The 72,089-nt window shown below is 44.2% G+C and overlaps 1 protein-coding gene across 1 annotated transcript; it reads right to left on the reverse strand.

Moving 5' to 3' along the window:
- Positions 1-3,583: 3,583 nt before the first annotated feature.
- Positions 3,584-56,140, reverse strand: LOC144751956 (uncharacterized). The gene is made up of 10 exons (XM_078639919.1): positions 54,581-56,140; positions 52,568-52,651; positions 51,349-51,459; positions 48,609-48,787; positions 39,745-39,830; positions 34,422-34,589; positions 33,035-33,181; positions 22,016-22,518; positions 14,853-14,901; positions 3,584-4,622 (listed from the first exon to the last, which is right to left on the reverse strand). Exons 1-10 carry the CDS (start codon positions 56,138-56,140, stop codon positions 4,318-4,320), a joined length of 3,192 nt encoding a protein of 1,063 aa, XP_078496045.1. The 3' UTR covers positions 3,584-4,317.
- Between the last annotated feature and the right edge of the window lie 15,949 nt (positions 56,141-72,089).

Raw genomic sequence — 72,089 nt, forward strand, 5'->3', positions numbered from 1 at the left:
GTATTAATGCTCAATGTTCTCTGACACGATACAAGACTGAACGTTTTCAAGAGTGTTGGAAAAACACAAGGTAACCCAATATGCAGTTGGTCAGGGACCTTGGGTACGTACTATTTCTAAACACAGTGGTCCCTAGACGATTGGTTTAGTGTAAATCAATATAGACTCGATCAGTGCTATATTCTCCGTCCTGCCGGCCAGGTTTTTTAATATGCAATAGATGAATAACATAAAGTAAGGAAAAATTCAAGTGGGACACAACCTGCATCCTACTGACACAGACAAATAAAATAACATTGAGGAAAGGGTACAGGCAAGGGGGACGTGTCTGTATACAAGTTCAAGAATAGACCAGACATAATCATGTGGGAAACCATTACATATTAAACATCACAGTATAATATATGCATATGGTGTACTTATTGTCGACGGCGTTTCGATCCCTTAAGAAATTAACGGGATCATCATCAGGACATTAAGGATAGCATGCCCGTATACATATAACAATGATTGCCGATTTGGCCAGTGGTAACAAGGCTCCATTTCAACTGATCCTTTCTCAAAGTTTCGATCATTCACAGATCCACCAACTGATCACTAACGTATTTGTATTGTATTCATTGTTGCTCTACTGATGCCCCTGTTTTGTTTGTGCTGTTTTCATTATTTACATCTGCGAGTGAAAGTCCACAGTGCTGTTGGGACTGAAACGTGTCAACACACACATAAGTGCGCATCCTACTTCTTACATGACAGAGTCAGAATTCTTATTTGTAAAACCAAATATATTGATCAGAAATCAATTGTTAATATAATTTTAACCAACCCACCTTACAGTCCTCTAGGTTCACCTCACACTGTACCACAAAACTCTTCCCACCTCAGTGTATATGTCTGTGATACCACTCAAGTATACATATACCTGGAGTAAAGTATTTGCTCTTAGTTCCACCCCTTGAAATTATAAATATTGTATAAGCTTTTCAACAGTAGCGTCCCGTGCAAGTAAGCGCAGTGGGGCAGGGAGTGGGTTCAGGGGGTTAAAAGGGACAAATGACGGGATTGGGAATGTAAAATAAATAAAAATAAAACATACACTTACCTTGTACTTGACGCACCACATATTCGGTGATGTGGCGAGCACAAGATAAGTGGTTTTATTTATTTTACATTCCCTATCCTGTCCTTTGTCAGTTTAACACATCCCCACCCCCACCCCACCACGCTTACCTGCACCGGTTGCCACTGCATTTAAATAGTACTTCATCTCAATAAAATTCTGTCAATATAAAAGTATTTCCTTGGAAGTGTAGCTACAATTTGAATTCTACTATGAAACAGTGGTTCTTATGGCATGGTAATTCCACATAGATTATAACATAAAAGCTACTATGAAATACACAAAGTCAGTAATGCAATAAATGTAATTATACATTCTAATACTAGCTACAACATTTTTACAGTGGTCCAAATGTCACAGAATGAAGGGCAAAAGGTGACAATCAGATTGGTGCTGAAGGGTGCGTCTCAAAGAGTAGTAATCGATCAATAAAAATTGTAAAAGACATATTCCCAAATATATATTTTGTAATGTTCGAAAGAGGCGCGATTATTTGAAACCTCGAAGGACTTGGGTGGAAGAGAAGAGACAGGGCAGCGAATGCTGGTACTTTCTGACATCAAGGGAGGGTTGTGGAGGGCTGGGGCACTTACCGCGAAGGAGGTCCCAGATCCTACGACATGGGATAGGAAGCCAGGTAATGAAGAAACTAATGAGTAGGAATCCCACGAGTGAGGGGTGCCACACATGTGCAATGGTACTCACCTCTGACTGGCAGTGCGAGATTGAGCCCACGCTGTGCACACAAAATTTGATTTCGGTCAGAGGCATATTCGGAAGGTCCTCCCAAACATGTACAAAATTTTGCAAAGTCGGCTTTTGGGATCATAAGATTACAGCCAAAAGCATACAAACTAGACGAGGGTGATTAAGTTGGATCATTTGTCAAGCGACGGCTAGAAATGAGCCAGGTTGCTCGCATTTAAGCTTCTTGGTCCTGATGAGAACTCCCCACCTGATAGGGGTTCAAAAAGCGTAGACCAGTATATTGTAGAGCCATAAGAACTTTGAATTTAAGATATTTGAAAGCTCCAATTTGAATGAAATAAGAAAAAAATATTTTTGCTATGGCTATTGTATAAAAATGCTATGTTGATTCAAATGTATATTTTAGTGTATGGGTGCCTGTGGATGACAAATGGTTGAATGTTTGAATGATTGGGATTAATGAATTTTTGTGAATATGTACAAAATTAAGATGTATTTTAATGTTAAATGTTTTGTATTGTAGATGTTGATTATGTAAATTTGGTGAACTTTAACCAACAATTGTTAAGAAAAGAGAAAAATAAAGTAAATGATTAATTCAGAGTGAAGCACATATCTCACATTCACATTCAGTTTCAATCAAATGTGTATTGAAAAAGGAACAAGTTAGGTGAACAGTATTGGCAATTGTTTAGTTTTTGAGCAAGCCCACTAGCAGCATTTGATTTACAGGCCCTGGACACACATAGTGCACTGTACTAGGGTCTTAGTAGTAAATCAAATAAGCCAATTATGGAACCACTAATCCATGACAACAATTTACAGGGAGTGCATATGCACTTTAGCATTAATAAGCAGTGGTAAAGTGCTCAGAGTCATAAAACCAACACAAACTGGGTCATAACCAGGAGGCCAAGAAGCAAAAAGTCTGGGGATAAACCTGCTGAAAAAGCCCCGTCTAACAGGGACATTACATATAGGGTGGGGGAGGAGAGTTGAATTGTGCATGTGTTTGATAAAATATTAGTCATGATTTCCCACCAGAAAACAATGTGAGTGAGGAGGTGGCAGAGCGGGTTTCTCCGTCTGTCAGGAAGGAAGTGTAGAGACAAAGGAGCATCTAATTAGGTGACCCCTCCTAAACGCAATGCAATGTTCATAGTTAATATACTTTTTAATGACATTTCACAGTGGGAGTTCACCGATACACTCAATATGCAAGTGTCTTCAAAGTGGTGGAGTCTCCTCCGAGTTTTTATTCTTTTTTACATGAATGATCTCTCTCTCCTTTCCCCATCCACCAAAAACCTTATGAACTCTTGTGTGTGTTGGAGTTTCATAGGCTTGGTAAATATGGGTGGGTGGTGACTGGTATCAGAACCATGACTGGCTTCCAAGACCCACTTACACTTTGCAGTCCACTTTTTTACATGACTGCATTTTCCCATAACCCCACGTTAACAACTGTTTTTTAACAGTGGGTGCCACATACCCCTTGCTGCACTGTGTTTGTGTTATTTTATTTTCAAGTTGGAGGAAGCGGTGTAAACCCATCCCGTGGTTTACACACAGCATTGTGCTTTTGACTTTATAACCACAAATACTTTGACACCTAAGAACAATTACGTCACCTCATACAGCAAAAGCTGACACTCAGTGTGGTGTTATTGGCAAGAGTGGGGCACAATTCCCCAGGCAACCTTCAAACAAATTTTAAGATGGTCTGAAACAAAATAACAACTTCAAAAGCGCTCATTTTAGCAAATAGAAGTTTATTGTAAATTAAAAAATGGCATGTTCACAACACTAGAGGACAAGGAGAGCTAGAAAATAGTGCGGCTCAAGCCCACTTGCCTCTGTGGCAGCAAAGACAAATTAATCATTCCACCAACAAAATTAATACACAATGACAACAATAAGTTCAACAAAAATATCTCAACAGGAACAGGATTTCGAAACAATACTTTACATCTTTGGATAAGCCATAGAAATACTTTTACAACGAATGCCCTTCCCAGGAGGTAAGGCTCAGACCTGCTCAGCCAGAAGGAAAACCACAGATTTGCAACTCACTACTTAGAAATGTTTTGTGGCCACTGGGCCTCCCAGGCCTAGGGTATTCACACTTCCAACACTATACTCATATTCCTACACATGCTATGTCCCTGAATAGCCAGATGTAGAAAAGGCAACCATTTCTAGACATCACACTGTCTCACTTCCTTATCCGGTTCTTCGTCCTGTGCTCTAGAATGCTCTACCATGGTTCATCTTGTCCACAGATTAACCTCTCTGAATTTCTTCAATATTAAATATTTGTTGAAAGTTCCCTCATTATTATTCCCCAATACCTGCCTTACTAGCAGTAAGAAGTGCATGGCTCTTGACCATCTCATCAGCTTCAATTAACAAGACCTACTGTCCAGAGGATTCTCACATCTTATCAATGTTCTTCTCTTTTGTAGCCTACATGCGTCGTTTTTTCCTCACTAATGAGGTTGCACGCTCGGGTCTTCCTGGTCTTGATTGGGCGCAAAGTGTTCACAGAGAACAGAAAGCGCATCGAAGCGCTGCAGCCTATGGAGGGCCTGCATCAGCCCAGGTAGAGTGCACAGGCTGCTGGAGGAGAGGTAGGCATGGAGGTGCCCGTACCCCGACATCTGGCTCATGAGGTCACCCGCAACGCCCAGCTCCGCCCCCACGTCCATGTAGTTCTTCACTCCGGGCAAATGTGGGTCCAGTCTGAGGCTCAGCAGAAGCACCACCGCCTGTGGCAGCTTCCCAAGGCGAAGACCTAAAAAGCAAGAATAGAGTCCATTAATGGCAAAACTTCATTAAAGTCTATTGAACATGAAACACAACCTGGGGAAGGAACACATTCTGGTGCATCTACTGTCCATTGAGAGGCTTCACATGCAGCTGATGTCAAATTTATAGAATATGGCGTACTTGCTTTGAAAGAACAAAAACATAGGTTACGTTTCTATTGCTGTTTAAGTCTACATTCAGTAGAAACAAAAACTGGGGGGCATATTATCAAGAAACAGCGTTAAAATTATCGCCGTTTAAGCGGCAGAAAACTACCAGAACATGGGCTTCTATTGGAATTCCCAAGGGCATAATATCAAGCCCATTATCGCCGAGGCAGTTACTCTCAAATGCGAACTTATCTTTTACTCTAACACCAGGTAACCAACCATAACATATTTACATTAACTGTGCAAAGCAGTCCACATTTTGCATGCCATGTTATAATAATTACAACTTATTTAACATGAGACATGCAACAGTGTAATTCTGCATACAGAGAATGTTTCACATTTCTAAATTAAATTACAACTTTATTAATGTACACATTTTTGTCAGAATCATCAAAATGTCTCTCGATTGTAAATTAATTGCAATGGACATCAAGCTGCAAAAACATTGCCATAGGTTTGCAAAGTGGTTTTTTTCAGCATGAGTCTGATATTTGGCCCAATTTAAATCTTGGAGGGGAGCCTGTCCCTCAAAGTAAATGAATCTGTCCCCTTGACGGACGTGCCACCTGCCAGATTTAGAAATGCTAGCCCACAGCCATTCTTGCCAATGTTTTCTACGTTTGACAGACAAAGGGCCATATTATCAAGAAAGGGCGATACATTATCACAGAATTTATCGGCAGGAAACTGCCGCTAAAATGGCGATAATGGCCTTGATAATATGGCCTTGTGAATTCCTATAGAAGCCCAGGTTCTGGTGTTAACCTGGGCTTCTATGGGAATTCACAGAGGGCATATCATCAAGCCAATTATCGCCGCTTTAGCAACAGTTTCCTGCCGATAAATGCGGCAATAATGTATCGCCCTTTCTTGATAATATGGCCCAAGGTTTGCAATATCCTGGCGGTTAAAATTCTGGTGAACAGAATTATCAGCAGACAAACATAGGGTAAATATACTGGAGAAGTTGCATGATAATTAATTGCTGATTGGAAGATCATTACCATACCAAACGAATGCATAATAGCATAAGAGGATCCTCAATAACTGACTATAGAAATTCCTTATGCAAAACCTCTAATCTCATAATGGCTGCACATGCACAGTAAAGGGTGCTCTACAGATGATTTTCTCAGTAGGAGTAAATAGTTCCTCTGCAGTAGATTATAAATGTGGTTTTCTTCACTTTTTTGGGTCAAGGTGAGTTGTACATGGACCAAAGGACGCCTATCTTCTAGAATAGCTACCTTTCCCTGAAGGGGTTTTCTTTTTATCGATTTACCTTTTGATTATCTAAATATATTTAGCTGTCAATGGGGCAAATCCACATTGCAACCCTGTATGTAAGATGCTGAATCCGACGCAATAAGCGTGGCAGCTGATAGGTCAGCCTTCTGAAGAGCGGGTAACAGGGCATTTATTTCTGCCATCTGTGCAGTGAAATCACCTAAAACCTTAATGTGTGCGCGTGGGATCCTGAAATCTTCAAAAACTCCCTGCACTGCAGCACAAGCCATGGAGTACACTGTTTAGTGGCAATCACAGGCTGTGCACAGTTGTCCATGTAGAACAAGCTATTTTACTCATGTAAGGGTAAAATGTTTGTAGTTTGTGAAATGTTCAGTGTGCACTGCAGAAATGTGTAAGTCCGAAGTGTCAGATCATATTCAAGATTTACATCAGTTGCATTTAAAGATGTGGCCCACTGCACCAAATAAGGTGTAGAGCATGCACCCTGGAATACTAGCTTCAGTTGATGCTTCTAGTGTGGGTATAGGTGAAACTATATTTATTTGTTTTCCCTGAGCAAGAAGGATCTCCTTCACTATGGCTGTCGGTACTGCTGTGATGATTTTCTCAGTAGGAGTAAATTGTTCCTCTGCAGTGGATTATAAATGTGATGTATTTGCTCTAGAGGAGGTCTGTCCCTCATTATAAACTACATATGTGTACCCTCAAGTGCTAGAAACAACCCTAATGATTAGGTTTGTCTGGTTGACCTGCATGTGTATGTACTTAAATTTTAAACTTATCTGCTTGCAGCCCATGGAAGATAAATGTGTGCGTTACGCCATCATATTGCAGTTACTCAATCAATCAATTAGAAGTTCTCGTAGAGTGCGGCTTATCACCCCTGGAGTCTCCAGGCACTGGGTAGAAGTGTGAGCCTCGTTCGGAGAGGTGGTGGTCGAAGAGCTGTTTCCTGAAGTCTTTCAGGGATGGGACAGTGAAAAGGCAGATGGGGAAGTCATTCAAGGATTCGGTGGCAAGGTAGGAAAAGGATCGACCTCCGCAGAGTCTGGGACGGATGCGGGGATGTGGCCAGGTCGAGAGTGGAGGAGCGCAGCTCTCTGGTCGGTTGGTGCAAAGTCAGATGGCTGTTGATGTAGATGGGACCGGTTCTGTGGAGTGCTTTGTAGGCGTGCGTGAGGAACTTGAAGAGACATATCTTCTGAACTGGGAACCAGTGGTGGGCTCTGAGGTGTGGAGTGATGCTGGATCTTCTGGTGAGATCGAGGATTAATCTGGCTGCAGAGTTCTCGAAGGTTTGGAGGAGGTTAAGAAGCTGTTTGATGATTCGGGTGTAGAGTGTGTTGCAATAGACGAGTCAGCTGGAGATGAGCGCTAGGGTGACTATCTTCCTGGCTGACATGGGGATCCATCAGAAGATCTTGCAGAGCATGCAGTGGGTTGGGAAGAAAACCGTGGCAACATCGTTGATCTCTTGCTTCATGGTGAGATGCGAGTCTAGGATGATTCTGAGGTGGCATGAGTGGTCAATAGGGGTGGGTGCGGGGCCAAGTTTGAGGACCACCAGGTGTCGTTCTAGGTGGTGGGCCTGTTTCTGAAGATGATGACCTCTGTTGTCTCCAAGTTGAGTTTTGGCAGTTGGTCCTCATTCAGGTGGCGATGTCAATCATGGTAGTTTGGAAGTTGATTCTTGCATTGTCTGTGTCTTCTGTGAGGAATAGGAAGAACTGGGTGTCATCGGCGTAGGAGATGATGCTGAGTCCGGGAGATGTTTGCCAGAAGTTTCATCTAAGTTTTTAAGAGGGTGGGGCTGAGGGAGAAGCCCTAGGAGCCGCCGCATATGATGTCCTTGGGTGCAGAGGGGAATGATGGAAGGTGGAGCCTCTGAGTTCGGCTGGAGAGGAAGGAGATCCAACTGAGAGCGTTGCCATGGATGCCTAAGTGGTGGAGTCTGGTGACAAGGGTGTGGTGGGAGATGGTGTCGAAGGCTGCCAAAATGTCGAGGAGGATGAGGGTGGCCAATCTGCCTAAGTCAAGGAGACACCTGATATCTTCCGCTGCTGCGTTTAGGATGGTCTTGGTGCTGTGGTTGGGCCAAAAATCTGACTGGGAGCGGTCGAGCAGGTGGTTTTCTTCTAGGTAGTCTGTAAGCTGGCGGCTGATGGCTTTCTCCACGACTTAGGTGGGATGTGGTGGGGGGAATGGGTCAGTAGTTTTAGAATTTGTTTGAGTTGTCTAAGGGTTTCTTCAGTAGAGGTTTGACCTCGGCATGCTTCCAGGTGTCTGGGATGGTGGTTGTGGTGAAGGAGGTGTTGAGAAGTGCTGTGAGGGGACCTCCAATTGCTTCTCTTCCTAGGTTGTGGATGTGGTGGGGACAAGGATACGAGGAAGATTCGGGGTGAATGGAGTTCATGATGGAGGCGTTGTTGTCGGCCGAGAGCTGCTTTGTGTCGATGATTTGGTGGTGTGGGGGGCGGGTTGAGGGTTAAAGTTGCTGTAGATGTTGGAGATTTGCGGTGAAAGTAGTGTGCTAGAGTGTCAGAGAGGAATTGGAAAGGGTAGATTGTGTTCTCAGTGGCGGCTTGGTGTGGTTGGCACTCGTTTCGATGTGGGTGTTGAGACATTCTTTCTTTGTTGGTTTCTCTGAGCCGGTGGTGGTAGCTGTTGAGGGCGAATCAGAAGGAGTCATGGTTGGCTGGGGTCTTGTTAGCATGCCATTGTCTCTCCAGTTTCTTATAGTAGCGTTTGAGGGTCGGAAGTTCTGAGGTGTACCATCTTGCTTGATTGGTGGGTCTTCCCCTGGTGGTGGTTTTCCGAGGGCGGTGGTGTCGGAGGAGATCCAGTTGGAGAAGCTTTGTAAGTGAGTTTGAGGGTATCCGCAGGAGCTGATCTTGCTTTCTTGAGGGCGGCTGTCCAGAGGAGTTCCGTGACTTTGCTCCAGTTGGGTCTAGGGAGGATGGGGTGTCACCGTGGGGATTCCAGTGGGCCGTGGATGGAGTAGCGAATGATGTTGTAATTTGTCCAGGTCAGTTCGGTGGTGTGAGAGAAGTTGACGTAGTCACTAGTGGAGAATATGGAGTCCAGGGTGTGTCCTATGCTGTGCGTGGGGGTGGTTACCAACGGAGAGAGGCCGATGATGCTCATGTTTCTGAGTAGCGTGGTGGAGTTGGTGTCAATGGGGCCCTCAAGGTGGAAGTTCAGGCCTCCCAGGAAGATGTAGTAGGTTGAGTCTATAGCCAGTGGGGTGGGAGGGCAGGGGGCTGGGCAGGTGGTTGTGCAGGGAAAAACTGGAGCGAGCCAGTGTGTAACACCAAGGAGGCGGCGACAAGAAACAAAACAACACGGGCCAGAAAATGACAAATGTGATGCACAGGCAATACTGACAAATGAACAGTGAAGGACTTGCTAAGGCTAAAGCTTAAACACAGGCAACCATTCAAAATTGAGGCTAACCCAAAACAAACAAAAGCAATAATTATAATCAAATGTTGGAAGGAACTCGCCACTTGTGAAGGTAGGAGACCAGCACCGGGGCTTGAACCGGTGACAACACAGACCAGGAGGACAGGGAAGTGCTTCTCTGCCGAGAGGCTTCACAGGGGGAGCGTCGACCAGACAAGAACGTCTTGGGTTGCTGCATGGACATGTATAGAAAGGAATTGGGTATATACTAGGGCAAGTTTACATGTGTTTTAGCACATAGCTTCAAGAGCTCTGGTCAGTGAAATGATATATTTTGCTCTGCTGCCTGCTATTCTGCATTAAACGCTAGTTGGACTTTAGGCTTCCAGAAGTGTTGCATTTTATTTTTAACAGGGCGTATGTCTCATGAGATATTAAGCACTGTAAGGGACATTTCTGCAGAATATTCAGATTTGTACAGTGCATGACTACCCAACCATTCCCAGCACTAGGCCACAGAAAAGGCACCCAGAGACAACAAGGGCGACTCCCAATATCAAGGTTTAAAATAAGCAGGTTTTAAGCTTCCTGCAGAAGACTGTAAACAAGCGGCAGGTTCTCAATTCAAGTGGAAGATAGTTCCACCATTCTGTGCCAAACAAAAAGCTTGGCCTCCTTGTCTGGCTCTCCTAATTCTAGGAACAACAGCAAGATCCAAATTACTTGAGCACAGAGACTAGTTGGGTGTATTTGCCTACACCAAGGATCTGAGGTAGTAGGTGCCAGAGTTTGACTGCCATTTGAGCATATAGCACAGTGCCTTGAATTGAATGTGACGTTCAACTGGGAGCCAGTGCAATTCGCAGAGGAGGCTGGCAGCGGGACGGAACTTGGCGGGATGCAGAAGGAGTCTTGCCGCTGCATTCTGCAAGAACCTGAGCCATCTGAGAAGGTACTTTGTGCCCGTAGATAAAGAATTTTTCAGTAGGCACGCCTAAAGATGACCAAGGCCTGGAGGACTGTTTGCTGGGCCGAGAATGGGAGACATCCTAGAATTTTTTTGAGCCATCTCAAGATCTTGAAGCAGGTGGCAGCCACTTTGGTGATTTGGTGACTCATCGAAATATTCTCACCCAGCCAGACTCCTAGAATCTTGCCTACTGGAACAAGTGTGGGTAGAGAACACAACACCTCAGGCCACAGATGTGGGCCCCACAGGTGGGGAAAGTTGCCCAATAATAAGACCTCAGTCTTTCCTCCATTTAAATTCAAGGAGTTAGTGTTCATCCAGGAGCAGTCTCGTACGAGGCAGTAATTCAGTGCCTCTGTGCTGTTGATCTCCTGAGATGACAAGAAGACAACGATTTGCGTATCATCAGTGTAAGAGAGGAGGATGAGAACGTACTTTTCTACAATATCTGAAAGTGACCTTACACATACGTTAAAGGGCATTGGGCTAAGAGTGGAGCCCTGAAGGACTCCAGAGGTTGAGGGTGCAGCTTAAAATAATGGTGTGGATTTCGAAGACATTATCCCGGAGGAAGGAGCTCAGCCAGAAAATAGTTGTGTTCTGCACCTTTACAGCCTCTAACCTATTGAGTAGAGTGTGTTGTGGTTCGCCATGTCGAATGCTGCACTGAGGTCCAACAGTGGTGCCACCATTGTCTAGTTGTTGTCTTAGATACTTAGTTACTGCTAGTAGCACTGACTATGGCCGGCTCTAAAGCCTGATTGTGAGGTGTGGAGCAGACCATACTGTTCTGTATACACCGCGAGTTGTTTAACATGCTTTTCTAGGGCTTTAGATAGGTTAGGGAGGAGGGATATTGGTTTATAGTTAAACCAGGTGAAGGGATCTAGATTAGGTTTTTGGAGTAGGCGCATGACCATTGCATGTTTCCATGCCCTTGGGCTGACACCTTCCGAACGTGAGGCATTTAGAAGCTATGTAAGTAAATTCATCCAGAAAGGTTCAAGATTGCCAAACACCGAAGAAGGGCAAGAGACAAGAGGTGAACCTGACTTGAAGTGAGGAGGAATTTCAAAGTGGGAGGTACCGGAGCGGTAATGAGCTCAATGTGAAGGACCTGGTAGGATGACCCTGTTGAGAGTTATGCTCTCATATGGGGAAGGAGTAACATGAGTGCCTTTAGAGTTATAGTCTGATGTAGGGGAGAAAGTGGCTTGAATGTCTGCAACTGTTTACGAGAAAAAAGTGGCTAATTCATCACATGTGGATTGTGAGAGAGGGACAACCAAGCCTGTGTTTGCAGAGCCAGAAAGTGTTTTAACATCTTGAAAGAACATTTTCGGATAGTTTTGGGCCATGTTGATTTTATCAGAGAAAAAGGAGGCCCGTTGTCATCTGCGCTATAGGATTTCTGCCAAGTTCTCTCAAGGGATTTGCAGATATTTTTATTTTGGTGCAGTATGTGATTGAACCAGGGGGCCGGTGGGAGGATTCTGTGGTGCTTTTTGGTTATTACCAGAATTAAAGAGTCAAGTACTGACCCAATCCACCTATAAATGATGGGAGCATCAGAACACACCGAGTTGTGCAGCATCGGACAACTAGACTCCAGAATAGAGTTCAATACAGAAACACTGAGCTTCGACCAGTTCCTGTTAAAGGAGGTGGACTTGGCTGCCCCTGACTGGGGCACACCTGAAACAGTAAGAGCGAAGGGACCTGTGAAATGGGCAGACCAGGCCAGCGATGGGCCTGATGTAAATGTTTTTGTACTTGTATAGCGTGCAGCTACCCAGACCGGGTCTCCCGGCGCTTGTACTCAGACCGCTAAGGAACCCTTCCTGGTTTTCCTTGTGAAGTGTCCACTCCTGGGCACCTCCATGGTGAAACCAGGCATCCTCGCGCTGTCGAGAATATCCGGTCAGAGGAAATTGAGCCCGAGACCCACCGAGGCGGGAATCGAACCATGGTCCCGGGCCAGAGCTCTGCATCAAGGTCTGCCGCTCTAACCATTGAGCCACACTTCTCCACACTTAGCCTGCCCATTCCATTCACTCGACAAAATAGGTGTCAAGCAAATGGCCAGGCTCGTGGGTAGGACCATTGGCAACAAGCTGGACATCCAGGGCCATAAGATCTTCAATAAGAGAGGGAGCAGTTTTGCATGACTTATTGTCAAGATGGATATTAAAGTCCCCAAGAATTGTAAAGCTAGCGGGGCAGATTTACAAGCCCTTTGCGCCTCTTTTACGACGCCATTGCTTCATTTTTGTGACGCAGCAGTGCAAAACCAGCGCCATGCTGCGGGGTATTTACAACGTGACGCATCTGGGAGATGCGTGACGTTGTAAAGCCCTGCGCCAGAAGTAGGCGTTCCTGCACAGAGGGGGGCGTTCTGGCGCAATCTACAAGATTTCACTCAGTCACTTTTGAGCCCATGCTGCGTCAAAACCCTGCGCCTGCTTGAAGCAGGCGATAGGATTGAAACAGCATTTGAAAGATAGGGCAGCCCAGAGCCTTGCTGGAGCTGCGTCGCGCTTGCGACACAACTCCAGCAATGCGCCACCTTTCCGGCACAGATGCATCACGCATCTGTCCGTTTTTGCCCCATGGTGCGCCTCATTGTAAATGCGGCGCATCCATGGTGGCGGAGCCGTGGCGCACAATAACTGGCGCATCCCTGCTGATATGCAGGGATGCGCCAGTTATTGTAAATCTGCCCCAGCATACTTTATGATGCAGGGGGTAGGGCCTCTGCTAGACTAGAGCATCAGCTGGCCGCCGGACCAGAAAAGTGTTATATCACTCATATGAAATTGTTAGAAAGAGTGAAGGAAAGCAATAGAGCTTCATAGTCTGGATGGTAAATTTGTCAATTTTGCAGTCATCCTGTGCTTTGAAAATAAGTGCAAGGCCTTCCCCTTTCTTATTCATGCTATGAACTCTGAGAATGCAATAGTCTGAAGGCAGAGCGGCTATAATGTCTGGTACTGAGGCCTCATTCCACCACGTTCAACCAAATATATCACTGGAGAAATTAGTTTCTTATTCTCGTAAAAGAGATTAAAATCCTTCAAAGATGTTTTTATTATGTCTTCCTATTATGTCTATGGTAATTAGAGAAAGAACAGAAAGTGAAAGGTGTAGTAAATACACCATTGTGTAAAAACCTGTACATCTCAGGGACACATCAGAGTAAATTCTGGCACATATTTGGTTATCTAGTCGCAAAACTATTCACTTGCACATGCCTGACTTAGATGCCCAAAAAGCATCATTTATGAGTTTAAATTTGTAATTCACCAAACGCGGATTTGCACTTGTTTTTTAATGTAATCACAATTAATGTTATGCCAAAATCTCATATCTTAATTATGTTGGGTGTTGATTATTTAGGGTGTGTTCAGCATCTAAACTCACAAACTCAAACATCTCTGGACACGCTCACCCAGATAATGGTTGCAAATATTCTATTTTCAAAGCGGTAAATATGTTTTAAAGGAGGAAAAGTGGAGAAAAAAAATTCTCACATATGTGGTGGAGCTACGGAGTGCACATGCATGTGGGCAGCACCTTTACAAATGCAAAAATGTGCACTTTTAAGATTTACACGTGCACTTATTTCAATTTGTTCACCAACAAATTACAAACTCCTGAAAATCTGTGAAAGTAATATTCTCCTGGGAAAAGCCAAATAATTATTTGTGAGTTCGAAAACAGCCAGAAATGTACTTCAAAAATGGGCATATGCCTAAGGGAGTACAATTCTGACAATGCTACATGAATCAGTCGCTTAGAGATTTAGGTAAATTTGAGATTTTTTTTTTTTTGCAGAGTTTTATATAGCGCGAACTAGACCCGAACCGAATCAGGTATCGGAGCGCTGTACATATTACCAGTTACGTTACATGAGGACACACTTTCATTTTAGTCATGGTGAGATTAAGTGATTTGCTCAGAATCACAGGAGGTTTTTGGCGTCGTTACCGAGACTCGAACCCAGATCCCCAGGTCCAAGGTCGAGCGAATATAATTGTGTTACCCCGCTCAGGTTGTGTGGTATTACCACAAATATGACTTCCAATTTTGAAATACTGTCTGAGACACTGCTTCCACTGGGCTTCCACTGGGCTTGCTTCTATTTGTACAGACATATAACGATGGGGCTAATGTTGCAATGTGGTACTCCTATGCGCTCCTTTAAATTAAAAGGTGCTCAATGTTTGTAATCTATTTACTACATACATATAAAACACAACTTTTCAAATGTTCAGCCTTCTCTAAATCTCTTTGGACTGTAGCAAAGAAGATCATATGTGCTCTTTGGAAGTGGAATTTACACACAGCAGCAATCAATGCAAGTACACGTGGGATAGAAATTCACCATTAATTGATGGTAACACATTTGTATCTGACTCACCTTGGGTAGCGTTGCTGATCCTGATTACCAGGCTCTGAAACTCATTCATCTAGAAGAGAAATAATTGGTGCGCCAGTTAGATAACATAAACAGGCCAAACCAAAACATGCCATGTTTCCAGCATTGATTTTTGTAATTAATAATATTTATTTGCTAAATGTACAATAATTGTTAGCATCTGTGGAACATATATTCAAGGTCCCTGGAATTATTACTTTTGTTGCCACCAAGTCTTCCGCATTATTATGGATTTGCCGAATTTGCCACATGACCCATTATTTGCGGCTTAATTTGCAAAATTTAAACCAAAAAATGGTTTCTAGCTCAAACGGATTAAAAATTACAAAGAATGCAGCAGCATATGTTGTCATACATTGGAGGGCCCTTCGAAAGGTTGACCGTTCCCCTTTCTATTGCGTATTTCCGTATTTGGGTGTCAAAGTAGTACTAATACGGTACATCATTTGGCCAGATACTGTTAACAAATACAAATTCCAAAATAATGAGGTAACAGTAGCACACAATGTGGCACATTATGCTACATAATTTGCCTTTTGGTGCTGCAATATTTAGCCAACCCCGCCAAATAATTTGTTCCTCCCTTGCCACACAATTCCAGAGGCCCTGCATTTATATTTCTTTCTTTATGAAAAGATTTCCTCGCCTCACTTTGTTGTTTACTCTTTAAGTACTGCAAAATGTATATCTGTTTGCCTCGCTGTGGCCTATGGGAAGCTCATTATATATTATGGGGGAAAGCAATCACTCTAAATAAGAAATAATGTAACACCCTCAGAAATAAGGTATGAAGCGAGTGTATAGAAAAGGAGAAGTCACCTGCATGTAAAACAAGCATTTACAATGCAATGGTCTCGGCATTATTAAAGGTAGAGCTATTGGCATTGCTCATGACATTTTTTTATTAATCATAAATAAATGGCATTGTCATTTACATTGCCAATAGCTTAATCATTAAATAAATGGCATTGTCATTTACAATGCCAATAGCTTAATCGCTCGCAAATGCATGAACTATTGCATTTACACACACACAGAGCCACACACACAAAGCCACCCACACACACATACAGAGCCACCCACACAGAGTCATTCACATAGAGCCACCTACACAGAGCCACCCTCACACAGACAGAGCCACCCATACATAGAGCCACCTACAAAAAAAGCTAGCCACACACACACAGAGCCACACACACACACAGACAGAGCCATGCACACACACAGACAGAGCCACACACACACACAGACAGAGCCACGCACAGACACAGACAGAGCCACGCACACACACAGACTGTGGTAGGATGGTGCGGTGGTGCTGTGGAAGGATGGCGCGGTGGGGCTGTAGAAGGATGGCGCGGTGGTGCTGTGGAAGGATGGTGCTGTGGAAGGATAGAGTGGTGGTGCTATGGAAGCATGGAGCGGTGGTGCTGTGGAATCATGGGGGAGTGGTGCTGTGGAAGCATGGGGGAGTGGTGCTGTAGAAGGATGGTGCAGTGGTGCTGTAGAAGGATGGCGCGGTGGTGCTGTAGAAGGATGGCGCGGTGGTGCTCTAGAAGGATGGCTCGGTGGTGCTGTAGAAGGATGGCGCGGTGGTGCTGTGGAAGGATGGCGCGGTGATGCTGTGGAAGGACGGCGCGGTGGTGCTGTAGAAGGATGGTGCAGTGGTGCTGTGGAAGGATGGCGCGGTGGTGCTGTGGAAGGATGGCGCAGTGGTGCTGTGGAAGGATGACGCAGTGGTGCTGTGGAAGGATGGCGCGGTGGTGCTGTGGAAGGATGGCGTGGTGGTGCTGACAGGTTGGAACCAGCTGTGGGAACTGGAAGGCGGCTCTGCTTCTAAAGTGTTGCACAAAGACCCTGCTTATTTCTCAGAATCAAGCCAGATAAGTGCACTCCGCCTCCTGCCGTCGATGAGCTGCTGCTGCATGGGGAGACCGGCTTAACCCAACTCCTCCCCGCCCCCAACTCCCGTTGGCCACCTCTTGCTTTGGCACCCTACATGCTCACTTCCGTGCAAAACAGCGCTGCCTCTCGGACCTCAGGAGAAAATGTGAAGGCAGCTGTGGGCGTCTTTCTCTTACCTACATAGTGGATAAGTCTGTGCCGCCAGGAGTCGAACTCCAGCCAGAACCCCTTCCTCTCCGCCGAGCACAGAGGGCTCCGGCACCATTCTGCCTCTTCCCTTTTCCATCTGCGTGTGACATCACTAGCCCTCATTTACATACGGCCGCTTCCAGTGATAGCCAACGCCACAGACTACCTTGAAATGAACTCCTCAAAGTTATCGGTACTGAGACTGACAACCTGTAGGCGGCGTGGGCGCAGTGGTAGGTAAAAAAATTAAGAGGATACTTTTGTTAAGTGAGCGAGGCTGAGGTCAAAAGGGCTTCGTCAGATAGAGTGGATACAATGACCCTCACTGTCTGGCCACATGGGTAGTGAGAACTAAGAGATACAACGCAGATTTAACAATAGACCCACAGCGCAGACATTTTCGAAATCGGGGGGTGTTTTTTGCTGAGTGACGGATGATGTCACAGGTAGAAAGAACGCAAAAAACACACCCCTGAATCTGAAAAAGACGGGGCTTGAACCGAGTGACGCCCCTCTCCTCCAATGGCTGGCCAGCATTTACTAGGCCAGCCAATGGAGAAGAGGGGCGGGTTCCAAGCTCCCTCTAAGAATCATTAAATCTCGGGCTCCGCCCACTGCTACGCAGTACGACGGTCCCTCGACCTAAAAAATGGCACTTAGATGAAATCAGAACAAAAAGAGCTGGCAGAACACTGGTGATCGGAATTCGGAAACTCTCATATCCTTCATTCCCAAAGATTAAATACAAGCAGAAAGTCACGCACACAGCACAGCAAGCAGAGCTGCTCCTCTACGTTGCAGCAAATGGAGAGAAAAAGCAGCTCAGTATCTACCAAGATATGGGCCTGTTTTTCTCTCTCTCTGCACTGGAGCACTTTAGGCTGCAATGCACCAGCACACAGGCGCGGCCGGCACACGTAAGAGCGGTGAGGGCTCGGGGTGGGGCCGAGTCAGTGATGCGGCAAGTGCAAGGTAAGTGGTTTTATTTATTTTTTATTTAATTTTAGCTATCCTGTTATCTGTTGACCCCCCCGCCCGCCCCAGCAATCTTACCTGTGCCGGCCGTGCCTGCCAGCACACACACCCTTGGGCTACAGTGCAAAGATGTGTACCTTAAGGCAAGCTTAGGGGACCCTTCCAGTACAAAGTCTATATCCTTCACTACTTTCCCAGCCTTGTATGTATGCTGTATGTGCAGTACACATGCACAGTATGAACATTATGGATAAATGTACACCATTTCTCCTTCATTCAGCTGCATTCAGGAGGTATAAGGTTTGGCAGCTCAAACCCCATTAGATAGGGCTTTGTATCAAAACCCAGGGGGAGGGGGGTTGCATGGAAACACCCACACACCATCCATGGGACGCCCCTTTGATGCAAAGTAGCGTAAAGTAACGTGTGTCGCTACTTTCTGTTCTTTGGCCTGCTTTCCAACACAAATCTTGGTTTGACTTGGAAAGTAAATACCACCACAACGCTTTGCACTGGCTTGGTGTTCCCAAGGTACAAATAGTAGTAAATTAGGGCCATAATGTGTAGCGTTCTGGGAGGGGGCAATCCACTGATATGTTTTCAACTGAGATGAGTTTTGTACTTATTTTGGACAGACCGTAACATTTGTAGGATCCCTACTAATAAATAAAAAGCAATAGTACTAAACACAAATATTTAGTAAACTATCAAAACATTCAAGTAAATATATGAGCGGGTTAGCATTTGAGGAGTTTACAGCTGTGATTTGTCTAGCAACACTTTTAGGTGGCGGTGCCCAGACGACAGTAAATATAATTTGACATAAATTAAAATGCACACCATATTTTCCATATCACTCGGTCTAGTTAATTGAGCAAGAAACTCTGGGAGAAAAACGTATGCATTGCTTCACTGTGGAGAAGTCCTACTTTTGATTGCAATTACGGGAAATGCATAAAGGCAGATTTAAACGAAGAGCCCTAGCATGTAAATAGTTCGGCTGGCTGGTTGTGCAACTGTTTATCCCAAGTCTTGTGCAATACTGCCACACTGTGGCTACTAGGATATTTGATTTTAATTCAACCCTTAAATGATTTCTCTTTAGTGATGTTTTTGATGTTAAAATAGACAGCTAAACGAAAACAACATCCATCCTAGAATTGCAAAACAAACTTTTACATAAACAGGGAACAATGAAAAAGTAGGACAAATAATAAGATAACGCACTGCACTTATATAAAAAGTACTTTCCAAACATGGGCTTTCGTGACACAGTCTTACACAGACCAGTTCATCCCGCTCACCCTACAACTGAGAACACAGGGGCTATCCTCAAAGAGAAGGGCGATGTGACCTTCAGAACTGAAAAATACTCGCTCTTCAAAAACCTTTTCCAAGCTAACCACTGGCTCTTAAAAATCCGTACACCTTTCTCTAAACATGCAATGAATAAACTTCAAAGCCAAGACTATTATGAGGGAATAGCATGAAATACTGACTGGCGACCAGTATCACTGCGGGACACATGACTACAAAGACATCCTTGGATGGGATGTGGTCTTCGCATATCCCTGTAATGTTTTTTTCAGAGTCAAAAAGGGTTTCACACAGAAACAAAAAAATCCAGCACCACTGGCAAAACCCCAGGCCCGGACGGACTCCCGCAAGAATGCTACGCTGCATATTGGGAGACTCTTATCCCACACCTAGTAGATCTCTTCGACGAGGCCCTAGAGAAGGGCTCCTTTTCACCCAAGACAGATATGGCCACCATTGTTGTTCTCCCTAAAACACAACCCCGTCTCCCTGCTGTGCGGACTACTGCCCAATTTTTCTCATAAATATGGAGGTGAAAATATTCGCTACAATTCTAGCCCAACAGCTGAAGCCCTACCTCACCAAGCTGGTTCACCTGGACCAGTGTGGGTTTATACCCATGTGAGGGACTAGACATTGCCTCCGTCGTCTCCATCTGGCCTTGGCACACCGCCACTTGCTCACCCCCTACTTGGCACTTCTTGTCGTCAATTTCAAGAAGGCCTTTGTTTCTGTGGACTGGCAATACCTGAACGACTTACTAGAGGAGATGGGTTTCGGCCCACGCTTTCGCAACCTGGTTAAGGTTCTTTAAGCCCGGCCCCACACACGGGTGCTAGTCCACGGGGCATTATCAGAGGCCTTCCCCATTCATAGAGGGATGAGGCAGGGGTGCCTCCTCGCGCCCCTCTTATTCACCCTGGCAATGGAGACCCTGGCGGGTCTGATTCGGTCGAAGGACCGCATCCGGGGATGGGAGTGGCCCAACTGGGAGGTGGACAAAATTGCCCTTACCGCAGATGATGTTTTAATTTTCCTGGCGGAACCACCTCTGTCCAGCCCTCCCTGTCTCTGTGCATTACACTCCTTCGGGCAGGCCTCGACCTATGACTTAACCACAGCAAGTGTGCACCAAACCCAGTGGACACATAAACTCACCCAATATAATCCTTTCTGGCACGGTAATCGGGTCCGGGAGGTTAGTGGGCTGAGGGGATTTCGATCTTGGGACCTTATAGGGATCTCCCAACTCAGGAATGTGTGGGCTAACGGCCACATATACTCCCTCCAAGACCTACAGTCCAGGTATTCTCTACACCCATCAAAATTTTACAAGTACCTGCAATTGCATCACGCTCTCCATTCGCACATACCTGATGGGGATGTACGTCATGACAACGCAGGCTTTCACACTGTGCTGCCAATACGACGCATCCATTACAACGCAAGTCGTTACAACGACTTGCACTGTAGGCGCTGGATTTTGGAATAGTATGATTTACTATTCCAACTCCAGCCTACGCTACAGAAGGGAAGGTGTTGGAATAGTAAACCTACTATTCCTTAGTCTCTAGCGCCATCCAGCACAAGTCGTTGTAACGACTTGCGTTGTAATGGCAGCGTCGTAATGGCAGCACGGTGTAAAGCCCGCGTTGTCATGGCTGTCTTCCCCTGATGGCACAGCGGTTCTAGAATACAACCCTTCCGAGGTGCAGATTATGGTGGGCAATTTGGGGAAGGGGGGCATCTCTTGCATCTACCGTACACTAATCAGCAACATCCCAACCACACTAGACCGGCTCAGAAGCCAGTGGGAGGAATGGGTGGTCCACTGGAGGAGGAGGACTGGAGAGTTGCACCCATGGCGCCTAAGATGGTCACTGCATCGGCTAGACTCTGCCTGATACAACTGTACTGCTTGCATGAAACCTACTTAACCCCTGCATGCCTTCACAGAGCTGGATTGTACCCAACTGCCTCGTGTACACGCTGCGGCCAGGACCAGGTGGCTTTATTCCATATGGTCTGGGCATTTCCCCAACTGGCACGATTCTTTGGGGGCATTGAGGACGAACTCACAGAAGTCTTGGGGTGGGAAGTTCCTCATGACCCATGGCACACTCTCCTGGGGATCATGGATGGGCTTGATGGGTCCAGAAACGAGAAGCTGTTTTTAACAGGTCTATGGTTGTAGCAAAGTAATACATAGCCGCCAACTGGAAACGTCCCGCTCCACCTAGCCTCAAGAAATGGTGGGAGGGGGTAAACTGGTGTGCTACACAGGAAAAACCTATGTATGACGCATGGGGATGCCCGAAGAAATATCACAGGGTGTGGGGCAAATGGCTGGGTATTATGGGTTACATTTGGGTTGCCTGCTAACTGTCTGTATCATGTAAGATTTCGTGGGGTCTTGCAGTACAATATTAATCATCCAACTGATTGGGAATTGTCGTTCGTACTGTAATGTGATGAACTGCTGGTTCTCATGTCCAAAATCAATAACATTGTTTATCAAAAAAAGTTGTCTTTGTGAATCAGGCCCTAGGACTGCACAGAACCAACAGTTCACAGTTCAGAACCTCTATTCAATTTGAGGGATACATTGTGGAATAAATATATTACTATAACATGTAATAACCTAGAAAAGAGATTATCTAGAAATAGAGGGATACATATATCCAAATTTGTACACTGCAGTTGCTGAGAGTAGCTCTGGACATGCAGTAATATACAGAGGAACAGTATGGCATACATACCCCGTTTTCAATGTTGAAGTGCTGAAACCCCATACTCGATGTCTCCTGTGGCTGGTCTGGTGGTCCTGTGCTTGACTCAGTCGTTTCCGGAGTCCCTCGATGAATCGGGCCTATAGAATCCATTGTCCCAAGGCACTCTTGCTCCATGGAGAACCTGTGAAGGTCCAGCTCCGTGCATTCCACTGGTGCATGTGCCCACCTGTGCTGGCACTGCTCGGAGGCGCACGAAACTGTAGCTGACATGGGAGGGTGACCGAAGGACTCCGGGGCCACTACTGGATTCGATCTCATTTCACACGATGAGCAGCCGGCAGAACAGTCGCTGGAGCCAGAGTGCCTGATGAGGGGTTGCGTTTCTGAAACCCTTCTGGTGAATTGAGGACCAGTGCTTGGGTGGAAAGGTAGAGGGTGCTCTGGTCCAGGCTGCAGAGGGCAGGGTTGACTGTGCGGCTGGAGGCTGGAGGTATGGCTGTCTAGAGCACAGTGCAACTCCTCTACTGGACCTGTGAACAAAAAAGGCTTTAATATATGTTGAACTTACACCACGGGGGATCTAGATGACAGTCAATGTTTTCAAAAAGCAATCAGTGTCTCTATTGGTGGATGGATTCTTGATTTAGCCTTCCAAATGCAGCACCTTTCAAGGTGCTGTCAGAGAAGTTCTTGCCTGATAAGTAAACGTTATGGTTTCTGGCTAATCTGAGCACCAGACTAAACAAGGGATTCCTGTCGAGGACTTCCAATCACAAGAGACTACGCCTGACCAGTGCTTAATTTGTGCCGGTGCTATCCGGTGCTCAGCACCAGCACTTATTTCAGAGGGCCTGGACTATACTGAATATGCTACTTACCAGTATGCATCTGTTCTTGGCATGTAGGACTGCTAACATTCATATTCTAATGCTAAGATATGAATTTAGCAGCCCACATTCCTCGAACATTTCTTTACTTGTAGTCAATTCAATTCAATTCAAAGATAGCTTTATTCGATTTTTGAAGATAAACAACCATAAAAGCACATTTAAATACAAAATTTTTCTTTTTAAAATATTTTCATTCATGTAATACATTATGCATAAAATGGAAATGTGTGTAGTTAAAAAATCCTATTTCCAGAAAGTATTATATAAAAACGGTATACACCCGTTACAACGCATCTTTTACTCCGCACTACCATTACAACGCGACTTTTACTCCGCATACCATTACAACGCATTGCGCTGGGGGGCGCTCTAGGATAGGGAATAAGTATAATTTACTATCCAACACCTTCCCTAGGGTCCACGGGGACTGGAGTTAGAATAGTAAATTATACTTACCACTATCCAGCGCCCCAAAGCGCTATGCGTTGTGACGGTATGCGGAGTAAATGTCGCGTTGTAATGGTATGCAGAGTAATAGTATGCGTTATAACGTCATACATCCTATAAAAACTTATAAAATATTTTCAGATCATTGACGCTCTACATTTTACTGCGTATTTCAGAAACTTTGCTACTGCAGCCACGGTAATTTCATCTTGAAGCATATATAATTTGATCAGAGCTGGTCTGCATTGCCTGAGGCCCCATAATTTTAACAACGGGGTCAAATGCCTCTTTCTTCCCCATTCATAATATTTACAAAATAATATGCAATGGATATTTGATTGCTTTGAGATGTTATCACAAGGGCAATTCAACAAGTTGGAAGACCAATCGTTTACAGTAGGAAATGTTATCATTCTGAAAAAACAGTCAATCCTCATCCTTGTTAACAATAGTCTCGTATAGACGGAGTATGCAGGAGATAGATAAAGCGGAATACCTGCTCCGTTCAACAAGAGATGATGATGGGTAATGGTTGGCTTGTTTCCCTCTAGATAGGAGCGCCTGTCTTCAAGTAGGCCTAGGCAGCATTCTTTGAGGGCCTTTTTCGTGATTAAGGAGCATGACATAGGGTTTTCGAACAAATCAGAGTGCCCTATGGAATTTAGGAATTTACTGACATAAGAAAGCCACAGTATTTTCCGTGAGGCAGCTAGACCCATAAAGTCTCTAATCACGTCCTTGCTAAAATCTGTTTCATTTGAGGTCCATATCTTGTGCCACAGCAATATTGGACTTATCTTGATTATGTCAGTGATATGGACCCGAGCAAGTTCGTTGTGGCAAATAGTGGTAGAGGTAGATCTAGGTGCTGCTAACAAGTATCTCAAAAAGGCATTCTCACTGATTTGGATCTCGCGGCAATCCGCCATGCCCCAGATTCCTGCGCCATAGGTCGCAGTGGAAACACATTTTGCTGCGAAAATATTGAGCAAGATCTGGACCGGCTTGCCGCCCAATTTTTTGGCAAACTTCTTTAGAGCCCCTATTTCTCGGCAAAAGGCCAGGTTGTGTGTATTGATAGCTGTGTTCCATGATCCCTAGTTATTAAAAACAATACCCAAATAGGTAAAAGATTTTGTTAAGCTTATCTTTGTAAGATTTAAAAAAAGTATTACAGTCTACTTTGTTTTTTAAAGTACAGCGCATAGTAAAGGTTTTGCCCACATTTATCCTGAGTCCTCTCAGGCCCATGAATGTGGAAAAACCAGTCAGTGCTTTCTGCAGACCTAGTTGTGTTCTGGACATTATGACAGCATTATGACAGCATCGTCTGCATAAAGTAATATTGGAACTGCCAGGCCATTGATTTTGGGATAATCTACTTTGCCAAGTAGTCTGCCACACTATTTATATATAGATTAAAAAGGAACGTGGCAAGGATGCATCCCTGTCGGACGCCTTTGTTTATAGGGAAATTTTTGGTGCATTTTCCATTTTTTCCATAACGAACCATTGCCCCCGCCCCTCGGTATAATTCCTTTATAAATGCAAGTATGTTTTCGTCAATTCCTAGCTCTATGAGGGTGCTCCAAAGTACGCTGTGGTTGAGGCAATCGAATGCTGAACTTAGGTCAACAAAAGTCATGTATAGGTTGCTCTTCTTTACCACAGCGTATTTATTTGTAATCAAGGCTAGATTGAGACATTGCTCTACTGTGCCGAGGCCAGAAACAAATCCATATTGGAATTTTGAGAGGACTCCATTTTCTGTGGCCCAGGTTTGTAGTTGATTCAACAATACTCTTCCAGCTATCTTCATCATGGAGTCGAGCAGGGAGATTGGCCTGTAACATTTTGGGTCCATTCTATCTCCCTTTTTGAAGATTGGAATTATTATGGCTTCCTGCCATGTTGTGGGGAAACCTTCTAGGGTATAAGAATTTAGCACGTTTGTAAGAAGGGGGGCCCATAAAGACATATTATCTTTAAATATGTCGATTGGGATTCCGTCAGGCCCGGGAGCTTTAGAATTTGCACTTTCCAAGATGGCCTGTTCTATTTCTGGGAGTGTAAAATATGTGTGTAGCGGAAATGTATCTGTCGGGGGTCTCTGTAGGTCATTCTCTTGTAATCTCCTGGGATCGAGATTTTCAGGTTCAACCGACTCATCTATTTTGTATAACTCTGTGAAGTGATTGATCCAGACATCTTCTGTAATAGCAATTTCTAGGAGGCCTGTCGACCTCTCCTTAAAAAAAGGAGCGTCCACTTCCCTCCAGAAAGCCGTATTATCCTTTAAAGTACTAGCTTTTAATAGCGCCTCCCAGGCAGCATCTTTAAGTTCCCTTTTTCTTTTCTTGATTGACTGTTTATATACCAGTCGGGCTGTTCTGATTTCTGCTTGGTTTTTTGGCAGTCTTTTTAATGTATCTTTAAGGATATTATGGGCTTTTGAGCATTCAGAATTAAACCAGCCTATACACTTAACCCTGGCATCTTCTTTTTGTTTCCTGGTAAGGTTTTTCTTGATTGTGGCTGCTATTTTTCCAAAAGCAGATTTTACTGCACATGGGTTAAAAGGGTATTCAAGGCAAGTCACAAATTGAACAGAGTCTTCCATGATCAGATCTTTCAGAAAGGTATTTGTGTTTACCTTGGACCATTTTATAGAATAGCCATTAGTACGTGCCAGGGAGATTGAGTGACAATGTAGGCTTTCCGTTACATCCGGAGTCTGGCTGGAACTAAGGCCGACATCGAATTTCGCACTGATCGGGTAATGATCACTCATGACTATGTCCTCCTTTTTAAATTCCATAGCACTCCAGTAATGGCTATTTGACATCAACATGAAATCTATTGTGGTATGTAACCCCCTTCCATGAAAAGTAGGTTGGAAGTCGGTCATTGGCTCAGTTAACTCGTTGAAAAAGCCTAAGTCCCATTCATGCATTAATTTATTCATTAAATTTCCGAAATGCGTATGTTCGAAATGGGTAGTGAATTCGCCATTAAGGCTTCTTATATCACAGACGCTCGATCCACTATGAGGGCATAAGTGACAGTTGAAATCGCCCATCACTATGGCACATCTTTCCGCTTTATCCCTTCCAATTCCCCTCTTCAGGGCGTTTGATAGTTCGTCTATAAATTCTACTTGGTCATCCCTCGCTATATTATTATATAGGTTAATCAGGAGGAAGCTGGGGGCCCCTTTCCCCTTCACTAAAAATACCTGCATTGAGTGTCCGATCTTTTTATTCTTGTATTTATCTTGAGGTGAGTCCATACTCTCTAGTGTTATGTTTGCCCTGTTTGAGGCATACAGGCAGAGACCGCCTGAACTCCTACCCTTACTGGTCTGAATAGCCGGAGTAAAGTTAGTGCTGAAGCCATCTAAATTAGTAGGCTCCAGGTCCCAACATTCCTGTAGAGATATTAAGTCAAAGTTATTAACAAAGTTCAAAAAGGTTGGGTCTACGGCTTGTTTGGAGAGTCCCGCGATGTTCCATGTTACGATGGATAGATTTTCCCTGAGATTATTTTGATTTAGCCACGTTTGATTTAGCCCCACTTTTAGCTTGGTTAAACAGCTAGTGACTTGTCTCGAGTACCTTTCAATGAGGATTCATCGTCTCCCTTTTTACTAGGTTGATTGTTCAGCCCCCCAGGTGTATCGTTTATTGGTGATAGGTGCAATCTAGGGGATATTTGATCGATATACAGCTCATTGTTATTTTTCACTAAATCTTGGTTGGATAGGTGATAGGTCTTTTCATTTGTTTGGGTGTGGGGTTCCCTGTGGGCTATAGGAGTCCTGGGATATGCAACTTCTATCTCGATGGATTTTAGGGTTAGTGGTGGTCAATCTACCATTTCTAGAGAAGAAAATCGGTTGCTAGTTGGTATTCCCCTCCATCCTTCCATGTATGGTTGCTCTCTTCTTGGGTTCCAGGACCAAGTCTCCCAGTCCCTTCTCCTGTTTCGGGAGTCTACTTGGGTCCAGTTCCATTCAGGGCATTGATTCCAGTTATACGGGGGTTCTTGGTCATAGGCATACATTGGAGGGTAAAAGAAGGATAGACGGTTGGCGTCAATACCTCCCTTCTTCTCCAATGTTGACCATGAGCAAATGTATTTGACCGTGCCAGGGTCGTCAAAATTTATAATGATACAGTCCCCCTGTATATTTTTCTTTGTTTCACCAATCCAAGGTACCCTACGCACCATTGAAAATCTGCTGTTACAGTTGGGGGGAGGGGTCTATTGATGCTAAGCCATTGCTGCACTTTATTTGTTAAAGACCAGGTGGATTCTCTCATGTTTTCAGTGAGTTCTGGGACCCCTGTGAGGATTACAGTGAAAGAGCTTGCCTCTGGGTGGAGATTAATAGGCCGCCTGTACCTCCCTCCCTTTTTTTGTCTCCCTCCAGTTGTAATACTGGTGTCTTAGGTGGCATTGGCTTTTGTTTGTCTACTTGGGAGGGTCCTCTGGGTGTGTCATTGATTATCTGTGTGGAAACCTGAACCACTTTCGGTTTATCTTGTCGGTTTGGCATAGTTGAGGAGTTTTTTGATTGTAATATTGGCCCTAAAGGTTTCTGTGCGGTATTACCTTTATTGCCGCTCACATTAGTAACTCCTAGTGTATTTTGTTTAGTCGCATTATTTGAGTGAGTAGACAGCTTGGCTATTTGTTTTTCGATATTCATTAATGTTCGCTCTATTGGAAGTAAATGAGTCTTAATCAGCTCCCCAATGCTGGCTAGTAGCTGCTTATTTGATTCACTTATATTACTCACACCCCCCTCCCTGTCTGAAACATCTAGGTTTAGCGGTGTTGGAGAAAGGTTAACTATAGATGTATTTGTAGGAATTACGGCATTACGTATAGGAGGGCGATTACGAGGTCTTTGGTTCTTTGTAAGAGCTTTAGTGGACTGTTGTTTATGCTCATTCTTATTCCTAACACTTTTTTGTTTCGGGATAGCTCCCTCCCTCCTCCCCTTTTCCTGGTTGTTCGTGGGTTCTGATTGAGTTGGGGGTACAATTTGAGTTGGACTCATGACCAGGACGGGGGTTTTCTCTAAGTCTTCCCTTATCTCTGACTCCATCGATAGTTGTGATGCAGACAGGTCTACATTATTAGGGATAGTGTGAATATCTGCAGGAACTTCCATCAGAAGTGGATCAATTACTCCTGACTGTATTGGAGTTTTAGCTAGCGCCAATAGGCCCATTGAGGACCTTCGCGCTGTGGCCAAATCTTGTGATACTCTTCTTTCTAAGAGAATGATGCCCTGATCAATCGCCTCATTTGCCCTCGTGATAAATTGGTCGATCGGTCCAGTGATCTGGCCTAGCCCCTGGGCCGTCTTGCTCCTGCTTCCCCTTGTACTCATGGTTTAGAATAGATATCAACAGTTATAAGACAAATGACGATAATATAAGGAGATAAATAAAATACATATACCTAATGGTTAGGAAAAAGCCCTCTTACCAACCATAAATTAGGTTCATACAATAAATAAAGTAAATAAATAGGTACAATAAGGTGCAAAGTCTCGGGGGAGAAATGTTAATGGAGTGGCCCAGTCCAGTCTTACCCGGTCTTGAACGGGCTTAAACGGGCCCGCCCTTGGCCCGGGCTTCGCCAGGCGTCCCGCGAGACGGTGCTGGTGACTCTTTTAAGCGCCTCCTGGCGCTCACAGGTGAGGCGGCTCACTGCTAGGGCGTCTGGGATTCGTAGTTCGCCCCTCGCCCGTCTCCACTCGGCGGCCCCGCTCCAGGTAGAAAGAGAGCGGCAAGGCAGCGGGAGACAGGCGGGCGGGTCCGCGACAAGCACCGAGGGTCAGGAAAAGATTTGTGGCTTTTGGCAGCAGCTTGTAGTCAGATTGCCTGATAACTGTTCAAAATAAAAATAATTAGCTGGGTGACTGCCTGGCCGTTGGCGGGGTAGAATGACACTGTTTTCATTGTGTGTGATTGGGAGATCAGAGAAGTCCTCAGGTCAGAAAGAAAGAACATGTTACTGAAAATGAAGGGCTGTGATATGCAATCTAATGGAGTGCAACACAACTGTGTCTCCTACTGGAGAAACAACAGGTGAAGACAAGTCTACAGGACAGACAGTTTGGCAGCTTACAGAACAATTGTAAGCTTCGCTGATATTCGATACCAGGGATGTAAAGTACACCCCGCAGCCCACATAGTGGTTGGATGGGGGTGCCGGGGTGAGCCCTGTCATCCTGAGGGGGTCCCTTCGAGTTGTGTGTGTAGTTGTGCATTGGCTGTCTTACACTGTCTTTTTAAATGAGAGTGCTGTGTGCAGTAGACTATTTGTGCCAAGCTGCTGAAAGGCTGAAAATAAAAAACAAAAAAAGCATATTGAATGAAATGGGAGGATGCCCCTGCCGCGACTGATAGAACCGTCTTGTCACTGTGCTCATATTAAGAGTTACAAGGATGGTCAGTCAGTGGCAGAGGAAACACCCCTTATTTACAATACCAACCCACTTGGGAGCACCTGTCACCCGTCATCACCCGTTGGCTCTGAAAGAACCAATTTTCCTTGTTTGACCAGGGCCACTGGAATCCATGCCATGCCTCTGGATGTGAACCATAAAGTAATATCAGTGCTTACTTTGAGCCGGTGGCTACAGATGGGGCCACCGGCACTTATTTTTTGGGCACTAGCACTTATTGTTCCTATCACACTTATACCTAAGACAAGACAGAGAAAAACTCAAAAGGGATGACAAAGAAAAAGATGGAACAGTAACAAAGGGAGGAAGCAGAGACAACAAAGAATGTGCAGGAGTGAGAGATAGGGTCACGGAGTGTCTGGTGGTGGGTTAATTATGCATGAAGGGTGCTCAAGCCTACCCGGTCTTGGTCTTTGGCACCACAACGTTTTGCAAGGCTGGTGGCGGCTTCTGAGCAAAACTTTGAGCCCCTGCACTTAATATTTTACAAATTAAGCACTGCGCCTGACCCTTTCTCAAGAGTTCTTTTTTCTAGAGTTCAGCACATGCCTTGCTGTGATGGAGTTTGTTTTCCTTAACTATACATAATGGGGCACATTTACAAGCCCCTAACACCACCAGATCATTGCTTTTTCTGAGCTCCGGTGGCGTTACACCATACCATATAGTGACACGGTGGCATTAAGCCCCTTTCCACAGCAGTCTGCAGCAGCATAGGTGCAACCAATGGGCTTTGCAAAAGGCATTCCACTTCAAAACCCATTGCTTTTTTACACTGCCCTTTATTTACAAGGATGGGGCAGCACCAAAACCCAAGGCCAGGTAATGGTGGTACGAAGAGAAATTATTAACTTCTCCACTAATATTTCTCTTTCTATGTGTGCTGCATTTTGCAGCACACACAGAAAACAACAAATCACCTTTAAAGATTGTTTATGTGCAAGAAGGTGTCCCTTCCTGTGAATAAAAAAAATCACCCTTCAGCGCAGGCACCCTTGCAACATGGTGCAAGGTGGCCTGTGCTGGTGCTAAGCAGCTTATTTAGCAGCAGCGCTAGGGGAAACACAGGGGTGTGCAGTATTTTTGTAAATGTCGATCGCAGCATTGCCAAATTTGGTGTCACACAGCACTCCAACATTTTCTTGTATGTATCACCCTATGTTTTGCAACTCAAGCAAGCAACAGTGTTTGAAGTGTAAGTGGGATAAAGCTGTGGACCTTGGTTACAGATACTCTACTGTTGGCTTTCCTATAGTACAGGGACAAAGAGGCAGGCAAACACAACACTGCGAATGTGCATCTATACATGCACACATGCTGGCACCAAGCAACACACCATGGGGTCGATTCCGATTCGGGGAAAAAAACGGCCATACGATTTGTATCCGGAGCCCTCTCCGTACGAATCGTACCCGTCCATCCGAGTCGCAAAGTACGATCCGTATTCCGTGAATCCGTCCGAATCGTCGCGATCCGTACGTATTGCAAGGCTGAAACCGTGAACCGTACAACTCGTACACATACCGTACGACTCGTACACATGCCGTACGACCCGACGAGTACGATCCGGACCGGGGTATGAGGACGCGATTCGTACGGTCTACGTCAGGTAAGGGCGAGTCGTATGGATAAGCACACAAACACATACACACCGTATGGTCCGTACCCTCCATAATGGCAGGGGTACGCACCGTACCCCTGCGATCATGGGGTGTACGAGCCGTACCTTCATTGTACGATCGGTGTACGAGCCGTACCCCATGTACGATCGGTGTACGAGCCGTACCCCATGTACGATCGGTGTGCGAGCCGTACCCCATTGTACGATCGTGTACGAGCCGTACACCCATTGTACGATCGGTGTACGAGCCGTGCCCCATGTACGATCAGTGTACGAGCCGTACCCCATTGTACGATCGGTGTACGAGCCGTACCCCCATTGTACGATCGGTGTACGAGCCGTACCCCATGTACGATCGGTGTACGAACCGTACCCCATTGTACGATCGGTGTACGAGCCGTACCCCATTGTACGATCGGTGTACGAGCCGTACCTCATGTACGATCGGTGTACGAGCCGTACCCCCATCGTACACCGATCGTACAACGGGGGTACAGCTCGTACACCGATCGTACATGGGGTACGGCTCGTACACCGATTGTACAATGGGGGTACGGCTCGTACACCGAGGCGCGAACTCTGCTTTTACGGCTGTTTTCAGCTCCCGTAGAAAAAGGGTCGTACGGTGCGTACCCGACACGTATCGTACTTGCTGGGTCGTAAAAACCAGCCGCGAACCGTACAGATGTCGTGTACAGCGGGTTCCGAGGGAGAATCGCACGGAGATTAGAATCGTACGGTGTCTTGTACGACTCATAGGAGTACGGCTCCTGGTACGAATCGTACTTCGTCGTACGTACGGGACGTTTACAGGTACGATTCGTACGGGGAAAAAACGCTCCGTACGGCGATTCGGAACGCTTTTTACCGGATCGGAGTCGACCCCCTAGAGTATGAAGACTTCCAAAAATTGATTTTGTAAATGTTAGATGTTGAATTTCATGACTTGCACTCCCAGAAAGCTCACAACGTTCACTGTGGCTCTGTCGATGCCCCTGACCTGGAATGCCGTGTATCTCCTTGCGGCTGACACATACTGCATTTGCGGCCCTTAGTATCTGAGGCAACCCTCGAACCCTAACCTGTACTTTACTAGCTGTATGTCAGTATAGACTGTACTTCAGGGTTCCGATTTACAAAAGTAATCTGAGACAAAATCCTAACTTTACAACTTTCAGTATTCACAAAATGAATTTTGGAGTACTAAATTAGGAACCCTAACTTTAGTACTCCTAAATGCCCTTTGTGAATACCGAAAGTCGAAAAGTTAGGATTTTGTCCCAGTGAAACTTAAGTTTTGGTCTTCTTAAGACTCAGACATTTTTTTGTAAATATGCCGCAGGATGTCTCTTATCTCGACTATGGTGAAACTATGTTCCACCGGTGAACCATGAACATTTTGAACACGCACAACTGAATTCCTTGCATAGCTCTTTTCCTCATGAGGGATTTACACACGCTTAGGAAAAGGAACAATTTCACACACCTTGCTTTAGGACATTGGGCCTGGCTTCTCTGAGCCCACCATGAACATGTGTAAAGAATAAGCATGTCAGTGGCTTGATGTGAAAGCAAGAGGAAGGGAAGGGCCATCATAACCTCACCTTGTGTCTGCTGATTGGAGCTTAAGGTATTGCCACCCAGGGCACAGGGATTGTGAAGCTGCTGCTTGGAACATTGACTGCTGGGTTGGGAGCTGCAGCCTGCAATCGTCACACTTGCTTCTGTCAACTTTGAAGAACTCAGGATTGCTGAAAAACAAGCATAATGCATTCTTTTGTCAATTTGTGCACGTATAAAATATTTATACTGCAAAGTGGAAATAGCTGAAGGATTCAGAAAATAATTCGTGAGGACAAGGACATCACACTTAGGCAGATGACTCAGGGATCAACGTAAAGAACCAGACCACATCTTGTAGGGGAAACCTACACAGGTCCCCACTTTGAATTCTCAGTTTAAATGAATGTATGATAACGAAGACTGACAACAGGAAATAATACAGTCCTGAAAATTAATGTTGAATACCCCATTGTGAAAGAAATGAATTTTACCATACATTGAGAATTGGAAGGAAACAAAGATGAAAAAAACAGAATATAAAAACCACACTAACCCCAACTCTAACCTGACCCCTCTCCCTACGCCTACACATAACCCCAGCCTAAACGCTCACTGTAACAAGAGCCATAACCTTTCACCTAACCCTGAATGTAACCATAATACTAAACTTACTAAGAGCGAAACTCATCTTCACTTTAAACCTAACCATAACTCCTACCAAAACCATTGGTCAAATTCTCCCCCAACCACAACACTAACATTTAACTTTACTCTATACCTACCCCAGACTGCAAGCCAAGCAACAAACCATAAAATAATCATATTGCATGTCAATTCCTTCAAAGACCCTTACTCATAGTCTCATTATCCCCAACACAAAATTTACACTGCAGAAATTACTTTTAAATGGATTACCTATTTGCCAAAATAAAAAATTGTAGTTTATACTTTATTTATCCTAAAGGGTATCTTCATTTTCACATGATGTTGTTCAAAGAGCTGCCTTTCAAATGAAAAAGCTATAACAGGAATGCCCCAGTGGTGTCTTACCACATGCAAATAATTCGGTCCTCACTCCAAAACAATCAATCAAACCAAAGCTGTACCAGATACACATCTACCTCATTAGCATTAAAAAAAATGAAAACTCAACTGAAGCGGTGTGGGGAGAATACCTTATAATCCAAAGGTCAACATATTACTATCACATCATTGAGACTTTTTCAACGAACATGCTCATTCATTCATTCACTCAATTTTGTTGAATTCACATTTTGTATATTTTAATTATATGTAAATGTATCATTACTTCATAAATACAGAACAGCGCACACTCAATACCTCCCTCAACCAGTGAACTGTGGCAATAGGACTTCATTTGGTGATATCTACACATACTACTCATAGGGTAATGTCCGCTTTGCTTACCGCGCATGCACTGTTTTTTCAAGAATCGCCGGCAGTATATCGCGGACAGTATCACTAGCGCCAGGGCAGTCATAGCAAAGGCACTGCTTGCTCCTACCAGCAGGGTGGTCATGTCTCGGGGAGGTGGCGTTGAGCTTTCAAGCTTCATGGGTCCTGCCTTGCGATTACCTATAGAGACAAAAAAAAGACCATCTTCCTATGACTTATGATTGGCTGAGAATATGAAGTTTTTAAACACAAAACAGAGTCCCTACTGCTCTCCAGCACAGCTCCTTGAAGTATATGTAATGACCTCTAATAGCACCATCTCCTAATCTCCAACTCTACCTCTGTTGACCCACAAGTACCAGTCACCGATGTCTTCCTATAAAAATTTCTAATTTGAGGTCATTCAAGCTCGGAAATTTCACACATGTTATTCTGGTCATTGCTCAGACCCTGTACACAGAGTTAGCATTCTGGGAGATCTTGGAGATCTATCATTATGGTAGTCAAGACTTCTGCTACATCTAGGCATCACCATGCAAGCATTATTGTATTGTATTGTATTGTAATTGCATTTGCATAGCGCTTGCTACCCCTGATGAGGCGTCAAAGCACTTTTTTGGCGAGTAGCACGCTACTCAGGGACCCATAGAGGATTAGGGTTGAGTTAGTATAGTGAAACATGCAAGTAAATTTTAAGTGGTGGATATGTTAGTCAGCTATTTGGATTCGGAAGGATAGCAGAAGGATAGAAGAGGAAAGAAGGTTTGTATTTATATAGCACTTCTAAATCCTGATGGGGTGTTGAAGCGTTTTTTTTGGTGAGTAGCACGCTACTCTGGAAACCCATAAAGGATTAGTGGTGAATTAATATGGTGAAATATGAAAGTAACTTGAGTGGTGGATGTTAGTCAGTTATTTGGAGTGAGAAGGATAGCAGGAGGGATAGAAGGGAAAGAAAGGTTTGCATTCATATAGCACCTGTTACCCCTGATGAGGTGTTAAAACCCCTTGGTTGGTGAGTAGCACGCTACCCTGGAACCCATAAAGGATTAGTGGTGAATTAGTATAGTGGAATATGGAATTAGAGAAGTGAACTTGCTAGTCTGTTCTTTTGATTGAAAAGAATAGTGGAGCGATAGAAGAGTGAAGGATTTTTTTTTGTTTTAGGTCATAGCAGTAGGAGGAGGCTTTTAGATGAGTAAAAAGGGTTTTTTGGGGGGAAGAGTTATGAAGAGATCCCCTCTCGTCGTCTGCTACCAGACTTTGATAAGGGAGGCAATGTGGCCTAACAGACAGAGCTGCTGACTTTATATATGGGGAACCAGGTTCAAATCCTGGTGTTGGCTCACCATCCTGTGGTTCTGGGCAAATCACATAATCACCCCGTGCCTATTAAATAACAAAAAGAAATCTGATCTTGTGCAACATAATCTGGTGCTCATGCAAAATGCCCTCAGCCAATTTCACAATATATAAAACAGCAGCAAACTAAAAATCATCCATTCTCTCATATGTTTTCTTGCCTTGTTTTCTCGAGATAGGGTGTTGACTGCAGAGGCAACTGCTGATCTATCTGCAATTTATGCAACATATGGCAGCCTGACTGGTAAGAAGGGGTGAACACACTGGCTGCTTGTAAAGCAGAAGATCCAGTTTGAAACCTTGCACAAGCCACACAAATCTGCCTTTGGCATCTGTCCAGGCCTGTCACGTTCCCATTCCAGAAGCTTAAATTGGGACCTAAGAAGGTGGGTGCAATCAGTGCTCCACTCAGTTGACATGATCCTTGTCCGTTGTCTCTGTCTTCTACCCATATGTTGCTTGATCTTTCACCTTGCAGGATTAGTTGTGATTGTGATTCTTGAGCTTGGTTCAGGTTGTTATAGAGAGCAGTCATCCACTCAGGATGGCTTATTAGGACTATCAATCAATGCATAACAGAAGCACAGAACAGAGTAATATGAAGCTTCAGAAGGTCAAGACTGAAGAAAAAAGCCACATTCTGCATTGGTGAGTCTGAGAGAAAGAAAGGTAATTTCAACAGTTTGCTAGGCCTGGGCAGTAAATTCCGTTCCGCTTGTGGAATTTGGGTAATTTCGCATTCGATTTGCGGCTTTATGGAATTTTTTGCTTGTTCGCACTTTCAAAATGTGTGTTCGCGAGATATTTCCCCCCCCGAACACTCAAACAGCATTTGCGAACAGGAAACAAGCATTGTGAACGGGCAGAACAAGCAATTCTGTGTGTTCGCGGAACTCTGCATGCTTGCGGAGATTTTTTACCATTCCGCGGAGCTCTGCGTAGCGCGAATACGCAAATTCTGCCCGCCCCTACTGTTTGCCACATAGTGAGAAAATACACCAGCACCTCTAGCTGTTCAAACTCTCTGCACTTTAGGTGGGTCTGAGAGAGTGAAGGAACAGACCTCTTAGCCATGGAGAGCAAGTGCACGCTCTTGTACTCTGCACTGACGGAAATCTTTTGCGCCACTTGAGGTTTGGATGTAGGATGACATAACAACATTAGCCATCTTGGTTGGTGAATCAGGTCCCAAAAGAGGAGGAGAATAAAAGAATCAGAGTGCTGGGAGTTTGTTCATCTCAGGAGCCAGATAAATGAACAGTCAAAAAGGAAGAGTTCAAAAGACAGGAAAGTTGAATCCCATCCACCGTGCCAAGCGTGCAATCCGCTGAAGTACGCATGGCTTAAGGGACTTCAATTTACTTGCACCTTTAAGTATACATAAGGAAGTCTATGATTCATAGAGATACAGAGTTTTGTTTTGAATATATTGAGACTGCCATGGGCCTAGGCATGTGTCAACGACTGAATGGAGGCTGACAATTTATGCTGTACTTATAACAAATAGTAGAGGGCACATCTGGTTGTGGAGTGTCACTCCTAAGTACACTAAACAATGGAAATGTCACACATAAGAAAACTGAAAACTTGGCGGCTATGCTCCCTGTCTCCTTCACCTCTGTCAGACTGGAGGAATGACAGGTGGAGCCAGGCAAGTGAAGCAGCGCGTATGGAGGAAGAGCAGAAGGAAGAGGAATTATGGGTAAGGTGTATGACTGGAAGGGGTGAGGGGATTCATGGTACAACTCCCTATGCAGCCATCCCTCCTCATCAATTTCATGTGCGGGATGGGAGACCATCCCAGGGGAAGTGTCTGCCCTCCTTCCTGCCTGCCCAAGTTCTGTCACCCCTACTACTATTACTGATACTACTACTGCTAATTCTGCTAATACTGTCACTACTGCAGTCCTGTTACTACTATTACTGCTACTACTAATATTGCTACTACTAATAATAATAATAATAATAATACAGCTACAACTATTGTACTGCTACTACTACTACTACTAATATTGCTACTACTACTGCTACTAATACTGCTACTACTACTACTATGACTAATACTGCTACTACTACTAATAGTAATACTGCTACTATCACTGTTACTGCTACTATTACTACTATTACCGCTACTACTAATATTGCTGCTACTACTACTGCTACTATTACTAATACCACTTATACTACTACTATGACAAATACTGCTACTACTAATAGTAATACTGCTACTATCACTGTTACTGTTACTGCTACTACTAATAATAATAAATATATTATTAATAATAGAGATGCAATATTTTTACTAGTAACATAAGTAATACTATCAACCAAACAATTTGTGGTACGGTTTACTTACACTTGTCACTGAACACTGTAATTATAAATGTCACCATTTTGCTCTACAATAGTACTCGTTTTATCCTCGTATTAAACACAGAATAGTAGGCTCCATCCCAACTAAAACCCAACCTCTGGTTACACAAATACTTCTAAAGCAGGTGCATTAACCCAATGAGCTAAGGACCTTTAACAATGAAGTCCATGTGTATTCTTATTTTGAGGTGTTCAACTAATAGCCTATCTCCCTTTATCCAAATCTGCCACCTTGCACCTGAGTTAAATATACATGTTGAAGTAAATCTAGACAGGATCGTGGAAACGGAAGAAATACTGTCATTGTCAGAACATGGCTCCTGGTCTGAAGATATGGAAAAGGAAGAAATACTGTCATGTACAGAACATGGCTCCTGGTCTGAAGATGGGGAAAAGGAAGAAATACTGTCATGTATAGAATATGGCTCCTGGTCTGAAGATGTGGCACAACCCCCTTTCCAGGGGACAAGTCCTAAAAAAGGAAGTGGGGGAACTAACCTAGTTAATCAGAATGCAAGTGGCATCACGGAACGTGACATCACCGTGTGTGACGTCAGCGCACGACACATAACGGCGTGTGACATCACAGGAAGTGGCATCATAAGAAGTGACATCAGATCTTAAGACCTCACATGTATGTTTAGCAGGTCTGTCATGAGTACATTGGAGCACATTTCAAGTGCACGGTAAAACCCCTCCTGATGTAGGCAGAAAGGGAAGATTCACACTTTTGAAAGCTACACATAAAACAATGTTGTCTTTTAACAGTGTAAACTTCCGCTACCCATAGTGCTTTACAAGAAAAAGAAATTATTTCAATGCCTCCTCAGGGGTAGTAAGCACTATATCAATTACATTTAATTTGTGTAAATACAGGGAAAGACCAATGCATCTGACATTCTTACAGTGCATGCGTATCTTCTAAACAGGGACTGAACAAAGTGAAAAGTTGCCTTTCTGAAGTATGTGTGAAGTGCTAACAAGGTGTGAGCTTTTGTTTCCCCTCCGCTTCATTGGCATCTAGGTGTGAGGCTCCTGGCTGCTGCCAGCCAGGAGACTGGAACAAAAGGAGGCCTGATGACCCCTCATATTCAGCACAGCAGGAGTATGAACTAAGAAAGCCCCCTCCCGCCTGCACGTTGTTGCGATTGCAAAGCAGACAACAACGTGCAGGCGCTGCCAGGGCCGGACTGGGAACAAACACCGGCCCTGGCAAAGTGCTAGGCCGGTCCCCCCACCCCAGTGCGACCGCTCTCTTTGCGAGGGCCGGTTTTCAGTCGATTTTGTTACAGTGCCGCTTTTTGGTGCAAAAACAGCCCTGTAACAAAAACAGCCCCCAGGGCCCCAAAACTGGCCCCCAACCGTGCGGCGCACCGGGGGATTGCCCGGTGCCCGCAACGGCCAGTCCGGGTCTGGGCGCAGCTGAATATCTGTTTGCAAATTAAACCGAGACAAATTCAGCCTATTTTTCAGTGGGTCCCAACTTCTCGGCAGGGTGGACGGCATCCACTCTGTGAAAAAGGTAGGTGGACACGGTCCAACCGCGTGTACCCCCGACTCGTGTCCTGCCCCTTTCAAAGCTGAAGTAAAAGAAACCTACACTGTGTCTCCGCAGGAGATGTCAGGGACGTGCATGGGATACACTCCTGCTCCTTTACTCCGCCAATCCGAGTCTTGCTGTAGAATCTGCAAAACATAAACGCACAGAGAAAAGCATCAGTATCAGCCAAGAGCTGCTTCAAATGAGCACACACTGAGGGACTAGTGCTCTAGCTCCCTGCCATGTGTGTGCACACTAGACTGCAGTGAAAAACAGAGTGGCCACACACGAGGAATGTCACAGAAACCTCAACTGGGGCTTAAAAAACAAGGTAGAACAAATGCCTTGCTGCTTAGTATTTGCTCTAGGCTTAACTCGGGGCAAAACATGGAGCAGACTCCTTTCACACTATTTTTGTTAAGTTCACATATTGTAAGATTAAAAATAAATAGATGTTTTACGCCATACAAATGTTAAAGATGCAATAACGCTTAAGGCAAATCACTTTGTTCCATTTTTTAATTACACAAATAATTTTTTTAACCCTTCCCTGCGCATGACGGAACCACGCCGTCATGAGCCACGGGCGGCGTGTGCTTATGACCGCGTTGTTCCGACATGCCGCGGCTGCTCCACCTACACGGCACTGATTCCCTGCCTGTGCGGGCGAATTAGTGAGTGGGCAGAGTCGTGACGGAACCACGCCGGCATGAGCACAGCTTGCCTGTGACTCATGACGGCGTGGTTCCGTCACGAGCATGACGCCGCCGTGCTCACCCCCCACCCCCCAGTGCCACGGTGGAATTAGCTCTGAGGCCAAGGTGTTAAAGGAAGTTATTCAAGTCCTAGGACCTAGGATGTTTACAGTTTCTATTATACATGTAATTTTACCGGTTAGAATGCTTATAGTTTCACAATAAATCCCCTTCATTACTGACCTGATGCAAAAATCGTTCTTCGATATCAACTGAGACTTAATGTATATGTCTAATTTTTTTGTCACACAAGTAGCACAAATCATGCAAATGGGTTTGCCCTAGGATCTTGCACAAAGTGCAATGGTTCTGTGGTGCAGCTTCATCGCGCTGTAGTTTGTTTATTACCCAACCTTTTTCTTATCAAAGTCTGGACTTATATGTGAAATGTTTCTCTTGCTAGGCCTGTACAAAGCAAACTATGCAGCCATCAAAGCTTCCAAGTAACCTTTGTAGACTGTAGCACAATCGGAAACCTAACATCCTTCACCTCCTCCATGTTGTGGAAGAACTTTGCCTGAAATAATACCCACACTTTCATCACTGCAAAACAAAACAAGCACTGGAAAAGCCAATAGGTCTGCCGTTGGCCACCAGCTTTTGGAAATTCTTGATTTGTCTTATCATGGTTTTTTGCAAAATGTTATTGTTCCAAAAGCATCAGTGCATTTATCAATCTTAAAGATAAAGACATTACTTAATGGCAAAAATGTTTTTTCGGTCTAACAAAAGCACACATTACCATAGTACTCCCTGGCACTGAAGTAAAATACTTGGTTTACAGATGTGCTACTTGTGAATGGGCAGCGTGACATCACTCATAGTGAAGTCAGCCAATGCCATAAGTAAGGTGACGCACTGGCTCTTGATGCATGCTGGGGTCGGTGGAAGAAACATGTGAATGACACAAACACAGAGTAATTGATGTAGTCAGACTGAAAACACCCATATGTAACTATGTTGTACACATCATTTTAATAAATCAAAAGGTCCATACATTACAAAGCCAAAGAACAGTGGCGTCACTATGGTTGGTGTCACCCGGTGCGGGTAACTCATGGTGTCACCCCCTCACAACTTACCGGATGGACCAACTCACCCTCTGCCTGCATCATGTCCCCTCTGCCTGCACCATCTCTCCCTCTGTCTGCACCATCTCCCCTCCGCCTGCACCATTTCACCCCCTGCCTGCACCATCTTTCCCTCCGCCTACACCATCTCACCCTCTGCCTGCACCATCTCACCCTCTGCCTGCGCCATCTCACCCTCTGCCTGCGCCATCTCACCCTCTGCCTGCGCCATCACTCCCTCTGCCTGCACCATCTCACCCTCTGCCTGCACCATCTCCCCCTCTGCCTGCACCATCTCCCCCTCTGCCTGCACCAACTCTCCCTCTGCTGCACCATCTCACCCCCTGCCTGCACCATCTCACCCTCTGTCTGCACCATCTCTCTCTCTGCCTGCACCATCTCCCCCTCTGCCTGCACCATCTCCCCCTCTGCCTGCACCAACTCTCCCTCTGCTGCACCATCTCACCACCTGCCTGCACCATCTCTCCCTCTGCCTGCACCATCTCACCCTCTGCCTGCACCCTGCACCATCTCACCCTCTGCCTGCACCATCTCACCCTCTGCCTGCACCATCTCACCCTCTGCCTGCACCCTGCACCATCTCACCCTCTGCCTGCACCATCTCACCCTCTGGCTGCACCATCTCACCCTCTGGCTGACCCATCTCACCCTCTGCCTGCACCATCTCCCCCTCTGCCTGCACCATCTCCCCCTCTGCCTGCACCATCTCCCCCTCTGCCTGCACCAACTCTCCCTCTGCTGCACCATCTCACCCCCTGCCTGCACCATCTCACCCTCTGCCTGCACCATCTCTCCCTCTGCCAGCACCATCTCTCCCTCTGCCTGCACCATCTCTCCCTCTGCCTGCACCATCTCCCCTCCGCCTGCACCATCTCACCCTCTGCCTGCACCATCTCACCCTCTGCCTGCACCATCTCACCCTCTGCCTGCACCATCCCTCCCCCTCCGCCTGCACCATCTCACCCTCTGCCTGCACCATCTCACCCTCTGCCTGCACCATCTCACCCTCTGCCTGCACCATCCCTCCCCCTCCACCTGCACCCCTCCCCTGCCTGCTGCTCTTTTAACTCTTTCCCCATCGCCTTCACCACCACCCCTGGTTTCTCCCTCACAATTGTCGCATTTTCTCAAAGTGACTGCAATAAACACATGAAATGTGCTTTGATTTCGTGCGCGCGCCCCTGAGGATAAGTGTAAATAGTTAGACACAGAGCAGAGGCGAGGCTGCAGAGCTCCGACCAGTCATTCAGGACCTTGGTAGCTCCATATCCAACTCCATCCCGTAGAAACATTGCACGATCTTTCATTACATGTTTTAAGGAAGGCAATGTGCACATAAAACAGAACACACAAGTTATTTTTTCGCACAAAACCGGTATCTTGACAAAGAGCTGCCTTTCACATTTTCCAATGTGGGAGGCAGGACCTGGGGTGTTGCAGCCTTTCTAGTGACTTCATAGAGACCACTGCACCCTTTTTATGGCTACCATACGACCTTTAGTAATGACTTGAGATAAGATATCATTGTCGCCTACTTCAGATAGACCTCTAATAATGATGGGCTTCTGGGAGATTGGCATTATGCAAGCCAGGAAAATGGGCCTCGTGCCTCGGTTTGGTTGCAAAAAAAGCTAAAGCTGGGGTGCAGTGGGCCCCTCGCACCCTGAAGCACCAGTGCCATGTACCTGCTACACTGCAGATAATAACGTCGTTTCACACAGAACACGTCTCGCAAGTGATTGTGTCGGCGCTTCAGCCAAAAGCACTTTCTGCAATTCTCCTCCAAAGGGTGGCAGAAAGGCAGCACTGGTGGGTTTTTAATATATCCTAAGCAGCATATTGTTTGTTCTTCAGAGAAAATAAAGGATGACAATATTTTACCCCCTTTCTAAAAAGCATATCTGAAAATGTGTGCTAGATCTGAAAGCTACAAATGCCATGTTTTGTGATAGTAATGCACATGTGGTATATGGCCGCCGGGGATCATCAGTGCAGCGCTGGCAACAGGGAAGTAAAAGCCTGACAAGTAGAGGGAAGGAAGAGGTAGCAGCAGCTGAGCAGATTGGAAACCAGTTAAGGTTTATCTACAGAAATAATGCATAAAATAAAGCACATAATGCATATACAACTGAGCAACTCGAGATATTAGCGGCATTGCGACTGATGAGTCACAAAATATCTTTGAAAATACTATCTTGCTCCTTATTGTGTACAGTGCAGATTTGTGAATAAGCCCAGACAATGGCTACAGCCACAACCTGGCTGATTGGTAAGCAGATACGTTTTCTGTATAAGTCACATTAAAGCAGGGGCAGAAACTACGCTGAGAAAATGTTCGGTAGGGGTTAGATCTACTATCGTGAGCGCCGTGATGAAAGAGTCTGCACAGAGTAAACAAAACAGGAACACTTCTTGCTAGAAAGCAGGCCAACAAAATAAAAGCTGTGTGAACTTGGAACACTTACAAAGCGTGGAAGACGCGTGCAGCTAAGAACAGAGAAGTGATTTCTTCATTTATTCAAACGATTGCAGTGGTGGAAGGGAGGCCGATGTGCACTCTGATGTTTACAGGAATTACCCAATAGGGTACCAAAAGAACCACAACTGCCTAAGATTAGACTATCTGACCAGAGAGCAGGACTACAGGCGGCGAGTATTACAATGCAAGAAGAAAGAAAATAAAACTAGAATGCATGAGCTAAATTAAAAACGAAATGGTGAGATTGCTCTGTAGCTAACAGTGGGTGATGGCCATGTGCTTAATGCATATTTTCCTTTGACACCATTATCTGTAGTGGGGCGTTACTGTAGCATCAATGTAAGCAACTGGTGCTATGTAAACCCCTCTGATACCCGATTCGGGTCTAGTTCGCGCTATATAAAACTTTGTAAAATGAATGTGCTGTATTACATGGCAGTACCTACAACTCTTCTGCCCACAAAATAACAACACACTTGTCACCCGGACCTTGCTGGTTAGATCCACTTATGCCATCTGTTCGCCAGAGCATGCAATGTCCTTTTTACACAGTATAAAACCAATGATTGAGGGTTGACGGGACAGATTACCCTTCCAATATTGGTGCTTAAATAGGCATGCAAACCCCCTAGCAATGCCCATACACTCAATCAAATCCTGCTCTGTGAAGACAAAGTGCGACTAAAAAAACACACTATAGGGCAATATTACTCCAACAACTAAACCACTCCACCCCTGTTCTATTTTTGACGATTTCTCCGTGCCCCTGATCTTAGACTGCACCACAGCCCTCCATCTCCGTCCAGCTGGTTCCCACTGTGTGAGGCAGGAGAAAGCTGGGGCCCCATGACCGATTGGAAAGAAGAGGGGGGAGAGCAGAGAGGGTGTGCTGGAGGAGCTTGTGGGGAGAACAGAACACTGAAAGCAATACCAGGGCGACGAGAAAGAGCTCATTGATACCTGCAGTTCGCTGCAGAGTGTAGAGGCAGTCTTCGGCCAGGGCAGCTGCGAGGAGTAGCCACAGACAGACAGAGTGCCCTCTGCTCGGAGGCAGGCTGAAGCGCAGCTCTCCCTCTCGCCTGCCTGGCTTCGCTGCTTAAAGCGCTCCGATACTTTTGGGTTTTAGTTTGCGCTATTTAAAAAAAAAATGGTGCGCAGTCTGTGTGGGGCATGGAATGGAAGGAAGGGTCGAGGGTTAGCCAGAAACAGTCCCGCGCCCTCCGCCCTGTGGAGTTTGGTTTTTACGTTTTGAAACTCGAAGATTACACAAATCTCAGCAGCGAGTGTTCAACCTACTAAGCCATTTTGTAACCCCCAAATTCCAAGGTGCGTGCACAGGGCAAGTTCTGAGGAAATGAAAGGCGCATAGCCGCTATAGTTAAAGCATGCTGTGCTGCCACAGAAAAGAAAGCAAGGCTTGTGAGGGCTATAGAAAATGTGTGCCACGCGGCCAAAGTTACCAAGCTAAGGCCGGTGATCTGGTTTTCAGTTTTAAACGAATATCAGACTCCTATTTTGTGCCACCGAACAAAGGGCAGGCGTGTCATGAATCCGTGCCCATATCTTTAAAACAACACTCACCTTGTCTGGTTTGGTCTGCCCCTTACGGGTAATTCTCGCTGTAACCCTAGAAGACCTAAAATGTGTTTATCTTTACTGTCTGTAACTGCAGAGCCGTCCGCTACCTTCCCTCGGCACGAGATATTACTGCCATGAATCCTCACGTCTGCTGTGGGCGCGCGCGTACGTACCATCGTTGCTGCGTGACTGAGCTGTGTTACATACACAGCGTAACCAGATGGATGGTGTCACCCCCATGTGAGGGTGTCAGCCGGTGCGGTTCGCACCCCCCGCACCCCCCTAGTGACGCCTAGCCTCCAATTTTCCTGAATTTGCCATTTAAGTTACTTGAACATAGGATAGCCTGTGCTTCTTAGCCAGACCCAGTTGGGCCTAGATATTCAGGTGTTCCCTTGCTGAAGATTTTCAGCATGAAAAGAAGTATTTCGGAATGTGTGCTGGCAGCCAGTTTATGTTTTAGAAGGAAGAAGAAACGTGATCCCTTTGTAATATGTCAGAAAACTGAGATTTCTTTAGCTTTTGCATTTTCTTAGTCCATTTGTGAGGCTGGTGAAAGTTATATCATAATACACTATTTTAGTTCTGCTATGACCAAAAAGCATATTAAGCTTGTTTTGCTAGATAGCAAAAATTACAGAAGTAATTTATGTGCTCGTGTTTGCTTGTATAGTTTATTTTGGTACAGATAGGGGATTTTAGGAATAAAGGGTAGCGTTGCAGTAGATATTACTCTTATGTTGGTATCAAGACTAATTCTGAAGAAGAGATGGAAAGGTCTATTGCTTTATTTTCATTAATATTTTAATGAAAATAATATTTTAATTATTTTAATTAGTAGAATTTTTGACTTTTATTAGCTAAGCCATATCCACTTTAGCTTTATTCAAATCCCTATTGATCTGCTACGCTCTTTAGTGTTTTATACTCACAATTACTCTAAAGAACAGCAAGGAGTTGTGTACAAAGTGCCTTTTGCCAGACTTTTGCTGTGGCCAGCAAGTAGAACAGGTACAATCATGAGGCCCTGGGTTACGCCAGACTATCTGTAGTTGGATGTATAAAGGTATTGGGTTTTACTTCTTGTAATCGATCAAGTAAGCAGGAGTAGATCTGAGACTGGGTGGTACCATTGATGTTTAACATTTGCACTAATAATATGGCCAATGATGTTAAGGGCAGCTCAGAGGGTGAGTGATGTTACAAGCAGATACCTAGCTGCAATCCAATATTCCACGCAAGCCTTCCCTTCATCGCTGATTGCAGTTCTCGTGCGGCTGCCTGCCCTGAAACCTGATTAACTGATGTCTAGCAGGTTGTAAGATTTAATGAAGAATTGAAATTAATGTTACTAGATTTCTGGGTTTGCCTGGCTGAGCAAAGGGTTTTAGCGATGAGTCTATTTTATTATAAGATTTCAAGCAAGGGGTCCAATGAGCGATTTTTAACATTGGATTCTTGATAGGAGACATAATGCAGTCTTTAGGGAAATATTAACAATTGGGTCGTTTTTCTTTTTAAACCAACCTATTTATCAAACTATTTTAAGATGTGTTTGTGACAATGCGTAGATTTAAAGTTTAAATAAGGGGTGCAAGTTTCTCCTTATATGTATAATGATTGTAGATTACGGGATCAATTTCAGCTGAGGCATCCCATCAACTTGTGGGTTTCCAACATTTTCCACAGTTTCACAGAGGTTACAAATATTAAATATCACTTTTTCGACTACAACCAGGGTTCACCACGTTGCGTTCTCACTCGTGTCTGTCTCCCAGCTACATTCAGTTCCCAGCAACAGTCCATGATCATGCTGGTTTGTCATCTATGATTCAAGGCAGGTGCCTGACTCTTGTCTATTTCCCCTTGCAAGGCTCTCTCGCTGAGGACCATATTTACAAAAAAAGTCACGCAGCGCAGTAAGTCGCCGTGCTGTGCTGCATGACAAGGAAAGGGCAGGAATGCACTGTATTTAACAGAATACACCACATTCCTGCCTTTGTTCCTGCACTGGTGCCATGTTGGCTGCCTAGCATAAACACAGGCACCCTTGCACCATGTTGCAAGGGGGCCAGTGTGGGCCCGATTCACAGAACTAACTTAAGACAAAATCCTAAACTTTCTACCATTTTGGTATTCACAGAAGGCACTTACTCATTTTGGTATTCACAGAAGTTAGGAGTCCGAACTTTAGGACTCCTAAATGCTTTCTGTGAATACCGAAAGTCTTAAAGTTAGGATTTTTCTCAGTTTAGGAGTCCTAAAGCTAGGATTCCTAACTTAAGGACTCCTAAATGCCTTCTATGAATACCGAAAGTCTTAAGTTAGGATTTTTCTCAGTTTAGGAGTCCTAAAGTTAGTTCTGTGAATCGGGCCCGTTGTAAGGAGGATTGTTTTTGTGCAGAAAGGGACATCTCCTGCACAAAAACAATCCAGAGAGGCTTATTCCTCTTTTTATGTGTGCTGCAGAATGCAGCATGCGTAGGAAGATGAAAAACGAGGAGATATAAAGATATTTCTCTTTGTTATGCCTCCCTCGAGAAGGCGTATCTTTTTGGCGCATTCTTAGGTCTACCACTTTTGGTAAATTTGGGAATGTGTTAAAAAACCATGGGAGAATGCCGAGTTGCGCTGTGTTACTCCAGATTTATGAAGCCACTCAGGGACACACAAATTGGCCTTGCTTGGCTTCATAAATCTCATTTTTGAGTTGCGTTGCAAATCAACTCATAAATATGGCCCTGAATGTGCAACAAAGAGGAATCCTATGGAAGTAGACACCTAGACACCTGGGTCAACCCTCTCTTGTACATGTAATAAAGCACTGTCAGCAAAAATTCAGCCAGCCAAATTATCATTGAGTTACACAAACATCTTAATCTGATTTGGTGGGCTTGCCTTTTAAATATCACTATTTGTAACAGCCAAAGCCCAGCCAAAGCCCCCACCTTTTAACATGTAGACCCATACTTGCCCCAGTATAGCAAGGGGACAGGTCTATACCAAATTATGATGTCTTACCCAGGTAGGCACTCCCCACAGATGGCATCCGCCTGGGCTGTGCAGTTCGACCTCTGGCTGCGATTAATCAGGATACAAGAGAGGCAGGAAATGCAGCGGTGGTGGCCCCAATCCTTCTTATATCTCCGACTGCTGCAAGCCACACACTTGGCATCACCTCCTTCTCCATAGCCACATTCCTGAACAAACAGGAAAATGAGCCAAAATACATCTTAGAAAATTATCAAGGACATTTACATTAAGACTTAGAAGTAATGGATGACTAAATCATACTTTTTTTTAAATGTAACTTCACATTTTGAAAGCATATTTAGATATTAGAACACTGGAATATTGTGAACTCTATTGAAGATAATGAGTGGTGGAAGGCCAATAATATCTGGTATAGACCTTCTTCACAAAATTCCAATGTTTGTCTTTCTCTTTCTCCCTAAATGACTTGCTGCCCTCGGTGGGTTGAATGTTCTAATAGCATTATAGCCCGTCTTCCTCGAGCCAAACTTGTTTTTAAAGGCCCTCTAGACTATCATAATAAAATACCTACATACGTAGGTTCGGATTAACAAACAAATAGTTGACTATTCCAATTTTCCAAATCGCAGGGAAAAACTTTTGATGTAGAGTGAATTGTACTTTTCAATACAGGAGCTGCAGAGCCAGTGTCAGCAAGAACAGCCCCAGTGAAGCAATGCTAAGCATCGTTCAGTTTGTCCTAAATGACTGAGATTTGAAAAAAATTACTCTGTCACTTGCTAATACAGAGAGCAGTGAAGGTAAAAACGCACAACGCCAATTTGACCATCTGCTTCACCTTGAAACTCTTATAGTGACTTCTGGAATCTCAAAATATTGTATGGTTAGGGAGATTCGCTAATTTTTTTCAGGAATAAAGTGCTGAGGAGCATATTACCAACAAGTAGCGATATTTATCGCTAAATAGGCTTAGCGACAATTTTTTTATCGCTGGGCATCGCCGGAATTTATCGCTGAGATAATGTGCTATTAGCAACGTTTATCTCCAAAGCGATAAATTTTCCGGCGATAGCAGCGAAATGCGTGAATATCGCTGAGAATACAGCGATATTCAAGCATTAGCGACAAAATGCTCTCAGCCATGTTATCCACCTCCCATTGGATAACATGGCTAAGAACTGGTCTGGGCAGGTGTTAGTATTTGGAAATATTCGCGCTTAGCGTGAACATTTCCATCGCTACGCGTGCCTTGCTAATAGGCGATAGCGATGTTAGCGACTGTTTTCAGTCGCTAAAAGTTTGGGTACGCCCACTTTGCATGTCATTAGCGATAAATATCGCTAACATGCAAAGCGGGCCCCAAACTGCTCGCTATCACCTAAAAGCTGTCGCTAACTGCTGTTAGCGACAGCTTGCTAATAGGGCGATAGGGAATTTTCGCAGCTTTAGCGGCCGTTTTCAGCCGCTAAGCGGCGAGAATTCTATCGCCACCCTTGATAATATGCCCCTGAGTTTGTGAGGAGTTTCAGAGTGATAGTTGTATTTCTCCCTTAAATATTTCTGGCATGTTGTGAATCTGAACACATATTTGTATATCTTCCATATGAACATGTTTTTTTATATATAATTGCTTTGGTAAATGTGCATAATGTTAATATTTTATATACAATATGTATTAGACACAGATGAATGTTGCAAGAAATAGGGTAAAGAAATCCTTTTAGCGATTAATATTCAATTTTCATTAGTTTCTTCAGAGTGGGAAATATCACTCCTACATGGTTCTCTGATGCCCTGTACAGTTACTTCTTGTGATCCCAGATGAAATCACACAATGTTAAATTTAACAACCTTTAAGTCCAATACATCGCTGAAAGTGAAGCCTCTTAACTTTTGACTTTAGTGATATCACAAGAAGTGAAATCACTAAATCTGTATACACACCAGAATGTGAAAGAGTAATGTAAGAACACGAAATGTTACCAAAGAATGTAAGCCTTTTTATGGTTGACTATGGAGCAGATGCTGTATGCCAATGGGGGAGCCATCACATGTAGAGCAATACATAGACAAACCCATAATAAGCATATGCCCAAGTACCCACCCATATACTCACATTTAGACTCAAATGACCAGATACTGTTACTCATACCCAAGTACAATAAAGATATGCTCATGAATAGTTTGAAATGCACAGACGCTAGTGCCATATGCTTAAACACAGTCCCTGGTGCCCTGGTACAGCCCGAAACACCCATGCGTTGCTTGAACTGCCTTGACACAGCCTTCAATGCACAGCTGCAGTGTCAAATGACTAGCCAGATAAGCAAGTCTGTCTCCCGGGCACAGCAGCAAATACCCAGGGTCACTATCAATTGCCCAATCACAACCATCCCCTGCTAAACTAGAGGTGTATGTGCCGTAAACATCTTCAGAAGCTCAAAGAGAAGGTCAGCGGCGCAGGTACAGACTCAGATGATGGGCTCACCTCTCTAATGGTCAGTGCAGCCCCAGATGTGCAGTGTCATACATGCACAGTGACCATCATTTGAGGGTTCAGTCCAATTCATGCATTTTATGAAAAACTGTAATTGTCGATGTTCACTATAGGCCAGTCTCCAGTGACTAGGGACATTCTTTTTCGTATAAAAAACTCATATTAATTGTTTCTCCCAGGACTGCTTTAAGGACACATGCAGTCATCTGTAGAGAGGATTATGCATTTTGATACGTTTGTAAACTTCCAGTGACAAAAAAAATGACTAACCTTGGAAAGTTCCTGGCCAGGTCCACACTCTTTGCAGAGGACACATTGTCCATATTCATCTGCAAACTCGTTTTCCGAGCACTCATCAGTGTTAGCCAGGATGAGACCAATCTAAGGAACACAAGTAGGTTATTTTAAATATAAGTTTGTAACAGACAGGTAGATAGATAGATAGATAGATAGATAGATAGATAGATAGATAGATAGATAGATAGATAGATAGATAGATTGATTTCACTGTCACAACACAATTTACCCAATTGTTATGAGCAAATCATTTTCATCGTGGATCCTTTGTACATAACTAAGTTATAAATATACATGTTCAGCATGATGTGCACCCTCAATATAGTATCCAGAATAAGATATATATCTATATATCTATATCTATATATAGATATATATATATATATATATATATATATATATATATATATATATATATACTTCGAGGTACATAGATGTGGAGTTAGGAATAGTACATCTATGCTTCCTAACATGCACTTCCCTTTCGATACTTTGTCCCTTGATATTCTTTCCATACTCTTGTATGTTGACATTCTTGGGCCCGATATTCAGCAGTAATACTGCTCAGCTCACTGCTAGGGCCTGCCCATCTCATACAAAAGGGAACTGGAACATATTTCATTCCAATGCAATCTAATAAGTCTATCTTATGTGACCAAAGTGGGCATTACTATCAGCTGCTGGGCCCGGCTTAGCCTTTGGTACCAACGACACTGCCATTGGCACCCCAGGTCTCAGAAGCTGCAAAGGAAGCATCAGAAACAGCAGGGATAGAGGCTTCTGGACTCTCTCTGCTACTTACCCTCATTCTAATCCTTCTGTCCCTTGAGCAGCAAATAGAGGTCTAATGAGACGCTTAGGATGGGGTAAAGGGGGCAACTCTGCTATCATCAAAGAATATATTTTGGTTAATTGAAGTCCATGATAAACTGGTATAAAGAACACTAACTCAGTTTAAGAAAGCACTTTACTCAGTCCCTAAGACCACTCACTCCAAAGTCACAACACTTAAGGGATCTTTTTCCATGGCTTTAAAAACTGTACCAGAATTTTTTGTAAAAAAATCAATGCCTTAGAGATGGCTTCACTAGCAATATCAGAGGAGGCACCATGACTCTTACATGGGTGAAGGTAATCTGCATCGAAACAAGAGTCTACTTTGAAGGACACTTCCCTTCAGTTGAAGGATTACCTGTGATAGAAGCAGAGCCAGCAGCAAGGTGTGTCCATTCGCTGCCATCTTGACGCCCTTGTCATCTACGTGTAATTGATCTGACTGAAACAAGAAATGAAGAAGTTACCAACATTTTAACTTTGAAAAGGACTAGGTAGCTGCTCTAGAGGAGCACATATTCTTCTGGATTACTTGAAGACCTTGAGTAAAAAAGGCAGTTAAAATTCATATAACATTGCAGATAATGGTAAATAAATGTGCCACTGCTTGCTCCATCTACAACAACATTATAGGTACACAACGTTGTCCCTCAAATATATAAAGTAGAGGTTCCCTTGGGGTAGCTGCACCTATTCACATTCTGACCCTCAATAATGCTATCGCCCGTTTTTCTAATGGTAAACCAGAAATGTTATCTATGTCATACTATGTCTGTGGAATAAAAGTTATATTGGATTGACATTACAGGGGGTAAAGAAGAGGATTGTGCAGCATAGATCCAGGATTAGATGATAAATAGAAGTAGCACACATCGTCCAACACTATGAAAAGATGGGGCACGCTCACAATGATATTCAAGAGACGGTTTGGACTGTGATAGAGCAAGATCCAAGAGGGGGATCAATAGCGTTGAAGCTTGCTGTTACTTAAGCCAGAATGATTCAGAAATTAAAGACAGTCACTTTAGACCTTAATGAAACAGATGAGATCTATAGTCTAATGAAACAATAATTCAAAGTTTACATCCATTAATGTAACTATATGGCGATATATGCGATACAGTACATGTAGTACATGTACTATTTATTTATTTGCACACTTGTACCGCGCTGGGAATCGACTCCCTAGGGAGTATCTCCGCGCCATTGGCAGCATCTCAGAGCACAAAAGCCCTATCCTATAATTTATTAATTGTCCAACCAGAGCTAGTAGTTAAACAGGAAAGTTTTAAATTTTTTCCTAAAGGGAAAGAGTTCCTTACATGCTCTGAGTTCATAAGGAAGTTCATTCCAGAACTTTGGACCTGCTACTGATAGCGACCTTCCCCCTTGTCTTGTCTTCCAGAACCTGGGGACAACCAACAATTCACGATCTCCAGATCTCAGAGATCTTGAGGGGATATAAGGACTACATTTTTGTGATAGGTAATGGGGACCATTACCCATGATACACTTGTGGATGATGCAACAAGATTTAAACAGCACTCTCTGTTTCACTGTGAGCCAGTGAAGTTTATTTAGTAGTGGTTTAGAGGGAGTGCGAGCCGGGGCATTGAGAACAAGGCGGGCCGCCGTGTTCTGCACCACTTGCAGTCTGGCAGTGATCCCCTCATTGGCGGCTAGCAGCAAACCATTACAATAGTCCAGTTTACTCAATACGAGCGACTGAACTAGAGTTTTCCTGGTGTTATCAGGTAGCAGGGGGAATACCCGTCGGAGAAGCCCAATTACATGGAAGCAGGAGCTCACCACTTGATTAGCATGATATTTAAGGTTGAGCTCCTGATCCAGTTTCACTCCTAGATCTTTCACAACCACTTTGGGTTCGGGGACTGGGCCTAGGTCTTGAGGCCACCAGTCAGGAGTCCACAAACGTTTGGCTTCCCCAAAGAGCATCACCTCAGTCTTGGAGACGTTGCACTGGAGAAAGTTTGCTGACATCCAGTGTGCCACTTCTTCCATCCCTTGAGAAAAGGAGCTACGTACTTCCGGAGTCATGGTTTTAAACGGAAAGAGGAGTTGGGTATCGTCTGCATACGATACGGGAATAAACCCGTGGGATCTCATGATGTTAGCTAGGGGTGCCACGTAGATGTTAAATAACGTTGGGCTCAAGCAGGAGCCCTGTGGCACCCCCTTAGAGATCTCCACCTCCTCAGACTGATAGGGACCGTATGACTCTTTGGGTACGTTCGGTGAAAAAGCTCCTTAACCAGGCCAGCGCCTTGCCTCCCAGACCGATGTCAACTAGTCTGGAGGTCATGATCTCATGTGATACAGTGTCAAACGCCGCTGACAGATCTAAAAGCACCAGGATAACGGAGTAACCCTTATCCTGTAGGATATGAAGATCGTCAGCGACGGACAGCAAGGCGGTCTTAGTGCTGTGTCTTTGCCTAAACCCTGATTGGGATGGATCTAGTCCCCCCGTACTTTCAATATATTTGGATAAGTGCTGGTTAACAAACTTCTCAGTAAGCTTCCCCAAGAAAGGGAGGAGAGAGATGGGTCTCAAGTTTGTCAGGTCAGTCCACGGAATGGAATTATTTTTCCGTAGAGGCCGCACCAGAGCATGCTTCCAATCAAGGGGAACTTCCCCTGTACTCAAGGATAGATTAACGACCTGCTGAATTCCAACACCCAGCTCATCGCTCAAAAGTGACATGACCCATGCTGGAATGATATCTGAAGGGCACCCACTTTTTATATGAGTGATTAGAATGGTTATCTCCTTCAAAGATATTGGTGGGAATTCAATAAGTCTGTTAGCCTTGTTATCTGTAGTACTAAGGTGTGGATGAACCAGACTGTCAACAGTTCCAGTGTTGTTGGGGATGGTTTTTGAGGTCAAGATCTTAGTATAAATACCTTCAATTTTTCTAACAAAGAACTGTGAGATGTTATCGCAGAGTTCCTGGGACTCAATCCCCTCAGTTTCACATGCTATGGGCTTAATAAACGTTTGTAAAATTTGATAGAGGACTTTAGCATTTTTCCCAGCTGCTGATAATTGGGCTGCTATATGATGTTTCCGAGCAGACCGAATAGCTTTGTGGTAGCTTTTTAGGGAAATATAGTAGTTATCTCTATCCTCGATCTTGCGTGTGACTCTCCATCGTTTTTCTAACTTCCTCGCAGTTAGCTTTAGTTGTCTGAGATCGTCCGTAAACCAGACTTCTTGTTTAGGGGCAGGCCGTGGTTTATATGTCCTGGAAGGGACAACATGATTTATAGTTGTGATTACGGCTTCATTAAACCTGGCTAATGCAGTGGTGACGTTATCGCCACATTCAACCCAATTGGGTTCTATATATTTCCCCCTAAAACTCTTGGGTGTTAGTTTGTTCCAGGGTCTTCTGACATCCGCCATTGTCCTCTGAATACCATTTACCCTCTGGTTAGAACGAGTATGGAACTCTATGATGGAGTGGTCAGTCCAGTCCACTTGAATGGGAGGCAGACATTTAATCACTGAAGAAGTATAAAGCACAAGATCCAGTGTATGGCCAGCTATATGTGTGGGTCCCTGATTCATTTGGTTAAAGCCGAGTGTGGCCAAATCCGCCAGTAATGTCTGTGACTCCACGCAAGTATCTATTTCGCTGTGGACATTAAAATCCCCTACCAAAATAAAATCTGAATTCACCTGCAAATGGGGAGCTAAAGCTTCAACAAGATGAATGGAGAAATTCCCAGGAGGACCAGGGGGTCGATAGACCAAAGCTCCCTTCCTGGTTTCCCTAGAACCAGGGTTAATAGTCAAAATTAGGAGCTCCATTTGTGGGTTACACACCGTCTCGGTAATCACCACCTCCATTTCCTGTCTGAAAACAATGGCCAGCCCACCTCCAGTTTTAATAGGGCGGTCCATCCTAACCATTTTATATCCTGACGGCACCCCCAGTGTAATAGCCGGAACAGTGTGGGGTTTAAGCCAAGTCTCAGTTAAATAACAAAGGTGTGGGTTCTCTGATGTTAAGAGGTCCCAAACCTGAGTGGAATGAGTGACCAAGGAGCGAACATTACACAGTAGGCTCTTACAATTTAAAAGAGAATCGTTAGAAGGGCTGATAGTCGACTTTATAGGGTCTTTAGTAGTGACAGATAAAGTAGATCTTAACTGACACGGGGTAATTACCGCGCTTATGGTAAATTGTGTTAGGCATTCCCTACAGGTAAACGGTCCCTCCAAGTTACTCCCTACCTTGTGGGAGCACAGAGTTGTAACATCCCTGCCCATGTCCATAAGGGTCTGGCTGGTGTACGAGAGAGCTAGACGCCGGAATGACTCCGAGCACATGGTGGTATCCGCCATAGCCCCCTGCCCCTAGCCCCGTCCTGTCGCGGACGGGGGCAGACGGGCTGGTCTTTGGCTCGTCTTAGGCGCAGAATTAGGCGCTACACTGCGCGTCAACACTGCGCGTTGAGCCGACGAGTTGCTTTATAGCCCTTGAGTCTGGGAGAGCTAGAGCGCTAACCGCTCGCCTCCCTGTATGTTCCTGGCTCTGCCCCGCCTTCCGCACCCGTGATTGGCTTGAGGGTCGGACTGGGCGTGCAGGCACAGGTCGAACAACAACAGGAGCTGGTCCCTCAGTGCGTGTGGGTAAGCGGAATTATTTTAACAATGTGCAACTAGTAATCAGTTTCACACAAAACAGGCAATTATTCCCCTTTTTAAAGCGCTGCTCCAAATGGCAGAGAAAAATAATCACAGGCTCACGGAGCTGGTTTTCAACAGTAAAAACAATTAAAACAATAGCGAGCAACAATACTTTGAGAATGGCGCCAAGCGGGTTCAGGGAAAGCTGCCACCGTCCCCCTTACCGCGAGGACGAGTGCCTCCTCGCTACCTTTATAGCCCTTGAGTCTGGGAGAGCTGGAGCGCTAACCGCTCGCCTCCCTGGATGTTCCTGGCTCTGCCCCGCCTTCCGCACCCGTGATTGGCTTGAGGGTCGGACTGGGCGTGCAGGCACAGGTCGAACAACAACAGGAGCTGGTCCCTCAGTGCGTGTGGGTAAGCGGAATTATTTTAACAATGTGCAACTAGTAATCAGTTTCACACAAAACAGGCAATTATTTCCCTTTTTAAAGCGCTGCTCCAAATGGCAGAGTAAAAATAATCACAGGCTCACGGAGCTGGTTTTCAACAGTAAAAACAATTAAAACAATAGCGAGCAACAATACTTTCAGAATGGCGCCAAGCGGGTTCAGGGAAAGCTGCCACCGTCCCCCTTACCGCCCCCTTACTAGTCTCTGGTTCAGTTCTGGAACTTTCTTTAGATCTGTGCTCCCAAAACTTTTTAGACCCACAAACCAATTTTTAGAACTACAAACTTTCTTTTTCTACCTAGCTTTAATGGACATGAGGAGGTCAGTTTTTAATGGCCTAAAGCCCTAAACCATCACGTAGCACATTTTCCACTAAAATGGCCACAACATTTGCACTGACATACAGTTTTACTTAGATATAGCTATACAGAACACACATTTTAATGTGTGGATATCAGGTTTTAGTGAATGTTTATCATTTGCGAATCACAAAGTAAGGTGTCTTAATTCGTTTTGATCCTACTAAAATATTTGCTTCCATAGCACTACAAAGTAAAAAAAAAAAGTTTTCAATTGTGCTTTCATAACTGCTGAATGTGCAGTTCATTTAAAGTACTTATATTTTCTTGTGTTTTACGTACAAAATTGCACCCTACAGCCTTTATGTTCTCACTTCCTCTACTCTAGTGACAATGTCACATAATCCACTTTACTTTTCTTTCTCTCTGAATGCAAAGTTAGAGGATTTTCTAAACTCAAATCTCCATGTTAAAGAATAAGCAGCAATTTTTCAGAAGATATAGCCTTACATTAGTACTCTGACTTTGTCATATGTTGCTGCAACACTTTGCGCCCTAAGTTGGATGAGTATGCCCAGACGTGGGTCCCTTGCTCGCTGTGCCACTGGATTCAAGCCAGCCTGGCTGATGAGGGGTGTTACCCTGAAACCGGTCCCAGGATGCTTGTTTCCGGTCGAGAGAGGACATAGCTTGGCAGTTTGGGCTGGACTGTTCCCACGAAGAGCAGGGTCAAGACTGATTTGCAATATGGCTGGGTCCAAACTCGGCTGGCATAATCAGCAAAAGAGCTTTAACCTAGATCTCTTGACTGGGAGTGACTGTTTGGTTCATTTAGCATTCCCTTCATCATTTGTTGCCGCAGCACTATGGTTAAGTAAAGCAGTACTTTTATCAATTTGTTTCAACCAGGAGCTAGAGTCAGAGATCTGAATTTCAAAATAATCAAATTCCCTGACTTCCTCCAAGAGGCACCCACCTAGGGTAGTTTTCGGATGATAGCTCATATGTGGATTAAACCATTAATTTTGTTTTCTGTGTATTTAACACCAAATTATAAGTGGAATAAAAAAACATGAACCTATGTAGCTGAACGTGTAGACCTTTTTCATGTTTTGACACCAGCAGAGTGTCATCGACGAAAGGGAGAGCTGGCATTTTATTTCCCACCAAGAAGGAAAATCATTAGTACGGTTTGATTAAAAATCTATACATCCAATAATGAAAATTAAGAACAAGGTAGGAGCCAAAACACACCCCTGTCAAACTCCTTTCTTTACTACAATTCTAGAAGTTAATCATTGGAGCCCTACCTGACCTTGGCATAATTATCAGAGTGTAATTACTTGAGTAAGTCTAAGAGGTGGAAAGGAATTCCTAGGGCTCACATCACTTCCCACAACTTGCCTCTTGGGGCCACATAAAAAGCTGCATGGAGGTCAACAAAGGCGCCATAAAGACTTCCTTCCCACCCCCAAGAGTTCCACAGTCTTCCATGTTATCAGAAAAAAAGCAAAACACTTAGTCAATTGTACTTATATCTGCTCTAAAGTCAGCTCGGTACTGACTAATTATATCTTTTTCTAGAAGCCAAGTTGTTAATTTATCATGAACTCGCCTATAAAAGATCTTTTAAAAGCTATTGATTAGAATGATAGGACACTAATTACTAGGATCTGTTCAAGATTCCTTCTTGTGAATTGGGACAATTACCGCTCCCCTCAAAGTCTCTGGGTTTGGGGAGCCTGCATGTATAGCATTCAAAACAGCTTTAAAATATGGGATTCATTTGTCAGGCTACAAGTATTTTATCTAGGCCGGGAGCTTTTCTCGCCTTCTGGGCTTATATAGCTTCCATTGTACCCTTAAGGGTAAAACGAATCCCCCTAATCTCAAATGCCTACTTCCTATTTGGATCTAGCGCCTCTGATCTCAGCTTCGAAAGCATCTCAACATAATTTTATTTCACCTTTATCACTCAATCTAATAGCTGCAATAGGATTGATCTTCCTGCGAGGCATTCCCTTTTAAACAATTCCTTGCCAGACCTTAGTGCACTGTCAGTCCTAACATTCTTTCAAAAAAACGATTTTAGGTCCCAAAACATTAACACATACATTCGCATGAAAAATAAGGTATTATCTAATTTAGTATTGACAATTTCCAATTTCTTGTTTACTGCATCATACGTGGAGCTCATAACTGTTGTGTTGCCACAGATGATATCCCATTTAATATTTTTGCGATTATTACAAACAACAAGGAAATCAGCTTGTGAACGAGAAGACTCCAGTGAGTCAATCCTACAGATGCATTTAAATATAAAGCTAAAGGATTGTGGCCACTCTCTTGTCTATCTAGTACCATAATATCCTTCAGCAAATGCCACAAAGAAACATCAATAAATATATAATCATTAGTACTTTAGTAGGAACCTCTCTTAAACATAGGAGTGACCAGACAATCTGCAAGAGTACAACCATTACAATCACGGACACCAAATGATATGGAAATATCTGCTACTTGCAGGTCCGATTTGGAGGGATTTTCTCTTGGAGAAGTTGGCAGATCCGGGATGCCCCAATAATAATTTTCTTCCCTAGCCACCTCCATAAATAATCCTGATGGTTCAAAAATGGTATTGAAATCACCCCCAATTGTAAGGGCAGATCCCCACTACGTGCACTAATACCATTCCTCAGACAATTTAAAGTGGCACACTCCGTAGAGTGTGTAGAACTTCTATTGTAAACATTAACTGAAAAAATGATTTGTTTGCCCTTAAGGTAAACTTTTAAGGCAAGTATATCAAGAGACCTGGTGGCAATTTTTTTTACACTGCAAGCCAGGGACGTCTTAACCCATATTTTTAGACCACCTGAAGGAAGGCCAGCTGTGGACTTTTTAGCTAACACTTAGCAGTTTCAATAACCTGGTTGTTATATCTCACGTATAGCCCAGGTTTCTTGAAACATACACACCAGCTGGTTTTCCACCAAACTCCGAGACTCCAGACGCACCTGCAGACATCTCTAAAAACTACAGAGGAACTCCAAAACCCCAACTGACCTTGACAACATCAAAACAGCTACCGAGGCCCACCACAAGCTTATCAGGCTCTCCAGGAAGGAAGCACTTCAGGACAGAATCTCCACCAACGCCCCCAACAGCAAGGAACTCTTCGGCATCATCAAAGAGTTTGCCCTCCCCAACAGCGAGTCCACAGACCTCACCCCCTCCCAGGACCTCTGCGACAGACTCATCGCTTTCTTCCACCACAAAATCAAGACCATCTATGACAACTTCGATGTCAACAACCCCCACCTCTCCCAGCAGCACGCAACCAACAGTTAACAGCTGGACGGACCTCAGCATCAAAGAAACTCTGAGAATAATGAAGACCACTCACTCCGGGGCCCCCATGGACCCCTGCCTCCACCACATCTATTGCAAAGCCGCAGACATCATCGCCCCCGAACTTCAATGAATCATCAACTGCTCCTTCAAGACCACCTCCTTCCCCGATGACTGGAAACACGCCAAGATCAACCCTTTCCTGAAAAAACCTTCAGCAGACCCCACCGATCTCAAGAATTTCAGACTAATTCCCCTACTCCCTTATCCTGCCAAAGTCATGGAAAAAGCCATCAACAGCCAACTCGCCGCCTTCATTGAAGAGAACAACATCCTCCACCCCTCCCAATCAGGCTTGAGGAAAAACCACAACACAGAAACCATACTCCTCGTGGCAACAGATGACATCCACACCCTTCTTGACAGAGGACAGACCATGGCCCTCATCTTCCTTGTGTCTGTGGCCTTCGACACCGTCTCTCACCGCACCCTAACCTGCAGACTCCACGACGCGGGAATCCTGAACAAGGCCCTCGACTGGATCCTCTCTTTCCTTTCCGGCAGAACACAACTAGTCAGACTCCCTCCATTCCGCTCAGAACCAACACCAACCACCTGCGGAGTCCCAGAAGGATCCTCCATCAGCCCGACCCTGTTCAACATCTACATAGTCCTGCTCACAGCCATCGTCAGATCACACAGACTCAACATCACATCATACGCAGACGACACCCAACTCATCCACTCCCTATCCAACGAACCCAACATCACCAAACGAGACTTTCGAGATGGAATGAATGCCATCGCCAGATGGATGAAGAGCAGCTGTCTTCAACTCATCATGGACAAAACAGAGATACTCATCATGGGCCCACATCCTGACACCTTGAACGAAACCTGATGGCCCCCTGCCCTCGGGTACCCACCCGCTCCCACGGGCCACGTACGCAACCTCTGGATCATCCTGGACTCCGAACTCAAAACTGGACCAACAGGTCAACTCCATCACCTACTCCTGCTACCACACTCTCCACCTACTTTGCAGGACCTTCAAGTGAATCCCACCAAACACAGGAAAACTGTCACACACGCCCTCATCAGCAGCAGACTGGACTACAGCAACGCACTCTATGATCAACAAGAACCTCACCCGCAAACTCCGGAACATCCAGAACGCTGCTGCTAGACAAGTCCTCAACCTACCACACCACTGCCACATCAGCCAACACCTACGGACAATGTATTGGCGGGAAACATCCTTTACAACGTAACTTTTACCACGCAGTGCCTTTAGGACGCAACTTTTACAACGCAAACCATTACAACGCATTGCGCTGGGGGGCGCTCTAGGATAGGGAATAGGTTTAATTTACTATCCAACACCTTCCCTACTATCCACGGAGACTGGAGTTGGAATAGTAAATTAAACTATTCACTATCCAGCTCCCCAAAGCACTACGCGTTGTAAAGGCATGCGTTGTAAAAACAGCGTTGTAAAGGCATGCGATGTAAAAGCATGCGTTGTAATGTCATCCATCCTGTATTGGCTCCCCGTCTAGAAGAGAATCACCTTTAAGCTTCTCACCCACGTACACAAGGCCCTCCACAACACCTGGCGCGCCAACCTGTACCGCCGCCTCGTGTTCCACACTCCCCAGTGCTCTCTCCGCTCGGCCCACCTCTCCCTCGCAACGGTACCTCGGATCAAGAAAAGCAGAACAGGAGGGTGCTCCTTCTCCCTCCTTGCGGCCAAGGCATGTGACTCCCTCCCTCTCCTCCTCTGACAAACTGCAACGCTCCCCAAATTCCTAAAGGACCTCAAGACCTGGCTCTACGATGAAACTCAGTGATCCTGCAGGATCGGCGGAACCCCCCTCGTCCCTGCCCCCGTCTCCCTCAGCGCCTTGAGACCCGTTCCCGGTGAGTAGTTTGCTCTATACAAACCCATGATTGATTGATGATTGATTTTACCAAGGTCCCCCAATCCATATCACCCAGCTCTGGCTTATTACCTACAACATTCCAACTAAGTGGGTTACAGATCTTTCACAATGAAGATGGACGGTTGAGAGCTGAACCCCCTCAGCCGTAAGAGCTTTAGAAAAGCCTTTAGGTGCAACACAATTTCTGATAAAAACTGCCCCATTTTTATTCGAATTAATTGGATGGATAAAACCAGTGCCCACTGAATGCTGTAGTTCCTTCTGCTCATTTAGTGGTTTATAGCCGACTATGCTAGCTTCCTTAAGTGTATAGGGATGGCCAGGTTTAACAAGCACGGGCAATTGTTCTGCCTGCTGCAGCCGGGTATATAATTAGTTTCCATTAACGATATTAAGAGGGCAGGCTCAGAGAGACCCTTGAATGTGTAAATATGTATGTAAGGACTGCAAGATGCGTGTTAAATGTTGAATCTATTAGACCAATTCCTGAAATGAAGATGTTCGGAGAGATTTTATGTGATAAATTATGTTGAATCTTTGATTAAATAAATTGAAAACTTTTTTTCTCATGTTTTGGACATTATGATGAACGAAATCGATGCATATAATCACACCGGTGTTTTGCAATAGTTGTAGAAATTATATATATTGAAAGACATATTCCAAATGGCTAATAATGACCATAATATTATTGAGGATTTAAATGGGACTAGATGCACCTGTCCCTCAGGAAACCCTGCTTAGTGTATTTGTAAATGTGCCCAGGATCCATGGGGGTTAGTCTGGCTACCCTGTGTATATCTCTACTACTCTGGCCCTCAAGCATGGCACCAGAACTTGATCCAGATAAACAACATTTGAATCCCACATGCTCCCAACCAAGCATAATGACGACTGCAGTAGCCTTGGGGCCTATGAGGCCAAACCAATGATACTACAATTTGATACAGTACAATTGTGATTTATTAAAATGTTTATAAAATAGTAACAGTTTTACAGGATTTCACTACTGAGAGACTAGGGGTAATCTGTTTTTCAGCTCCTGAGTTCTTTAGCGGACTCACTGATTCCGATGTTTTAGAAATGTATTTTGTTTTACAAAAAATATATATTTTCTTAAAAACAAATTGAAAGCTGAAGTGTGAGTTACAGTTTATAACTGCAAACGTGCCAAATCACGTTGCTAGTATGACTTTCAACCTGTGCTCAACTGAACTGGACTTTTGTGGAATGATTGGAGCAACAGAGGAAGAAATATATCTCAATAAACTTAGATTAGCCTTTACAAAGACCTTATGTGGAGCACAAACACAATCTAATGTGCACAACTGTCGTGTATTTCTATAGGTTCTGAATCGATCCCCCTATTCCTGACCCTATTCTGGTTAAACTAACTATCTAGTTAACTAACAGTCAGCCCATGAGGCAAGAAATCCCCCATGATGCAGATACCGTTATCTGACGCAGTCACACTCCGGCACAGGAACGTGTTATCTGATTAGGTCATAACGCTTGAGATCTAATTAGACAAGCGACATTCCTCCAGCCCCTGATAAGGCATACGACGTTCTCATAACAAATCAAACCTATGACAACCTGGATAATCCGTGCGGCCATTGTTTTGATTTCACAGAGAACTTTTAGTAAAGAATGTGCTAACGAGCAAGTCGTATGACATCTTTATTGACGTACCTATGTCCATCCTTACGTCAATCCCGGCACCTTTAAGGTATAAATATTGCCGACCTTGCCCTATGCAAACACACGCGTGGTGACAAGACGGAGCAGCCATACTTGCCGAAGCCGAGAGCAGAAGCAGACCCCGCTGGCAACAGCCCCGCCTTCCTGACGCGCTGAGAGACGCGCTGCTATCTCAAGCCGAGAGACCCAGCACCGGCGCTTCCGGGTAGCCCTCGCAGGCAGCCTGGAATATCGAGAGCAGAGAAAGAGATACCATTCCTCATTCATCCTAACTTCCAGGTACAGAACTGAATAACCCCTCACAGAGAATTCTTTAGTTATTCACTTGGCAAAAACAAACTTAACTTAAACTGTAACTTTCTATTCCCGCCCACGCATTAGACTTAGGTCAGGTACACGGGGTAGGCGTATTTAGAAACACCAGTTGAGTACGTTTAGTCAAATGTATATGTGTATGTAAATATATTTTAATCATTTTAAACATCATATGGCTCAGAAACCATATCAATGTTTTTACAGTATTATTTTATACTATTGCTTTTAATGTATGCACTTTACTTAACTATAAGTATTGCAATAATATCGATCCATTTCTCTTGTACGAGAAAAGAGACTGATCAATAAATAACACCTTTTTATTGAACACGCCCGTCTCTTCCTTTTCTCTACATTCTGATGAGACTAAGAATGCACGTACTGACTGAGTAAAATAATTGCCTTGTGCTCACACGACTCTTGAGATTGACTCTTGATTAGGGGAGAGCAAAGTTGTCATGTTCTATGGTTGTCAGAAACTAAATCCCTTCTTGTCTAATCAGGGGAGTTAATCCTTCCTTGAACATTCGAGAAAGTTTCTAGCGAACTCTGAGCTTAGCTGGCAAACCCAAAAATTAAGTCTAGTATCGACAGTAGTAGACCTAGTTAACGTCTGGTCTAGGCCTTTACTGCTGTAGGTACTATTCCAATGCGCAGAGCCTATTGGGAAAATAGGAGCTACACTACATGGCGCCCAACGCGTTTGGAAAGGGCGATAAAACTAACGTAAGACATTTAGAGTAACTCAGTCGTGCTTTCTCACTCAGACCCCTTTTCCCAAATACTCCAAAGACGTCTGGAGTGGGTGAAAGGTTACATCCTCCAAAACCTCGCAGGAGGGAACTCCTATGTATGGTTTTTGGTCAAGTCAACGTTGAAGGATAAAACAGTTCCAGAATATTGTGCACCTAATCTCTGTCTCCATAAGAAACCTGATCTGCAAACAAACATAATACCATCCTGTCTGTAAAATGGCAGAGAGTGATGATGAAAGAGAGGCAATTAGATTAGCTACTGAAATAGCAGATGCTGATGCTACCATGCAAACAGCAGACCCGGATATAATACTCATCCAGGTCGCCAAAAGGAGATCTATAACCTTAAAACTTATAGAAAATGGACTGACACCTAGAGGTGGCACAGTCATATCCGTAATTGAGGCACACGAATATCGGCAGACAGAGGTATACTATACATGGATACATTTTCCAGCAGCAAATGCTGTAACAAAGTACTTCCACTATTACAAAGTAGAGGAACCTCCGGAAACGTACACTCCTTTCGAGGAGGTGGAAGTACCACTCAAATTCCAAGAGCATTTGCTCTTATTTGATGGCGCCCTAAAACACAAAAATCACATTACAAGGCTCGGTCCTTTAGGAAGACCAGGAGCAACGTGGCCGGTCCTAGCCGGATACACACCACATCCAGACATCGATAGGATGCCTGCAGCTGAATTATTAACACAGCTGAAACAATTACTAAAAATTCATAGACAATTAGTTCAGTATGTAATGCGGACTTCAACAATTCAGCCAGCGATTAAACTACCACAGCTGACCCCACACCAGGGGAACACAAATAAAATTACACCACAGAACATCCAATCCTGCCTAGGTAAAGTTCCAGCTAAACGGGAACAGATACCATTCTGGTTGGCACAGAAAATTACCCAAATAGAGGCGGTGTTTCCTGACACCACCCCGCTGGAAAAACACAGGATTCTGACTATATGTCTCCCAATGGGAATCGCACCACACATTGAGGACTGTGACACTTGGGGTACAGTCTTTGCTTCCATCTACACAAAAACGCACGGTGTTCCATCCATTTCGGTAATACCAGATGTGCTTAAACAAATTCAAGATGAATACGGTCCAGAACCTGCTTTAACTCTTGGTATGAAATTACTGAAAGACTTCAAGCAGGTCTCGGCTATATTACTAGCCAACATAAAGGGTGAAGCAGCAAACGTGGCGATCCGCCAGAGGTTAAAAGAGACAGATATAGCAGACCAACCAGCTGAAATTGCCAGAATCATAGAAAAATCCTATGAAGAACTAGGCAGAGATAGTCTAGGTGGAATACCAGTAAAACCGCAACTGACTACAAGTCCAGAAAAAATGTTTTTTAACAATAATAATAATTCACCAAAAAAGAACTGGGATGGAAACAAACAATCCAATCCTAAAGAAAAGAAATTCCAGTCCAGAGGAAGGTCGCCTAGGCGAAGAGAGAAATCTCCAAACCCAAGACAAAGGTCACCCCAGAGTGACCCCTCTGGGAATAGATATAACCTTAGAAATAGGGATAATATTAAAAAACCTGATAGATATCAAGACATTGATACACGTCCCTCTCAATCTTTTCAGAATTCCTCGCAGAAATCGGAAAGAAGAGGACGATCAGAAGAGCACGCCAAGTCCAAAGACAAGGAACCTGCTCAACTGAAAAAGAAATTACAATTTCCAAAAAAGAAGGTAGCCAGTATCAAGGTAGTTAACAATGCCGAGAATACTGAGGACACAACTGAAAAACGGAGAGTGGGCTCAGACAATGCTAGACAGCGCAGCAGAGGTGAGCATAGCTCGCAAAGTCCTTATGAATCATCTGGAGACAGTGGACACGAATGAATACCTTCAAGTGGAAACTGCAGATACCAGAGTTAGCAAGCCCCACAAGATATACGAGATAACATTACGTATAGAGGGAGATAAGACTAGGAAAATAAGGGGACTATTTTGGGATAACCTATCCAAGGGCTATGACATCCTTCTAGCTGAAAAAGACTGGCCACCAGAGTTTGTCAGGGAGTGCCCTCATGGCGAAGAAGTAATTATGCCTGCCTTCTCGAATCAAATACCGATTCATAAAAAATACACACTTGCTAGAAAGTGGGCAGTGGCCTTAGCACCTGCTTTATATAAAAATCATGTAGGATGGGATGAGGATTCTCCTCTTCACAAAATCCAGTTAAAATCACAACCAACTGCACAAAGGCAGTACCCAATTAAGCAAGAAGCTAAAAAACAAGTAAATGAAATACTAGATCAGCTAGAATACCAGGGGGTGATTGAAACTTGCACCTCACAAATGAACAATCCTTTGTTTCCGGTCTCCAAACCAGACAATTTGTACCGTCTAGTTTTGGATTACCGACACCTTAACACATGTTGCAAAACCTTTGCAGTGCAAAACTCACACAGTGCTGCACTAATGAATAACATAGTGCGCAAAAAATACAAAACAACCTTGGACATCTCCAATGGATTCTTTTGTCAAAACATAGCACCAGAGAGCAGATCATTAACTGCATTCTCAGTAAATGGCACTCAAAAACAATTCTGTCGGTTAGCCCAGGGGTACAAGAACAGCCCAGGGGTATTCTCAGCGAGAGTAACAGAATTACTACAACTATATGATGATGAAGCATTATCTTATGTCGATGACATTTACTTAACAGATGATGACTTGGAGACTCACTTGAAAAGGGTGAACACCATAATACTTGGGTTCGCTGCAGAGGGTTACAAATTCAACTTCAAAAAGTCCAGAATTGCCCATCTGACGGTCCTATTCTTAGGATATGAGTTATCAAGTGAAGGTAAAAGCCTGGCAGACAATTTCCTAGAGAAATGTGCCGTAATCCAAGCTCCTAAAACACTAAAAAACCTACAGTCAATTTTAGGCTTCCTAAATTTCGGAAGAACATACATTGCAAATTACGCAGAAAGGGTGAAACCCCTTTACGATCTAATTAAACCAGACTTTAAAAGATCCAGTTGGACTCAAACACACACAGAAATTTTGAGATCCTTACAAACAGACATGCTAATTAAGACAAAATTAGAAACCCGTGATAATACACGCAACCTTGTGATCCGAGTCATCCCAGGGAGATGCGGATTCACATACCTGACCTCTAATGAGGGAGATAAGGTACCAATTGCATTCAAATCACACTTGTACACTAAGGCTGAAATGAAATTTAGCCCAACGGAAAAAATTCTTACAGCAACACAGACAGCTATAGCAAAAGAACGAGCCCTGGCACAAGGTAAACGAATAATAATCGTGACACCAATACCAGCCCTAGAGGCTGTAACAAAAGCGAGCATTCCAAATGCTAAAGCACTACATCCGAGATGGATACAATGGGCTAACTCTCTTGCTGCAACAGATGTGGTGTACGAATTTGATCCTTACTTGAAAACACAAGAATTTCTACAATATGAATTTGAATGTCCTCTGCCAACCGAAATTCTGCCTCTAGACCAATACGGCTGTATAATATATACAGACGGATCAGCACAACCCGCAGTAGGGGGTAAACAAGCGTACAGTGCTGCGTGCGCGATTGTTAAAGGTCGTTGGCACGAAGGGAAATTTAAACCAACCCTCACTAAAACACAATCTCTAGGAGATTGCACAGCTCAGCGAGCTGAACTACTAGCATTCAAGATGGCGCTTGAAAATACCGATCGAGAATTCCCCACACTTATAGTGTGCGATTCGTATTATTGCGTTCAGTCTTACAATGAATACTTGCAGATCTGGCTTCAGAACGGTTTCAAGGATGTGAAAGGTGGCACAATAAAGCATAAAATGCTCTGGGAACAAGTAGCTCTTTTACAAAAAGAACTACCAAAGACTCACGTGATACATACACTGAGTCATCAACGTGATGGCGTTCACGTTGCAGGGAATTCATTGGCTGATGAGGCCGCGAAAGCAGCTGTGCAAACGGCTTCCGTAGCTGCCGTCACCCGGTCAAAAACAAAAATAGACAGCGAAATATTACAAGCTGTCAGCGCTTCAGAAAAGGATTCGATAGAACCACTCCCTAAAGGCTTTCCAGTAAAATACATACATAATCGATGCAAACTCCGTCCCTTTTGCTCGAATCCCTGGAGTGGGGGATAGAGTGATTCCAAACATGGACAGGAGAAACTTGTTAATCGCAGACGCACACATGGGCGAGGGTCTCAGACACCTTAAATTAAAAGATTCTCTGGAAGAATTACAATCACGGTACTGGTGGCCAGGCATGAGCCTGCACTACACCATGTTTGTAAAAAACTGCCCAAACTGCAACAGAGATCGCAGTGGGGAGAGAAGCAGTTTAATACCTCGTCGAATCAAGGCAGATAATATTACCAGCAAAAAGAATGGCTTGCGATTAACATATACAGGCTAGTTTCCACTTATAATGTAGATCCACAGCACTCGGCTGACGTCCGGACTATTATACAAGATTTGCGAGTCTAAATGGCATATACGCTAAGAGCATGCTACGTTCGACCATTTCTTTCACTCAGGCAAACCAGCCTGGGGGGGAAACATGGCCAAATGAGCACAGCCCAGCGGGAATCTTCTCACTTCCTTCCTGAGGGTATGGGATGGTGTAAAGAAAAAACCAAGGCAGAAAGCAATCTATAATAGAAAGGATATTAGGTTCGGGAGCTGAGTGGGTCAAACATCTAATAAGTGTCCAACGTAGTCTAAATAACTTGCCAAGAAATTCTCTGAAGGGATTCAGTCCGTACGAATTATTATTCGGAACTAGGATGTTGATCTCTGACCTTGATAGTCAGACTTCAGTGGTAATAGAAAAAACCTTTGATGTCAAAGACCGTTTGGCTATTTTGCAGGACTTAAACAAAACAAGAAAAGACCTGAGCAACATACAGTTGAAACAACAGCCAACAACCACTGAAGAATCACCACCTGTCCCAGCAAGACCTGTCTGGATTCCAAAAGTCGGGGATCTAGTCAGGGAGAAGATCGCGGTAAAGAAGGAATTTGGGCCGTCTTACAGAAAAGCAGTTCCTGTCTTGTCTGTCAACGGGACAAGGTCAGTTGTACTACCGCCACTTGCTGGAAAAAAGGAGAACCGAGTTGTATCCATCGACCTGGTAAAACCACAACATGTGGCCAATAACAAACAGTAGGCCAAGTGGACTCCCAATAAGTAGCAGAACACCAAGGTTTGCTACCAGTACAGAGGTCCTATCAAAGAGGCTCATCACATTCGAAACGCCTACAGAAGAACAACAAGGACTATGCAACAATGCAATAGAACTAAGACCTCTGAAAACCCAAATAAAAACATTTAGCAGAGACACACCAATCTACAATGAAGTTCCAAGTGAAAATGCAAGAAACAAAAATCCTGAACCAATTGGAACAATTGACAGAACTGCATCTGGTTACTTCATCAACTTCGATGATTCCTCTGAAGGTTTCAGCGAACAAAAGACACAGCCATCATCAAAATCCTTTAAAGACAAAGCTAAGGAACTTTTGAAACAACTGAAAGAAACATATCTGGTTTCCCCATGGATTGAATTTTGGGTGGGTTTTGGTGCATTTATCCTCATACTTTGGCTCATCATGGTATTTACTTTGGGACGCTTCACTGAGGGAAAATATGCTAAAATGGACACAGCAAGTCAGAACATCAACTTGGTCCTCAAACCACACACATCTTCACACGTCGAGAAAAGAGAACTTTCTTCAGAACTTTCTTCAGCCAACTTCACAGCAATTCCAATACCTGGTGGGGTAGCCTGGGACAACACTGACTATGAAATTTATGGTCCGGTCGAGATCCTGAAATATCCACACCAAATCAAGATCTCCTTGAGTGACTTTGCAAAACCAAACTCATTTGCTGATGATTGGGACTTTGAAAGTATAAACAATATGATGTCTGACTTAGTAATGTCTGCTAAATTTACAAAACATGATTATTTGCAAGGTTCTACAAATTATGATAGTATGTATTGCTATAACCATTATGGTAACCATTTCTTGCATAAATCTGCACAACCTAGAAATGTTTTAAATTATAATCAATGGGAACATTGTGCTACACCTCCAAAAGGGAGCTCTAGAACCGTTTATGACAAATATTCATACTTTCAAGGTTTTAACACTAGTAATGCTGAAACATTTTATTATAAATTGTCAAACAAGACAGGGATGAAAACTATGATAACCAACACAAAATTGATATATTCAGACATATTCTTTGAAAAGATGAATACTTTTGGATTTGATTATTGGGACAAAAATGTTGATTTGAAAAGTGTTTGGGGTACAAAAGAATGGCAAGTACAGGGTTTAGAAGCTTTGTTTAGAGCCTGCATGATCCCAGAAC

The sequence above is a fragment of the Lissotriton helveticus genome, chromosome 4_2 (genome assembly GCF_964261635.1).
Source record: "Lissotriton helveticus chromosome 4_2, aLisHel1.1, whole genome shotgun sequence".
In the NCBI taxonomy this organism is placed as follows: domain Eukaryota; kingdom Metazoa; phylum Chordata; class Amphibia; order Caudata; family Salamandridae; genus Lissotriton; species Lissotriton helveticus.

What these genes read in the sequence shown, in the direction of transcription:
- LOC144751956 (XM_078639919.1), bottom strand. Translation starts at nt 56,140, where the DNA reads ATGGACCGCCCTATTAAAACTGGAGGTGGGCTGGCCATTGTTTTCAGA. An exon ending in AGGGTTACTCCGTTATCCTG is followed by an intron (nt 52,652 to 54,580) that starts GTGCTTTTAGAT and finishes TTCTTGTTTCAG; the next exon opens with TCAGATCAATTACACGTAGA. An exon ending in ACTTCAACATTGAAAACGGG is followed by an intron (nt 14,902 to 22,015) that starts GTATGTATGCCA and finishes TTTCTCTTCTAG; the next exon opens with ATGAATGAGTTTCAGAGCCT.